The sequence below is a fragment of the Cydia fagiglandana genome, chromosome 21 (assembly GCF_963556715.1).
Source record: "Cydia fagiglandana chromosome 21, ilCydFagi1.1, whole genome shotgun sequence".
In the NCBI taxonomy this organism is placed as follows: Eukaryota; Metazoa; Arthropoda; class Insecta; order Lepidoptera; family Tortricidae; genus Cydia; species Cydia fagiglandana.
Window position 1 is genome coordinate 11,815,719 of NC_085952.1, and position 58,173 is coordinate 11,873,891.

At 38.6% G+C, this 58,173-nt stretch overlaps 1 protein-coding gene across 1 annotated transcript; it reads left to right on the forward strand.

Moving 5' to 3' along the window:
* The first annotated feature begins 1,657 nt into the window (after positions 1-1,657).
* Positions 1,658-38,136, forward strand: LOC134675280 (uncharacterized). The gene is made up of 5 exons (XM_063533501.1): positions 1,658-1,765; positions 16,228-16,388; positions 28,136-28,335; positions 30,429-30,643; positions 37,989-38,136. The coding sequence occupies exons 1-5, from the start codon at positions 1,706-1,708 to the stop codon at positions 38,007-38,009; spliced, it is 657 nt and encodes a 218-aa protein (XP_063389571.1). The 5' UTR covers positions 1,658-1,705; the 3' UTR covers positions 38,010-38,136.
* Positions 38,137-58,173: the final 20,037 nt, after the last annotated feature.

Sequence of the window (58,173 nt, forward strand, 5' to 3'; positions counted from 1 at the left end):
TTGTCCCATTACTGGTTCCACGTCCATTATAGGGTCCACTACTATATACGCCTTATTTTTTTTGTGGATTTTCTTTGCTTTTAATGTGAAAACAAGTTAATTAATGTTTAGTAGACTTTTATCTAACATCTGTTAGTATGTTGATAACAATATTTTTCGTATGTTTTGTCTCAAAAGGTATATTTTCCATTTTTATTGTTTTATATACATAATTTTATTTAAAAAGTCATAACGCTCCCTCCGTCCGTTACATAAAAATAAATCTTCAACTTATTTATTAGTATATTTTCAGCGGGGACAGTGGCCCAACGAAGTGTAACAAGCCTATGTGTATGTGTTACACTGAAAACAGAATGATATTTGAATCATCTTATTATTTATAGTTATCGTATATGTACATATACCCCCGCCAATACATGTACGGATAAGTACGAGCGAAATACAAGATAACTGAATAACATGATTCAAAATATATTATTCTGATGTTAGTGTGTATGTTCGAATCAACCTGTTACAATCTATGAAATAGCAATTTTATGATGTAATTTATTTTCATAGATTCTTATTTCACTTTCTCGTATTATTAACAGATCTCGTGAGATATAAAAGTAACACATGAAATTTATATCAGCGGTAATTATTTTTCACACATCTACAAGTTTTTTTTTTCAATTAGGGAAAAATTTCATAGCAAAAGGAAAGAACCAGTGAGTTATTTGGTAGATTTACTCCACCCGTCACCTTATTCGCAGAAAGCTAGTAAAACAAATTTCAACCCCATTTTAACTCTCTTTGGGGTTGAATTTAGGAGCTTTACGATATGTATTACATATATATCTGTCAATATATACTAGTATATAACGCGACTATTTCAATACACATTTACATGACGTGAAAAGTTATAAATCAAAGACAGGGGTCATCCATTAATTACAACACACGTTTACTGTTTAGGGAGGGTCACGAAAATGTGACATGTTGTGGGAAGGGGGAGACACAAACATTGTGAGGTTACTCTAACTTTTTCGCTGGATAACTAAATAACAAGTGTATGAAACGATAATCATTTTTATTCATTTAATTTTCTTTCCCGATCAGTTTTAGGTTTTCTAATATTCTTTAAAAAAATATACAGTATTAGAAATAGGTACAACCTAATTAATCGATTTGCCGATTTCGTTGAAAAAATGTGGCGTCACACCAGGGGGGAGGGGTTTGCCAAATGTGACCAAGTGTGACAATTAGGGGGGAGGGGTTAAAAACCTAGAAATTCGTGTGATGTAATTAATGGATGACCCCTAATTTGAAAAATTTATTAGAGTAAGTTCAAGAAAAGTCTGCAGAGATTTTGATAGCCAGATCTCGATCGATAGCTCGATCAGCGATCCGAGATCCCCAAAATACATATATAAACAAGAATTGCTCATTTAAAGGTAAGTTTTATTTTCTTAATATTATATTATTTGATGACGTAATTCTTTGACACTGATGGCGTTTACTTTACGCCTTTAACAAACTATTAACATATCGCTGAAACATAAAAAAAAATACGAATAATAAATTTAAAAATAAATACACAAGTGTAATGCTCCTAGCCCCACTGCTAACCGCGCCTACATATATAAGTGCAAACGCATATACGCCTGCATTTGCGTTGCTTCGTGCCAGCTTCCGTGCGTGCACTGTGTTGTGAAGTGAAAGAACGATGAAGGCGGTTCTGGTGACCATCCTCCTTGTCGGGATCGTGAGGAGTGAGAAGCATGAGGTGAGGTTTTTGTGTTTTTTTGAAATCTCAGTGTGGACAGGATGAAATCGGCGGTCTAGTGTGCGTGATCTGTGACAATCGTAATGCCTGAACGGTGAAAATTGATAATTTATCAATGTACAGGCTGGCCAAAAAAAGGTTGATTTTTTTTAATTTTTGATAATTTTAATAAACCTCTGTGTGTGTTGCAACCAAAGGAAAATAATTATATTGAAGATAATGAGTTTTGTGTCGGTTAAATTATTGTAGTTTTAATGTTTAATGACATTTTGTAAAATACGTGTAAGGAAGAAAATACATACCTACTGTAAAAAAATATCAATATATTTTTGGGCCATCCTGTATATACCTATACTGCTGTTTCATAGAAGTTTGACGTTTAAAATAACAATTGCACTGCGTGGGCTATCAAAATCGTTGCATATTTATCTTGGCCTAACTCTAGCCCCTTACTCGAAATATAATAGGTACGACACGTATAGGATGATAATCAGCAGCAACCTACAAAGCAGAATGTCCCGGATTCGAATCCTGATAAGGCCATTTATTTGTGTGTTTATCACAAATATCTATTCAGTAAATAAGTTTTAAGTACTATAGACAAATATGAAACATCCTACGCCGACATTTCCAAAGTTTAAATAAATTATAACTTTAAAAAGAAAGTAAATTGTCTTTGAAAAAATACTTTAAAAAAGTAGGTATAAGTATGTGATAGGCCGCGGCTTTGTTACGTATTTGTCTAATTGCAAAACTTATCTAGTGACCTATGTAAGTATTTATCTACCTATACAGTATGTAAACTTACTAAAACCATTTACTAAAGCCCGTTAATGAATGGGTCACACTGAGCAACTTTTACTATGGCACCGACTCCGAAATCGCGAAAAAAAATTTGGTTATTTCATACATTTTCCTGGTCTAGCATTGAAATTTTCTGTGGGAGAGCCAATTTTTTTTTCGCGATTTCGGGGTTGGTGCCATAGTAAAAGTTGCTCAGTGTGACCCATTCATTAACGGGCTTGAGGAATGGTTTTAGTAAGTTTACATACTGTATATCTATTTTATATATTCCCGATACATTAGACCATAACTAACCGGATCGAACATGTAACGTTGAATTGTAATGATGGTCCGATGATCCCGCTAATTGGGACATTACAAACACAAAGTAAACCGCTACATTTCAACAATTACAGCGAAAATCTCATTTCTACTTATTTCCTAGAAAACAAATCAAAAGCAATCTCGTCATTTCACGAATTGCTAAAATCACAGTAAAAATATTTCTTAATCAGATCGTTAAGGAATACCGCAAGTTAACGTGGTACATCCTATGCATGGATTGAGATAACTGTAACGTCAAATATATGTATACAATCTGCTCCTTATCACAATGCATTAAGGTACAAACGTGTCCAGATATTTTTGACGTTGATTACACGGAGATTAGATGTAAAAACAGATGAAGATTCTTCAAGAAGTCGTACTGTTACTACGTTTTGTTATGAGTACCTGTGGTTTTCATCTGAGCTAGATTATATTGTAACCAAAGACATGTAAATATAATAGACATTTAAAGTCAGTTTCTCACATCATTATCCTAATGTGTACCAATTAAAAGTCCGCGAGTACCTGAAATCAAAAAGTGCGTTTTGGTCGAAGTGTCCATCTGATGGCCACAAAGTTCACTTCAATCATACATAGTTTATTTTTCGGAGAAAGGCTTAAGTAATAGACACTCGTATAAAATTAGTATCAAACGATGGGCCCGATTCGGATTTTGAAATAGACATCTGTTAGATATCTTTTACACATCACCAAGATACGATAAAATATGTTTAAGATCTACCCTGTCAAATTAGACATTTGCGCGATTCTGGAGCTGTACTCTTGAACGATTTCCACAGGATATACGTATGACTTAGAGATCCAATTCACATCTAATAGATATCTTACTCTATCTAACATAAAAGTGACATTGGTTGCCCGAATTGCGCTGCAAAAGAGAGCTAGTTGATATCTAAACTACAACGTATCTAGAATGGATCTAGTACGTGTCGTCTCTTGTGAATATCTTGAAGTTCCATATATTTAGTACTATCCATTAACCTCTGCGTACAATAGTGCTACGATTTAAAGCAAAGGTCAAAACCCTACTATGTACATACTACTTACATAATCAAGAGTGAACAGGCACCTTCTGGGCGAGCTCGCTCCATCGTAGGCCACGTCTACGCCTCGGCTAGTCTGTGGCCATGAGTAAGCCCATTCATAATAAAAATAATAATAATAATGATTATTTAACCCTTTATAAGGCATAAGGGTGTCAGGAATTATGCAAAATTGAATTCTATTACTATGAAATAAAGTTCAAAACCAGGTGGGAAATATATTCCCTCTGCCTTATTAAGGCTTAAGAGTCTAGTAGAAGTCGAGATCGAATGAGGAATGAGGAGACCAGGCCCCAATTTCACATCGTTGACAGGTGCGACGAATTGTAAAATCACTGTTGCTGACGTCACAGGCATCCATGGGCTACGATTACCACTTACCATCGGGCGGGCCGTATTCCTGTTTGCCACCATCGTTGTATTATTTAAAAAAACTTTATTATATCGGAAAAAAACAGATATTTCTCCTGCGAAGTTTCTGACAATTGTCAAAGATTTAGAAGAATTGTAGGTAATTCTTGACAGGTAATGAGTTAATTATGTCGGAATTTCGTGACAATTGTAGTGTTTCTTGTGACAATTGTCATAAACTTAGCAAGAGAAATATCTGTCTTTTTCCGATATCGTAAAGTTTTTTTTAAATAATACAATGATGGTGGCAAACAGGAATACGGCCCGCCCGATGGTAAGTGGTAACCGTAGCCCATGGATGCCAGTGACGTCAGCAACAGTGATTTTACAATTCGTCGCACGTGTCACGTTGGTGAAACAGGGGCCAGGAAGAGAACCAAGGCTGTCGACATGACTCAGACTAGAGATTGGCCAAACTAAAAGCCTTATTGAGCTTACCGTGGGTTTTAGTGTTATAATATCCCATCATAGTTTATTTATTTATTTAAGAGTCTAGTTCTCAATTTTCACTTCAGTCTGAATACATAACTTAAACCGTACCTACACATTATTTAAGACTCATGATTGTCTAACGTCGATCAATAACGAGAAACAAGACATTGTTCATATTTAGTACGAAGTTTGACAGTAATTGTTATTTATTCGTCTGTAATCTTAACGAAGGTATAATGCGGACCGATCCATCGAGTTTCTTCAATAACTGACGGAGCAGTTTTCGCTCCGGGAGATTTTTCACAAATGATTGGCATTACTGTAATTGCGATTTGAGATGTGGACGTTTTTCCTTCTTATCGGGTTATCCGGGCTATTTAATCAGTAGGTATTATACAGGGTGGAAAGATAAGTCGGGCCCCTGAGGGAAACTACCTTAAATCCTTAAGCTGGCTCATTTTGCTTAAAGGAGATATTCCTTTATTTTTAATAAGAAACAAAACTGCATTCAAAGAATTTTTCTTTTTTTCTTCAATGTGGCTTGTCTAAAAAAATCTTGAGTACCTACTAAATATTAGATTTTATGAATATTTTGTACGACAGACGAGTGTAAGACCTAATGTTTCTTGGAGAAATGTTATCATGAACATTAACTGTATCGACTAGTACAATAAAATTGCGAGTTTATATTTTTTGGAATTTTTAGTCGGTTCGAGTCCCGGGCGAGGCAAGCGAGTTTAAGAAAATATTTGAATACAGTTTTGTTTCTTTTTAAAAATAAAGGAATGTCTCCTTTAAGTAAAATAAGCCAGCTTAAGGATTTAAGGTAGTTTCCCTCCAGGGCCCAACTTATCTTTCCACCCTGTATAATATTCCGGAAAACGGGCGTCATTCGATTATAGATTTCAGGGGCTTCATTGATAAGTGTGCTATTATATTGTTCTTATTTAACTTAACTTTAACTTTTACCTTAAAACGAGCAATCCTTGTTTATATAAATAATAAATAAATATTATGGGACATTCTTACACAGATTGACTAAGTCCCACAGTAAGCTCAAGAAGGCTTGTGTTGTGGGTACTCAGACAACGATATATATAATATACAAATACTTAAATACATAGAAAACACCCATGACTCAGGAACAAATATCTGTATCATCATACAAATAAATGCCCTTACTGGGATTCGAACCCAGGACCATCGGCTTCGCAGGCAGGGTCACTACCACTACCCATTAGACCAGACCGGTCGTCAAGTCAAGTTATATGTATGTATATTTATTTTATGTATTTATTTATTTATATATTTCGGGGATCTCGGAAAGAGCTGTGACGATTTCGATGAAATTTGCCATATGGGGTATTCGGGGGCAAAAACTCGATCTGGCTAGATCTTATCTCTGGGAAAACACTCATTTTTGAGTTTTTATACGTTTTCCGAGCAAAGCTCGGTCTCTTAGACAATTATTATTTATTTATATATTTCGGGGATCTCGGAAATGGTTCTAAAAATCAATCTAACTCATATTAAGGGAAAACACGCATTATTGAGTTTTTATATGTTTTCCGAGCAAATCTCGGTCTTCTCGGTTGTCTCTTACCTACTTTAAGTGGGTATATAATATTATTTCTGTAGAAATGTAAATACTCTCATTGAGCTTTATCATTTCACTGTTACTTGGAAGTCGTTTTTGCTCCTCTATTATACATTCTATTTTGCATAATACTTACTTACTCTTTTATGCATATTATGGGAAAAGAAAACGAAAGTTTGTTATTATACCTACTTTACGACTGTAGCAGTGTTTTTTTACTTAAAAGGGCAACAAAAGTGACTTAACAAAAATACCTAACATTATTCGAGATAAAGCCCTCAATAATTTGATTTTACTCCCGTGAAAGATATGTAGTAGATAGGTACAATATTTCACCCCGTACTTTGTTTTGTTGAAGTTTATGATATTGATGTACTTAGATAATTAAACATTAAAATACTAGGGGGGCCCGGGGGCTCCACAAGGAGCTCAGCAAACGCCTAAGGCAGGCCACAGGTGACCCTCGCGCAGGCAGCTTTCTCGCGCAAAGATTGGCCATAGCAATCCAGCGCGGGAACGCTGCCAGCGTGATGGGCACCTTACCAAAGGCGCAAAATTTTGATATGTATTTTTAATTTCTTAGCTTTAGTTTTTAGTTGTAGTTAATTTTAGTTTTGTATTCATTTTATAACACTTATTATACAATAAATGAGTTTTCGTTTCCTTTAAATACTCACGTGATCCTTTTATTAAACTCGTTTCGTTCGTTTCATAAACCCACGCACATTATTAAGCAGTCACATAAACTACTATTTTGACCCATTTGCCCACTTGAGATACATTCTACTGTCAAGACCGTATCTCTATGGACGCAGCAAAAAAGTTGCTTTTCTGTGTTAATCTCAGCACCAACGTTACCTTGTCAACAATTGACAATCGCACTCTCACATTTCCCTGACCCATTAACTCGTGTAATTAACGCTTTCGTGTAAGTGTCGGGTGCCAAGGAAAGTCGGTTCACGCTTCACTGGGAGCGCTGGGAAAACGGTCAAGAGCGGGATTTTATTGTTGCGTTTTTGTAACGTTAAAAATATTTTGCACCTTACTTCTTTGCAATACGGCGGAAAATGTTTTTTTTTTGACGCCGACTGTGCTCATCTTTTACTATGATGTCGACCGGGTTACTTGTTTTTAAATCACGTTTTTTGTTGCGTTATTTTCTATTTCCGCGAATCAAATAGATTCGAACAAACACTTGACTCAAAATGATTTCGAAATGATGTCAATTAGTTCATTAGAGGTTCTAGTTGTCATTCTCGCGTGCATTTGGTTCGTATTTACTGTCAAGAAATTTAATGCCAGTACCATTTCGTACCTTGTTACAGTGACAATAGTATCAAGTGCCAAGTTCCGGCGGTTCCGCAGCCGGCTCCCTAATTGTGTTTTTAGTTTTAAGATATATTTTGTAATAATATGTATGCTAGTTTTAAGGTATTTACTCGTATCTATGGGCCAATAGTTGCCTGAAAATAAATGTTTTCGTTCATTCATTCATTGAATAGTATGAGGTCCCTAGCGACTTTTATATTGATTATCACTGTGACAAGATACGAAATGGTACTGATATTAAATTCTATGTACATGTCCGTACGTGAATTGGCGCGAGCAAAACGCGCAAGCGAATGTGAACGAAATTAGAAGATATTGATATCAAAATATGAGTTTTAATTAGCCTAATGACCTATAAGTTGCTTATAATCATTATAAAAATTAAGGATGGCTCAAGCTATGTAGCTAGTCATTTTTTATGACGGCTGATCGGTTATCATGTGGTGCTTTTTACAGAAAACGAAGCGCCGGAATCTCCGGCCCGGCCCCAGCCTGGTCTACCGTGACCACAGAATTAATAATAGTACTAGGTACATAAGATTCACTCTCTAACAAAACGCGTCTGTTACGATTAGGACAGATATGACCGCTAGGTGGCGACAGCGCCACGTGCGGCTTATGGCTAGCCACCAAAATGAGTGTGGGATGGATGTGCTTGTAGCTACTTCTTGTACATGTGAGTGACCCACGCCTGGCGTGAGTCATCCTTATCTATTGCGGTAATTGAAGACAATGTTACACCAGGCGTGTCTCACTCCGCGATTTCGTCGCTTTGCTACAGGTAGCTAAAAGTACATCCGTTCGACCCCAATTTTGGGGTTTGCCATAAGCCGCGCGTGGCGCTGTCACCACCTAGCGGCCATATCTGTGCTGATCGTGACAGACGCGTTTTGTTAGAGAGTGAGTCTTCTGTACCTAGTACTATTATTTATTCTGTGGTTATACCTAGGTATAAAAATAGGGGTTAATTTAATCCCTCGTAGGAAAAATCAACACGAAAACCCGCGTTGTAATTCAGATCATTAGATTAGATTAGATTAGATTAGATTATTTATTTCATGAAATAAATTACAATACAACTTTGCCTAAGCCAAAATTATAAGAATTTACATCACAATCGTCAAAAACTAAAAACTAACATGCAAGAATTCCATAAACCATTATATAATTTAATATTTTATCTCCCAAAAAGGATCGTCAGGGTAGAGTTCACAAGAAATATAAATATGAAATATATGTCAATTTTTCGTTATGATGAGTGATTTAGCATAAAAATATTTAATAACAGAAATATGTCAGTTGTAATAAGGCAATAAAATTTAAAATTATGCAAAAGTAAGATCGAAAAATTCCTTAACGGAGTACATAGGGTTATTCAATAAAAGGTTTCTGAGTTTGCGCCTCAATGTTTCGTCTGATGTTTCGAATTTTAAATCAGCGGGTAGATGCTCATAGAACTTTGGTCCTATTACGCGTGGGTTCTTTGTCGCTAGTGCCGTCCGATGCGAGATCATTCTTAATCGGGGTGGCCGGCGAGATTGTATTTCGGGCGCTCTCGTTTGTTCATACATATTTATATTATCTCGCACGAACATGATCACCTCGAACAGGTACTGAGAATAATGGCTCATGATCCCCTGCGAAACAAAAATGTCTCTGCAAGAGTGTCTACCATTCACCCCGACGACCGTACGCAATGCTCGCTTCTGTATTATCAACACTCTTTTGGTATCCGTGGAGTTACCCCAAATTAGAGTGCCGTAAGACATCAGCGAGTGAAAGTGCGCAAAATATACCTGGCGCAGCGTGTCGTCTGAGATTAAAAGTTTCAGTCTTCGCAACGCGTACACTGCACCACTCAACCTATTACAGAGCTTATCAATATGGATCTTCCAATTCAATTGAGTATCAAGTGTGAATCCTAAAAAACGACACTCATCACACATGGGCATAGGGAGGCTTTTCACACACGGTGGCATTGTATTGTGACTTCGACCTGAAAATAACATAATATTTGACTTAGTAACGTTTAAGAGCAGCCCATTTACTGAGAACCAATGCTGCAGCTGCCTACATGCTTCATTAATTTTACCACAAAGCTGTTCAAAGGTAGGCGCGCTGACTATGACAGTTGTGTCATCAGCAAATAAAATCGAGAGACCGGAAGTGATATTTGACGGAAGATCGTTCACAAAAATTAAAAATAGGGTATTTCCTAAAGCAGAACCTTGGGGAATTCCCACATCTACGGAGCCGGTGTCTGATTTTAGTATTTTACCATTAGACAGTACTTTTACTATCTGCTTTCGGTTTGACAAAAAAGAAGTAAATAGTCTATGGGTGTTATTTTGAATACCATAGTGAATCATTTTGTTCAATAGTAATTTGTGACTAATGACATCAAAAGCTTTGGATAAGTCGCAAAAAATGCCTGCCATCTTGTTTTTCTCATCCATCCCAGTAACAATGTGATCAAAAATTTCCTGTGCAGCACTGGTTGTCGACATATGTCTTCGGTACGCATATTGATTTTTAGTCAGTAGACAATTTTTCTCTAAGTGTGACATCAAGTGAGAAGACATGATGGCCTCTATTATTTTTGATAAGGTTGGTACAATAGATATTGGTCTATAGTTATTAACATCCCATTTATCCCCTTTTCCTTTGTAAACTGGGCATACACGGGTATTTTTTAATATATCTGGGTATACACCTATACAAAACATTTCATTGACTAACACAACCAATATATTAGACACTATAGGCCAAACAGACAGAATGATATTCAGTGACATATCATACAAGTCAACAGTTTTTCGCGTCTTTAGCATGGTCCTTATAACACTATCTAACAGTTCGCGAGTTACCGTAGGTAAGGTGAATATCGGCACCTGTAAATGTCTAATATAATTATTTAAATAACTTTGTTTAATATTTGTTTAATCAAATAACTTTGTTTTAGAAAACTGTAACATCACCAATTTCAACTTGACCGGCCTTTTTTATTGGGTCAAGCTGCGCACAGCTAACAAATGATTATCCAAAACTGGAAACTATACTCCGACAAAAAATTGCAGAAAACTTGAGGGCGCCACTTCCTACGTAACTGTCACATTTTTGACGTAAAATGCAACATGGCAACACTAATTTTGGAATTGTAGTTTTCATTCGATAGCGCGACGAGCGTTTGCGTTTAAGTACGTTATGTCTATGTATTTTCGATTTTGAACAACGCGCCAATCGGGAGGTTTCGGAAACTCAAAATCCCATAAAAAATGACAATTAATCCAAACGCATACGTCACGTCACGATCTCGAATTCAATTTACACTAGGGGCAGGTACATATACCTATAACCATAGAATAAATAATAGTACTAGATACATAAGACTCACTCTCTAACAAAACGCGTAGTCTGTTACCTGTTACGATCAGGATAGATATGGCCGCTAGGTGGCGACAGCGCCACGCGCGGCTTATGGTTAGCCACCAAAATTGGTGTGGAACGGATGTACTTTTAGCTACCAGGTCCTGTAGCAAAGCGACAAAATCGCGGAGTGAGCCACGCCTGCTATAATTGTAATTTGTAAAAATGAGGGTTTACGCAATCGAGTTCTTCACTAGATGGCAGCACCGTGGCGAGAGGTCTAGCTGTCATAATCCACCAATCGTGTTTAATCTTGTTTTTTGAATTGAAAACTTCTTTAGCGGTGCTGTGCACTTTTTGTGATGGGGAAAAAATGTTAAACTCGCGACAGGTCACGTGACCGTACACTGAGAGAAAAGTACAACAAAAGCATACTTAGAATTACAAAAATAAACTTAATCCGGGGACAAGGAGAGTTAATAACTAATAGGAACAAATTGACTTTTGCAATTTCTATTAGTTCTTGCAATTTCTATTATCTGTTTGTCGAAATTATATTTGGGATTACTGAGCTGTTTGTAGAAATAAATAAACTTTACAAAAATAGTGAGACGTCCATAATTATTACTAAAACTTCATTTTTCCCCCAGTACAGAACTGTTTTTTAATTCCTGGTGATGATTTTTCTCTCAGTGTAACATTCGTAAGACGTAAGACGGACCCGTGGCCTGATCGAAAAACTGTTACAATGTCACTACATACTTCACTCCCGGAGTGCAACCCGTTGTTTTTTGTTTATTGGTGGATTTTAACAGCAGCTGTCAAAAAGACCTCTCGTCACGGTGCTGCGATCTCGGAAAGCCTCATTCAAATTATTTAGAAAATCTGGAACATGCTAGTCTGTGATCAGCTGACAGCGCTTTATCTAATGACAGCGCAAAGTCTATCCAAGGCATCTTTACCCTTATAACAAAGCGGCCTTTTTCCATTAAACCAAGTTAACTGATGATCATACATATTTAATAGATTTTGGCTTCCGGACCTGACTTTTTAGATCTCACGTTAACGATTTTAGGTCTTGTTAGGTCTTGATCGTTAGGTTAGGCTTATGACTAAGTATAAGTTTTTGCTACTGAGGGCTAAACCCCTAATCTATAAAACGTTACATGCCTGAATCGCTTATGTACTTTATTTTTTTTTTGAAGAAACGTCACTTTTGACACTGATGGATCAATATGGTATCAAGATATATTTTATTTAAGTAAGGTCGTACGTATCGTTATCTTATTTAAATAAGAATCGGCCCGAAAGACACAGATAAATAAATATAGTAAACACCCAATATAGTAAATTTCATCGAAATCATTAGTGCCGTACCTACTGCCGTATCCGAGATCCCTAAAAATTATGAATATATCTTAGGTACGAGAATTGCGCGTTTAAAGGTATAAGATAAGATACAAAATAGGCTATTAGATAAACAATGACCTACTTTCAAAACATAAGATATAAAAGTCATGTAACGTATATCACGACCCACATTTAGAAAGCAGAAACATTTCGTTTCCAATTTGACAGCGATTCTTTAATATGGCAGGGACGTACAAAGCCGTCACACAAATGCCTACATTATTATTTCCTTTAGCGTTAAAAGCCATGAAACAAAAGAGATCTCATATTAAAATATTCAAAGGGATCGTGGCTGATGTTCTATTAATATTGCTGTTTAAATTAAACATGATATGTCACATCATATTGTAATTCCAATATGGATTTCACGGGCCTATAAATCTTGGTCTTTTGATGGGTGGGGGATATATTACGGCGCGATTCGGAAACTGAATTAGAGATGCACTAGATATGAAATAGTAAAGATATGTGACGTTCCACGGCAAAAGGTACCTTATGGCAGCTGGCGCTTACGCTATTATTAACGGAACTCCAATATTCAGCCGGGGCAATGGTACCTTTTGCCGTGGAACGTCACATATCTTTACTATTTCATATCTAGTGCATCTCTTATTCATTTCCCGAATCGCGCCGTTAGTCACATCATATTTGACGCTGGTCTGGCCTAGTGGGTAGTGACCCTGCCAGCGAAGCCGATGGTCCTGGGTTCGAATCCCAGTAAGGGCATTTATTTGTATGATGATACAGATATTTGTTCCTGAGTCATGGGTGTTTTCTATGTATTTAAGTATTTGTATTATTATATATATCGTTGTCTGAGTACCCACAACACAAGCCTTCTTGAGCTTACTGTGGGACTTAGTCAATCTGTGTAAGAATGTCCTATAATATTTATTTATTTATATTATTATTATGATTGAATAATGTAGACAAAACTTTATTTCCTGTTACGAATTATTGTATTCTCCAACTGTATCGTGTTCTTAGAGGATATAACCAACGGAGACGCCATATATTTCTATAATTTTCGGTACAAAATAGTCTGCCGTTTTTTGTGGGGGAGGGGCACATCAAATGTATACGTAACGTCAACATAGCCATGTCAGATAAACGTCAGTCCATACATGTGGTTGACCATTGGCCGCCTTTTTTTGACAAAGGGGAACGTCTATTAATGACCACTCCGTTTGGTTATATTCTCTAAGATCGTGTTCAGTAAAATCACATTTTACCAATGTATATTTCTAGAATTGGATATGATTAATGTAACATACGAAAAAATACCAAGAAATAGCAAAATTATCAGAATATATATTCGCAACATTTCTAATTTAGAAATATTCTGAATTTGCATATTTATTAACTTCAGCAATAAATCCTTTAAGATTAGAAGATTATAATATCAGCTTACAAGTATTGCAAACGTCTTTGTGGAAATCGTTTAATCCGCCTTCTATATTAATTAGATACATATAACCCTTAAATATACAAGTAAAATGCTTTAGAACTCTAATTTGAAATTCTTTCTATATTTACATTGAAAGTCTAATTAGTTTACAATACGATAAATCGCCCTTATTAAGGAAAATGGAGTTCCTCGATATAATTAACTCCACTGTACAAATTTACTCCTTTAATTTGAAATCACCTTGTTCCTGTCACGTTGTACAAAAAAAATTTACGTAATTAAGCGCAGTCAAGAAGCTGACTGGACCCGGACCCGGGTACGAGTATGTCCTTAAACCACGTCCAAGACCACCGGTGGACGGGCAGCAGCGTCCCTCAAATTCGGTGTACTCGACTGCGATCGCCAACCCGCCTGCCAAGCGTGGCGATTATGGCATTCACCCCCCAAAAAGGGGGAGGCATATGTTCAGCAGTGGACGTCTTATGGCTGAGATGATGAAGAAGCTGTGATTAGTCTTAACTTAATTGATTCATTTGTGTTACGCAAATTAACTATGTAAATTTTATTTTGTTGTATTTATTGTACTTAATTCGTACACAATCTATAGCATACGCTAACACACTTTCATGCATCTAACTTAAATAGAAATGGCTTAAACTGTGGTAACACAATGGAATCAATTAACTTTAGACTAATTAATTATACGGGAGCTTAACTATGTACAATTTTTTTTTATAATTCACTTATAAACCTACAGGAAAATCCGCTTCTTCTAAAATATCTTTGTATATTTTTTCATTGACTAAGACCACCGGTGGATGGGCAGCAGCGTCCCTCAAATTCGTTGTACTCGACTGCGATCGCCAACCCGCCTGCCAAGCGTGGCGATTATGGCATACACCCCCCAAAAGGGGGAGGCCTATGTTCAGCAGTGGACGTCTTATGGCTGAGATGATGAAGAAGCTGTGATTAGTCTTAACTTAATTGATTCATTTGTGTTACGCAAATTAACTATGTAAATTTTATTTTGTTGTATTTATTCTTCATTCATCTAATCTCTGACGAAGACGAATTCTGATTGATCAATTTGTTAAGGTTTTTGATCATGTTTTGATACGACATTGTCAATTGCGTTGATTGATCATGCGCGCAGGTGATAAGTCGCGTGAGTGATGAGGCATTTCGGTCGCACTTATTCAATCAAAGCATTTATTTTTTTATTGGTGCGCCCGAATCGAGCCATGTCAAGGTCGCATCATAAATATTCTTATTCTTTTAACTCCATTTTGTTTTTAACGGTCCTATTAACTCCTTTCGTCCTGGTGGTCATCTATACCAACCACCTTTACATACATCCCCTTCAAAATTGACTAAAAAGTATTTTCCCTTATTTTAGTCATCATAAGCCATACACACATTATGCCCATTATGCATTATGATTCTATAGCCCTTGTCCCATTCACTTGGGGTCGGCGCAGCATGTCTTTCTCTTGTCCTCTCTGTCGCCCGTCATTTCATCATTCACTTGCGTTCGTTTCATATCATCTCTCACACAGTCCATCCACCTTTTCCTCGGTTTTCCTTTCCTCGTACTTCCCACATTCATTCGTAATACCTTTCTCGTCACACGACTTTCATCCCTCCGCATCACATGATACACTACTGTACGCTTTTAGTACTAAAAAAATTATAATTAATAAAAATTTGTGACACAAAGGGTTAATCCCGGTCTTTTGATAGGCTTACATGGGGATATAGTAGATCCAATCTTATAATAACAAACCTAGGTACTGCTCGATGCGAACATTAAGATACGTCAAATATTACGTCTAGATACGATATAGATTAAATATGTCAGTGTCAAAAGTGACGTTTCTTCAAACAAAAACGTCACTTCTGAGACCTATCTAATCCATGTCGTATCTAAAAGTAATATTAAAGTCCGAATCGGGCCGCTAGTCTAGTCGATTGTGACCCCGCCTACGAAGCTAGAGATCCCGGGTTAGAACCCTGATAAAGGCATTTGTACGTATGTTTAGTTCCTTGTTTATGGATGTTTTATATGTGTTTAAGTATTCGTCGACAATTCCACAATATAAGCCTTATTGAGCTTACAATGGGACTAAGTTGATTTGTTTAAGATTATCCCGTAATACTTAGGGCATATTGAAAATTCCTGGACTGGCCACTTAGAAAAAATAAGTAATTCTGATATATTAGAATATATCAGAAGCCAGAAACTTTTACATATTTAATGCCAAAGAAAATTAGCACCTCATGGTCAAATCCCGTTACAATGACGGCTAAACTAATTCCCTCCCTCATTATATTCCAGGCAGAGCCAACAGAAGAGTCCCTGAAGCGGGGGCTGAGCCACAAATGCGGTGCGCGGGAGCCTTCGTCCTGTATCGCTATAGAGCTAGTCGGCTACGTCGACCGCATGCTGCGGACAGCCTCCATCCAGCTCAGCGATGACGTCATGATTGTAGACGAGAGGTGAGCCAACTTGTTCTAGACTACGATTGAACCGGCCAAGAGCATGTCGGGCCACGTTTAGTGTGGGAGCCTTCGTCCTGTATCGCTATAGAGCTGGTCGGCTACGTCGACCGCATGCTGCGGACAGCTTCCATCCAGCTCAGCGATGACGTCATGATTGTAGATGAGAGGTGAGCCAACTTGTTCTAGACTACGATTGGACTTGCCAAGAGGATATCGGGCCACGTTTAGTGTAGGGCGGCCTTCGTCCTGTATCGCTATAGAGCTGGTCGGCTACGTCGACCGCATGCTGCGGACAGCCTCCATCCAGCTCAGCGATGACGTCATGATTGTAGATGAGAGGTGAGCCAACTTGTTCTAGACTACGATTGGACTTGCCAAGAGGATATCGGGCCACGTTTAGTGTAGGGCGGCCTTCGTCCTGTATCGCTATAGAGCTGGTCGGCTACGTCGACCGCATGCTCCGGACAGCCTCCATCCAGCTCAGCGATGACGTCATGATTGTAGATGAGAGGTGAGCCAACTTGTTCTAGACTACGATTGAACCGGCCAAGAGCATGTCGGGCCACGTTTAGTGTGGGAGCCTTCGTCCTGTATCGCTATAGAGCTGATCGGCTACGTCGATCGCATGCTGTAGACGGCGTCCATCCAGCTCAGAGATGACGTCATGATTGTAGACGAGAGGTGAGCCAACTTGTTCTAGACTACGATTGAACCGGCCAAGAGCTTGTCGGGACACGTTTAGTGTAGGGCGGCCTTCGTCCTGTATCGCTATAGAGCTGGTCGGCTACGTCGACCGCATGCTGCGGACAGCCTCCATCCAGCTCAGCGATGACGTCATGATTGTAGACGAGAGGTAAGCCAACTTGTTCCACACTACGAATGAACCGGCCAAGAGGATGTCGGGTCATGCTCGGTGTAGGGTTCCGTTGTTATCCGTCCGGTACAAGATGCTGCCATGAACTAGGATTTATGTATTATTACGTAACTCTTTAGCAAAAATGTCGTTCAAATTCCTGCTTGTCTGCCGGCTTATCATGAAAGTAGTAATTTTATGCTCCTGCTCGAAGACTTCACTTCACATTATCATTTATTTAGTCGGTTAATACAGAAACTCTTTTATTACCTTAGTAAGTTTCAGCTTCCAAGTTTTTTTAAACGTTTATTAACGTAGGTGCATTTGGTCCAAAATGGTAGTCGTACGTTGTCCAAAATATCTCAGGAGAAAAACTTCACTTAATTCTGCATCAATTAAAATTCTAAGGTTTATTATTTGAACATGTTCATTAAAACACATTGTTCAACAATAAGTAGAACATCCTTTCAGCAGCATTCTATTTGTTCCCTGTTAATGAACTACCCCGAGACCTTTGTGTGCGATCAATATTGTCAGAAAAACATCATAAATATCTGAACACGTTTTCATCTTATTACAATAGAATAAAGTGCAATATTGGATACATGTTATTGATGTAGGCGGTACACAATGCCTCCGGAGAACTGGGTTATCGCTGATCGAGAGTGGGAGTCTATTGAGAATCATGGCATAAATAGAACAACACACACCCTTCTGGAAAGGTACATATTATGTCAACAAGATTTTCCCAATAGGGGGTATTACTGCGACGTTCTGCCGCCAGAGTGCAGCACTAAGCTAGCTAGTAAACCATAGAGTAACTTTCACATACTGTGCCTTAAACTGTTTTTATATTGTAGGTTTTGAGAAAATGTAAATTTATCTCAAACTGAAAGTTATTCCTGATTATTTTTACTCTCAAAACCGTTTTACTTTATACTCTTAAGGGGCCCACTGATTAACAGTCCGTCGGACGGTATCGCCCTGCCAGTTGTTCGGAGCTGTCAACATTTTGTTTTAACTGACAGACCGATACCGTCCGGCGGACTGTTAACCAGTGGGCCCCTTTAAAATATGTAGATGTAGATGCATAACAAACAACGTGAGAAAAATAAAAACTGATATTGATAAACTGAATAAAATTACACCAAGTACAGTCACCTGCAATAATATGTTACACAACGAAGGCCGCAAAAATATCTGACACGATCTTATTTGTAGAGCCATAAGAGCGTGTCACATATTTTTGCGGCCTTCGAAGAGTAACATATTATTGCAGGTGGCATTACCATTTTACCAATCCAATGGATTATCCTTGTGCAAAATTAAATATTCAACACGCAATATCAATACCGCAATATTGAATATTGGACACCAAATATCAATACCTCAAAATTGCGTAGTCTACGAATAATATCGGAATTTATATCCCCCACACACATGCATTTTTACATACATGCATTATTGCATACATTTTTATTTTTGTTTTGTTTTTGTCCATTTTATGTAAACCTGTTTATGTGCAATAAAGTGACATACATACATACATACATACATATATCAATCATGTCATTTGTGAGCGCGAACGGTCGGTGAATTTCAATTTTTAGGGTTCCTTACCCAAAGGGTAAAACGGGACCCTATTACTAAGACTTCGCTGTCCGTCCGTCCGTCTGTCCGTCTGTCTGTCACCAGGCTGTATCTCACGAACCGTGATAGCTAGACAGTTGAAATTTTCACAGATGATGTATTTCTGTTGCCGCTATAACAACAAATACTAAAAACAGAATAAAATAAAGATTTAAATGGGGCTCCCATACAACAAACGTGATTTTTGACCAAAGTTAAGCAACGTCGGGAGGGGTCAGTACTTGGATGGGTGACCGTTTTTTTTTAGCTTTTTTTGTTTTTCTTTTTTTTTTGCATTGTGGTACGGAACCCTTCGTGCGCGAGTCCGACTCGCACTTGCCCGGTTTTTATGTACCATTAGCATTTTCCAGCGAATTCGTCTGATTCATAAAGAAATATAAGTAAAGAAAGAGTGGTAACTCCATCAGTTTTCTTCCCAAAACGCGAGTTATTTCGTAGTCGACATCTAACGTGAAGTACCGTAAAATGGGGTGAGTAGGGTCAAAACTGAAATTCAAACCTCAATAACATCTTATTTTTACATATGAAAACTGAATGATACATATAATAAGTGTTCCGGGCGTTTGTATTTTAGTTTTTATTTTATTTTGGGTAGTTCCATTTCATAACTTTGACGATAAAGAGGAAAACCCACCTCACCCCGTAGTGCCTCGTATTTGGGGTGAAGAGGGGTTTTCATACAAAGGTGATTTTGGAAGATTGTCGTATCGATTTTTTTTTATTATGCGTATTACTATAGCTCCATTTTAAATTTTTGTAGCAGTAGCCTTAAATATCCCTTCTCACCCCCCTCTCAAACCTTCTCTAACCATTCATAACCCACCTCTCCCCACGAAACCTACTCACCCCGTTTTACGGTACTTAGTGAAACTATCAGTAACGCTACTTGACACCAGATGTCACAAGTGTCGCTACTGACGTAAAATGTACTGCTAAAACAATTTACAACTAATAATATAAGCTGAAATAAATGTCATATACTAAGAAAAAGTGACCAAGGCCTCCAGTGCCCCAGGCTGGAATCGAACCAGCCGGCCTAGCCAAGGTCACAATCGCTATCGCTTCGACAACGAAAAGCATTATGTCTCTCTATCACTCTTCCATATTAGCGCGACAGTGACAGTTGCGTTTCGATCGCTACGGAGCGTAAGCGATTGGCATTTTGGCTACGCGGCCTGCGTCCTCTGCTATCGCGGCAGGTGCCTGAACCACTCGGCCACCGGGCCACAGCGACATTAGTCAAATTTTTCCAAGTATATGCACTTCTGCCTGCCTGCCTGCCACTGCCTGTCTGCCTGGGGCACTGGAGGCCTTGGTCACTTTTTCTTAGTATATGACATTTATTTCAGTTTATAATTTATATAGTAGTGTTTCTACTTGATAAAAACAAATTAAAATATTTTTTGGAAAATAATTTAATTTGTTCAAATACTTCATAGTAATATTATAAGGACGGAATCTACTAGTTGATGGAATAAAACGGAGTCACGATCCTCAGCAGAGGGACCGATTGAAGAGAGAGAGGGATTATAAGGAGAAGGAGTTGAAAATAGACTTCCGGTTAATCCGGTTATAATATTAGCTGAAAATTATTGAGCATTAACAGTTAGGCAGTTTTCGTTCGTCACGACATGTTTGTATTGTCAAGTACCTAGCGGAATTTATCAGTACTGCAGCAGTAGGGGAGAGCGGGATTAAACGTGCCGGAGGTAAGTTGATCCGATGGGAATAGGAACGCAAGTAAACCATGGAGCGATTCGTATGATGTTTGTCGCGAAAAGTCAGACCACTATGCGGTTGCAGGAGCTGTTTTCGTTGCTTCCATTATAGTAGAATAGTAGTTATGGAAAATAAATCAAAAACGAGGGCACAACGAACCCCACGGATAATCACATTTTTGCTTTGGATTTTTTTTTACTATCTGTTGATAGTATACAACAAATTATCATATATTTCGACGAACTGCAAAATACTCTTTTAGCGTGTGTGAACTGAGATTTAAATATTTGACGGATAAGTTATAAATTTTAGCAACGGAACAACCCGCCCCATAGCGGGGTTAGTTGTTCCGTTCCTACCTATCTCATAAAAAAAATTCTGGTAAAAAAACTGTTTAACGATGCACAAAACAATATCGCTGCTCAGAAACGCAAATAATCATTATTTAATATAGCGCAACCCACATACCTTATTCACACTGTTTTCATAGATCAAATTTGTATTTTATGAAAATCGGCACGTTTAATCCCGCTCTCCCCTACTGATAAATTCCGCTGATTCCGCGAGATGTCAACTACGAAGTAACTCGCGTTTTGGTAAGAAAACTGATGTATGGAGTTGCCACTCTTCCTTTACTTATATTTCTCCATGGTGTGATTGGAATTATCCAATGAAACATATTAGAAACAATTTATAGAGTTAATTGGATTATTTTTGAGGCCCGGGGATTAACATAGGATAGTTAGGGTTCCGTACCCAAAGGGTAAAACGGGACCCTATTACTAAGACTTCGCTGTCCGTCCGTCCGTCCGTCCGTCCGTCCGTCCGTCCGTCTGTCACCAGGCTGTATCTCACGAACCGTGATAGCTAGACAGTTGAAATTTTCACAGATGATGTATTTCTGTTGCCGCTATAACAACAAATACTAAAAACAGAATAAAATAAAGATTTAAATAGGGCTCCCATACAACAAACGTGATTTTTAACCAAAGTTAAGCAACGTCGGGAGTGGTCAGTACTTGGATGGGTGACCGTTTTTTTTTTTTGCTTTTTTTGTTTTTTTTTCTGCATTATGGTACGGAACCCTTCGTGCGCGAGTCCGACTCGCACTTGCCCGGTTTTTTTTGTCAATCATCATTAGATATGTTCATCGCCGGGCCTCAAAAAGAATCCAATTATCTCTATAAATTGTTTTTAATATGTTTAATTTCTTATGAGTAATTTCAATACTAGATTGTAATAAAGATGTTAATATTCTGCAAAAGAGATGTCAGATAAAAATCATCTAAGCTCATTTGCAAAAACAAATATTATTTTGTGCCTACCTACTTCTAAATAGCAATACCTCTTTCGATGTAGTTAGCTAAGAAAATGGCCTGTAGGTATATTGAAAATTCTCATGAGCCAGATGTTCGAACATATTCTGGTATGTAATGTAAAACTACCCTATTATCCGTTTCCTACCTGGAAATCCTTGTACACGAATACAAAACTAGGCAAGTTATAAGACCCCACTTCAAAGCAGTAATTCCTTGCTCAACTGATTTCTACTTGTATTATGCTTCGCTTTGAACGTTAGATCATACAATTGCTTGCCAAGTCGATCGCTTTCAAGAACCAGTCTTAAGGTACCGTTCGGATTCTGACTGCGCCAGCGTTACTCCTGCAGTATTGCAACGCGGCTCTAACTCTTCCGATTGCATTGAGGCAGGAAACGTCAAAAACTTTTTGAAGTGAAAACTTCTTTAGCAGCGCTGTGCACATTTTTTCATGGGGAAAAAATGTTAAACTTGCGACAGGTCACGTGACCGTAAGATCCGTTAGACGTAAGACGGACACGTGACCTGATCGAAAAACTGTTACAATGTCATTGAGTTTTCATTTCTGCAGGCACTCCCGGAGTGCAACCCGTTTTTTTATTAATTCTTTTACATTAAGGACCTTCGTCACTTGGTGGTTAAAAATTGTCAATTTCGTTTTTACCCAATGACATATTTACGAGTATATCACTGAGGACGGGCCTTACGGACAATAAGAAATGGTGCCAGTACAGCGGTGTCACGCACATGAATTCGAGCCCATCGTGCAGTCTAACGCCACAACACGAGTGGTTGATGATGAGTTCGCATCACGAGCGTGATTGGTCGCAACTAGCCTTTAGATCTGATATATGTCAGTTTTTGCCTCTTTGTAAGTATTTTCGTAGTTCAAAGTCCTACGTTTAATGTGAACATGTGCATCGGAACTGTTTATTATATGTTTGTTTGTTTATTTAAGTGAGTCTCACGGGAATTTTCTAGTTGAAAAATTCGACTTCCCTGTGCTCATGGAATGAATTGAGAATTCAGCTTGATTTTTGCTGACGTAGAATTTGAACGTCGCTTTGTAGTTTTGCCACGCATTCAAGACATAGTAGCATTTATTAAACTTATGAAGAAACAGTGTGGAAAATAGTCTCAGATAGGTAACGAATCTCCTTCAGAAAAATACAAGTACCAATATATCAATACGAGTTGTACAAGTTAAAATGCTTACAAAAGAAAGAAAATGGAAAACTAAAACGATATCGTTCCCTTCTTCGTTACCAGCAGGCCTATTATGGATGCTTTATCCACGTGACAAAACATCGTGACTTTTTAACAGAACGCGATTGAAAGTGACGGATACCGTTTTATCACGTTGTAACGTAGACAAGAACGAACATCATAATAATATATCCGTTCGGGTACTATAAAATTATACTCAAATTCAGAGTTGGCTGAAATTGTAATATCGTTTTTTATGATAACCAAGATCGTATTTTTCACTCATTTTATATGAAGACCGAGTGTGTATTAAAACTTTCAGTTACACGTTACGAAGAACGTGCCAGCCATTTCTCAAATGTTTCCCCTTAACATCTTATTTATTACCATCACGTCAACCAAAAATCAACCGTATTTTCTACTGATAAAGTTTAAAATTAACCTTTAAAAAATGAAATTTAAGAGTTTTTGAAGAGTGGCGATACAAACGCAATTTGTTTTCGGCTTCATTAAAAGTTTAGCGTTTTTTCACCAAATTATAACTGTTAGGTTATTTGATTAATGGTCTTCGTGCAAAGAAATAAAATTACTTACAAGAACGTGAAGGGTTTAGTTTGAACAAATTAAGGCAATAATTAAGCACAGTCGGCGTCAAAGATATGTTTACACTTTTTGCCTTATTACAAAGGAGTTAGGTGCAAAAGTGTAAACATATTTTTGACGTCTACTGTACTAGGGCTCGAGCTGCGTAAGTATATACCTATATTTAGTTGATAAGCGCGTGTTTAGTACATTTAAGTAGATATAGTGTACTGTGTACTCGATATTAACTACTCGTAGTTTTCCCACATTTTCATCAATTTTTTGTAATAAACATGCTTTTATTATGGCTTTTATACATTTGATTGTTATCATGAACTCAATATCAAGCAATATATCGTACGATTGACGACATGCTTAAATTTCCCATTATAATGTTATTATGTATTGAGGTTAATAAAAAATAAGTTCAAAAACTAAAACCCGACTACTGCAAATCGCGCTCTAAAAAGTATGAAACAAGATAGAATTCTTATCTAAAAATTATCGAACAGGGAATATTATAAAAGTTACCATTTTTTCAATAAAAATATACAACGTAATATAATTTACTATTTTTTTATATATTTACAGAGATTCAGAGGATCGCCGTGGTCGTATGCCACGATTATAAACTTTAAGGTAAAGTGGCATACGACCACGGCTATCCTCTGAATCTCTGTAAATACATATATAAAAAAAAATAGTAAATTAATTTATTACGTTACGTTGTTGTATTTTTTTATTGAAAAAATGGTAACTTTTATAATATTCCCTGTTCGATAATTTTTAGATAAGAATTCTATCTTGTTTCATACTTTTTAGAGCGCGATTTGCAGTAGTCGGGTTTTAGTTTTTGAACTTATTTTTTATTTAATTAATTTTGGGGTCATGATTTCGTTACTAACTAATTCACTCACTCACTTCAGTCACTTGATATTACTTTTGCGAGGGCGTCCGCAGTACAGAAATGCATGCAGAGAGCCGCATATATCGGGCTACGCCCGACTCCTTTGGTATGAGGGCGCCGAAGGCTTCCGTCTTTGGAACGCGTACGTCGGGCTACGCCCGACTCTTTTAGTATGAGGGCGCCGAAGGCGCCCGGCTTTGGAACGCGTACAGCGAGCCTCGTACGTCGGGCTGCGCCCGACTTTTTTAGTATGAGGGCGCCTTCGGCGCCCGGCTTTGGAACGCGTACGTCGGGATACGCCCGACTCTTTTAGTATGAGGGCGCCGAAGGCGCCCGGCTTTGGAACGCGTACGTCGGGATACGCCCGACTCTCTTAGTATGAGGGCGCCGAAGGCGCCCGGCTTTGGAACGCGTACAGCGAGCCTCGTACGTCGGGCTGCGCCCGACTCTTTTAGTATGAGGGCGCCGAAGGCGCCCGGCTTTGGAACGCGTACGTCGGGCTACGCCCGACTCTTTTAGTATGAGGGCGCCGAAGGCGCCCGGCTTTGGAACGCGTACAGCGAGCCTCGTACGTCGGGCTGCGCCCGACTTTTTTAGTATGAGGGCGCCTTCGGCGCCCGGCTTTGGAACGCGTACGTCGGGATACGCCCGACTCTCTTAGTATGAGGGCGCCGAAGGCGCCCGGCTTTGGAACGCGTACAGCGAGCCTCGTACGTCGGGCTGCGCCCGACTTTTTTAGTATGAGGGCGCCTTCGGCGCCCGGCTTTGGAACGCGTACGTCGGGATACGCCCGACTCTTTTAGTATGAGGGCGCCGAAGGCGCCCGGCTTTGGAACGCGTACAGCGAGCCTCGTACGTCGGGCTGCGCCCGACTTTTTTAGTATGAGGGCGCCTTCGGCGCCCGGCTTTGGAACGCGTACGTCGGGATACGCCCGACTCTCTTAGTATGAGGGCGCCGAAGGCGCCCGGCTTTGGAACGCGTACAGCGAGCCTCGTACGTCGGGCTGCGCCCGACTCTTTTAGTATGAGGGAGCCTTCGGCGCCCGGCTTTGGAACGCGTACGTCGGGCTACGCCCGACTCTTTTAGTATGAGGGCGCCGAAGACGCCCGGCTTTGGAACGCGTACAGCGAGCCTCGTACGTCGGGCTGCGCCCGACTCTTTTAGTATGAGGGCGCCTTCGGCGCCCGGCTTTGGAACGCGTACGTCGGGCTACGCCCGACTCTTTTAGTGTGAGGGCGCCGAAGGCGCCCGGCTTTGGAACGCGTACAGCGAGCCTCGTACGTCGGGCTGCGCCCGACTCTTTTAGTATGAGGGCGCCTTCGGCGCCCGGCTTTGGAACCCGTTCGTCGGGCGTAGCCCGACTCTTAGTATGAGGGCGCCTTCGGCGCCCGGCTTTGGAACGCGTACGTCGGGCTACGCCCGACTCTTTTATTTGTATTTGTATTTGTATTTGTATTTGGAACGAGTACAGCGAGCCTAGTATGTCGAGTAGCGCCCGACATTTTTAGTATGAGGGCGCCTTCGGCGCCCGGCTTTGGAACGCGTACGTCGGGCTACGCCCGACTCTTTTAGTATGAGGGCGCCGAAGGCGCCCGGCTTTGGAACGCGTACAGCGAGCCTCGTACGTCGGGCTGCGCCCGACTTTTTTAGTATGAGGGCGCCTTCGGCGCCCGGCTTTGGAACGCGTACGTCGGGATACGCCCGACTCTCTTAGTATGAGGGCGCCGAAGGCGCCCGGCTTTGGAACGCGTACAGCGAGCCTCGTACGTCGGGCTGCGCCCGACTCTTTTAGTATGAGGGCGCCGAAGGCGCCCGGCTTTGGAACGCGTACGTCGGGCTACGCCCGACTCTTTTATTTGTATTTGTATTTGTATTTGTATTTGGAACGAGTACAGCGAGCCTAGTATGTCGAGTAGCGCCCGACATTTTTAGTATGAGGGCGCCTTCGGCGCCCGGCTTTGGAACGCGTACGTCGGGCTACGCCCGACTCTTTTAGTATGAGGGCGCCGAAGGCGCCCGGCTTTGGAACGCGTACAGCGAGCCTCGTACGTCGGGCTGCGCCCGACTTTTTTAGTATGAGGGCGCCTTCGGCGCCCGGCTTTGGAACGCGTACGTCGGGATACGCCCGACTCTCTTAGTATGAGGGCGCCGAAGGCGCCCGGCTTTGGAACGCGTACAGCGAGCCTCGTACGTCGGGCTGCGCCCGACTCTTTTAGTATGAGGGCGCCGAAGGCGCCCGGCTTTGGAACGCGTACGTCGGGCTACGCCCGACTCTTTTGGTATGAGGGCGCCGAAGACGCCCGGCTTTGGAACGCGTACAGCGAGCCTCGTACGTCGGGCTGCGCCCGACTCTTTTAGTATGAGGGCGCCTTCGGCGCCCGGCTTTGGAACGCGTACGTCGGGCTACGCCCGACTCTTTTAGTGTGAGGGCGCCGAAGGCGCCCGGCTTTGGAACGCGTACAGCGAGCCTCGTACGTCGGGCTGCGCCCGACTCTTTTAGTATGAGGGCGCCTTCGGCGCCCGGCTTTGGAACCCGTTCGTCGGGCGTAGCCCGACTCTTAGTATGAGGGCGCCTTCGGCGCCCGGCTTTGGAACGCGTACGTCGGGCTACGCCCGACTCTTTTAGTATGAGGGCGCCGAAGGCGCCCGGCTTTGGTACGCGTACAGCGAGCCTCGCTCGTCGGGCTGTGCCCGACCCTTTTAGTATGAGGGCGCCGCTTTGCCGCGTACAGCGAGCCTCGTACGTACAGCGTGCCTCGTACGTCTCTTGTAGGGAATGTAGGGCTGTTTCCTACATTTTGGCTGATCTGGACTTCTATACCTATTCACTTTATAAAATATTGCAGATCATTAAAAAACACCATGTATATAGTGGCCAAACAAATTTCTTTTGCAAAAACCTTCTTGTATCGCCTTAATCGGGTAATACGCGGATAGAATTCAGAGCTATAAGCGCTCTCGTAGTTCGAATTACCTACCCGATAAATTAATGTTTTATCGGGTTCATGTAAGCAAATCCGGGTGCAAAAGCTGACAATATGTATATATTTGAAATGTGCTAATTGAGCTCTTTCAAATGATATACAACACGCCATCATTACTTATTTTTATTTTTTTGGTTCGTGCCTTTATGACCTCTAGAGGGCGCCGTGTTCCTTTTTTTGTGACGTCATATAGCCTATAACCAGCGGACGCTTAAGACGATTCGAATGACATATCGTTTGTCAAATTATAACGCGTACTTTAAGAGTTCTGAGGGAACAAATGAACATACATACGTACATACCCACATACATACCGGTCAAAATCATAACCCTCCTTTTGCGTTGCCGTAGTCGGGTAAAAATAGAATTGAATAAAAAAAATGATTCATTTTTTTTAGATTTAGATGAAAATTGTATCACCATCATCAATTTGCCAAACTATTACTTAAATATTACGAGCCTTCGATCTACTTTGACATACTTACCGGTCCAAATATTTATCATTCTTGATTTTTCATTCCAGCAACGGAGCAGCCGCCGAAGCGCCAGTAAAGTCCGAGACCCTGGCCCGCGCCGGGACCTCCCTGGAAGACCAGGCGCAACAGCTAATCATGGACAAGCTGTGGAACTTCGCCACCACGCGGTCCCTCCGGTACAGGCTGCTGGATAACGCGGACCTCGTCGTGTCCGGGGCTCAAGAGAAGGACGGCAGCTTTGGAGTCGGTAAGATCATTCTATAATAACCTTACCTATTCTATTCTTTTTGGGAGCCTACTACTACTACTACTACTAGAAATGCTATTCCAAACTTAGATGATGTCTGAAAACCGATCATTAACTTAATATTGAATCAGCCATCCCGATACATTTTTGATTTGACGATAAACGACAAAAGATTGTTATCTTGGCTACAGCCACAGGCTTAACCAATCTCTCATCAACATTATGCTTAAGTATTACTAAATGTATAAAGTACCAGGAGGCTCACCAGTTGGGATAAACATTTTAATTCAGGGAAGTGAATTAAGTTTCATGAGTATGATAATGCTCTGATGTGACATGGTTCTTCTGTCACCCCCTGGAAGACCAGCCCTGGCAGTTATGGTGTCGTTGAGTTGACGTCTTGATGCTGGCAGTTCAACCGATCTTCTTCAAGGAAATTGGTCTCAATAAGTGCCAATAGATTGATAGCCGTCTGTTTACGGCCCGACAGAATGACTGGGTACTTACATTATGATTATCAACTTACAAGAAATTGTGTCCAAGCTCATCACATGAACGGGACAGTAAAATTTATGACCACGATCCGGGATACTCAACTTAGAAAGGCCTTTATTAAGGTGAACTGAATGTCTATTTACCCACCAATATTATGAATTATAGAGAATCAGAATTTAGTAGAAGATTAGAGCACACGACGGGATATTGTGGTTTATGAGGAAAAATCCTTTGTCCACTTATCAGGCATCTTTGTTCGATAGTGTTCAATAAACAAGGAAAGATAGAGAAAAAATATTTTCCGTTTTAAATTGCTATAGTTAATGCGAATCCCCTTTTAAAAATTATGAGAAATTACGTTAAAGATAATGACATGTAGTAAAAATTTAGACTCCTTACAATACCTCTTCTCATTCATTTATTTCCACTCATTGTCGCTTTCCGATGAATTTGGATTTTCATTCGCTGACTGAGTGAAATTACTGAAGCCATAAATTATCCAATTTCGATGGGTGACTCGCGATCGTGACTCGCATAATTATGTTGGTCTTCATCATCATCAAAGTTGAAAGTAGTTGTAACATTGATTCTAGATGTGCCGCGTATTATTTTATTGGAATTAAACTTTTAAAAGATTTCATTTATCAGCTTCATTGTGTTTAGGTGTATAGTTATGTGGCTTCATAAAATCGTATTCATGTCTGTAGTCTACTTTTAAAGTTTTTTTAGAAACTTCAACTTATCACTAGAAGGTAAAAAAGAAGAAAAAAGCTAGCTACCCAAAGAGTTGGGCAAGGAAAAGGAAGGTTATGATTTATTATAAATTGCTAGGTACAACATATGACGGCAAGTTATAGGGATAGTGGCCCACGAAAGATTTTGGAATTAAGGATTTAATTTGGGTGAAATGACCGTCCAGCAAGCCTATTAAGGATCGCTTTATCCACATTTATCCACGTGATAAAACAACTGTCACTTTTTAACTCTGCGGGATAGAAAGAGACGGACACCGTTTTATCACGCTGTCACGTAGACAAATACGACCATCGTATCCGTACAGGGAATGTTAGGAATTTTAGAGTCACGTCCGGAACTTTGTCAGGATGTTCCATTTTTAGGGTTCCGTACCCAAAGGGTAAAACGGGACCCTATTACTAAGACTTTGCTGTCCGTCCGTCCGTCTGTCCGTCCGTCCGTCTGTCACCAGGCTGTATCTCACGAACTGTGATAGCTAGACAGTTGAAATTTTCACAGATGATGTATTTCTGTTGCCGCTATAACAACAAATACTAAAAACAGAATAAAATAAAGGTTTAAGTTGGGCTCCCATACAACAAACGTGATTTTTGACCGAAGTTAAGCAACGTCGGGCGGGGTCAGTACTTGGATGGGTGACCGGTTTTTTTTTTTTTTTTTGCATTATGGTACGGAACCCTTCGTGCGCAAGTCCGACTCGCACTTGCCCGGTTTTTTAATTTTAGTTAACCTTATTGCTAAGCAATTACCGTGCTGACACTTCAGCGCCATCTGTTGTATACCGTGGCAATGACAGACAATTTTATGAAACATTTTCTAACATTAACTTTTATTATTTCCAGGTGTAGCCCTAAAGTCCCCTAAGGTCTTCGAGAGCGGCCGCAGCCGTAACAAGAACATGGGTCCGTTCCTCGCCGCGGCAGCCATGAAGTTCGGTCTGCTCGGCGCTCTGACCTTCAAGGGTCTGACCCTGATGGTCGGGAAGGCCCTCCTCATCTCGAAGATTGCGCTGCTGCTCGCTACCATCATTGGGCTCAAGAAACTGTTCTCTCCTCAGGTGATAAAAAAATAACTAGATTCTTATAGAAGAATTTTTTACATTGACATACCTGTTGATATCTCTATCGTACGTGCATAATTATATTGCGGTCCCGCTCGCACAGTGGCATTGACCACTGGTTTTATGAGCGAGGCAACAATATAATTACACGCACGTGTGATAGTATATGGCAGGCGGGTCAATGTACGAATTTCTCCGTACTTAGCGTTCTTACTTTACCTTCATGATTTTAATTATGATCCTTAAATGGGATAGTATATAGGTATGACTAATCTTGAGCTTTTTGCTTTGCTTTGCATAACGACTTCCTAATCTTTTTCACTTCGTATGTTGCGTCATTAGGTTTGTTTGGAACACTCTTAAATTTATAACACCAAACATAGTTCATCTTTCTTTCACTTTACCTGGCATTCTCATAATATTCGTCTACAACAATTCTTATTATTTTGCCATCGTAAATGCAGGGTCTTTGTACCCCTTATTGGTATTTTATGTGCAGACACTTACTCATTTATCACTTAATACTCACTCTTAATAATCTATTTTATCACTTACGCGTAATAGGTAATTATAATTCTGCTCACCTTTATGGTAACATTCCATTTCTAACCGCAGCTGCATTACGGTCAATTTTACTATGGAAATTGACAATGACAGCGACGCGTTCAGTACCGGTAGTGCAGCTGCGGTTAGAAATAGAATGTTACCATTAACACAACGAGTATTTAGCTACGCTACACCTACCGAGTGGATGATTATAAAAATTTCATCTAATACATGTTGAAGTGACGTTGACTATCGATATCAATAAAATGCTCAAGTAGAGAAACCCCTTTTCAAAAATGAAGCACAACTTACGTCACAGCTGGTTTCATATTACACTAAATTTCGGTACCCGATCTGTTATTGAGAGGCTGTTTTTCCGTGTTTTCTGGGTTGGTTCCATAGTAAAAGTTGCTCAGTATGACCTAAATATTAACGGGTTTGAGTCATTGCTTTTCGTTCAGTTACATACTGTCGAGAAATGAGTTACTCTATTTATGCATAGATAGGTAACAAACTGCCATATTCGAACTTCAATATATTCACAAGTCGAGACGACACGTACTAGATCTATTCTAGATACGTTGTAGTTTAGATATCAACTACTTAGTTCTCTTTTGCAGCGCAATTCGGGCAACCAATGTTACTTTTACGTTAGATAGAGTAAGATATCTATTAGACGTGAATTGGATCTCTAAGTCATATCCTGTGGAAATCGTTCAAGAGTATCTCCAGAATTGCGCAAATGTCAAATTTGACAGCTTCGATCTTAAACATATCGTTATTGTATCTTGGTGATATCTAAAAGATATCTAATAAATGTCTATTTCAAAATCCAAATCGGGCCCAAACTCATTTGCGGAAATTCATTTACTTATTTTTTTTTAATCTAATAAAGATAAACTTTGTACTTCCTGTACAACTTATTTTTTTCAATAGATAAAGATAGCCATGTATAGAGTGCGCTACTACTAGTTTACTACTACTATATAGTACACTAGTAGTAGTGTAGTGTGTGTGTGTGTGTGTGTGTGTGTGTGTAGTGTGTGTGTGTAGTAGCAGTAGTGTATAGTGTACTACTACTAGTTTACTTATTTTCTCTTTGGTAGGTAATATCAAAACGTAATCCTTATAAATATAGCACACGTATTTACTGTCTCCTCGTGCTTTCAATCTAAAGAGAGATCTTGTAATTCGCACCGTTATTCCTCGATAAACCATATCAACTTAATAATACTTATTTATAGGATTTATGCATGGCTATGGGTAAATTGTAAGTCGTGAAAATCTCTCCACGTACACCGGTCCGTACGTGCCTGAATATCCATCGAAGTTTAGGCCAAGCGCGCACCACGATTTTAATTTTTGCGACACGATTTTAGAATGGCGCTGTAATTTATCGCGGAAAATTCACTGCGCGTGTGACCTGCGCCATCTATCCTATACCATAAAGGTGATCTCCTTCTATTTCCATAATTAAATGGTCAACATCAGATCTAGCGTCTCAACTTGTGACTCCATTGGAGAAGCAGGTTCCAACATGTTGACGCTTGGAGATCGAAATGCCGAGTGAGGTCCAGGGTGCGATTTTATTATCGCAGTGCGCGCGGGTCCACATAACCCCGTATGCTGCAATTCACTTTGCGACAATCGCGTCGCGAGCAGTCGTGGAAAAATGTGACAAATCACACTTTTAAAATGGCTGCGATTTTTGTGTCGTATATGCGCGCACTGACATATAAACACATACGTTGCATTTCTGCGACAAAATTATCGCACGACAAAAAAACGTAGTGCGCGCTTGGCCTAAGGCGATATAGTCGTGTAATTATATTAAATATTGAATATAATTCTTGGGTAGCAGATGTAAGGTAAGTACCCCTATTAACGAGGGGGTTAAGCAACTTTTACAAAGACAGCCAAAAATGAAACATAAGCTGGCTCTGTATGAACAAAGACATATTTTTTTATGATAGTTTGTACATCGAAATTTATATTTCATTCGTTTTTGGACTTGTTTTGGTCAGTTATATAGAAAAAAATAATTATTAAACCCAAAACGTCGAAATCGCCTATTACCGGTAATTGATCATTGCTACCCAAATACCGCGGATAAGGGTTCCTTTTTACGAGGGTAGATAAACCCATCGCATTTTTAGTTCCTTTTTTATATACCTACTTATATTTATTTGACAATAGTAGTTAAATAAATAGTAGGTATTATATTTAATCTGATTTCCAATCGTAAGATTCCATTAATATTTTTTTTTTTTGGTTTTTCTATAAGGAAAAATAAGAGGATTTTTAGTAAAAGATAATTATGCAAGTGAATTCCTTTGAGTCTACTTACACCTACTAACTACACTTAGATAATTCGTCGTATCAAAAATGCATGCTGTATACAAGTATCTACATAAAACAATACTTATAAAATAAATAAATATAAGGGGACATCTTACACAGATCGACATAGCCCCAAACTATGCAAAGCTTCTACTATGGATACTAGGCGACGATATACATACTTAAATATATGTCACTGTAAAAGCCCGAAGTACGGCAAAACCTAGGATTTACCGGTAAAACCTAGGTTTTACCGATGTCGATCGGTAAAAGCCCGAAATGTTAAATCTTACTAGTTTACTTCGGACTTTTACCAACACCGATATGGTAAATCCTAGGTCTTACCACGGCGACCGGTAAAGTTTGAATCATGCACTGATTCTCAACCACTCCCGCTCAAACCCCCGTACACCGCACCGCATGCGCCTTTAAGTGGGTTAGGTTAGGTTTGAACTGCGATCCTCACAGAACCGACCAAAGTGGGTTAGGTTAGGTTAGAACTGCGAGCCTTACAGAAACGAAATGCTACTGGAAAAGTGGGTGGTTTTACCTCCTTTTCTACATAGTGTACCATCTACCATAATCTTTCATCGGGCCCCATAGAAGTCGGTTTTTTTTTCTTAAAAATTATCATCTAATAATCTCAAGAATCAGTGCATGATTCAAACTTTGCCGGTCGCCGTGGTAAGACCTAGGATTTACCATATCGGTGTTGGTAAAAGCCCGAAGTAAACTAGTAAGATTTAACATTTCGGGCTTTTACCGATCGGCATCGGTAAATACTAGGATTTACCGGTAAGACCTAGGATTTGCCGTACTTCGGGCTTTTACAGTAACATATATACTAAATATGTATAAAATAAACAACCTACTGAAACCCGTACCGGGCTGCCCCCGACGCAAAGGTGCCCATCACGCTCGCTGCGTTGTCGCGTTGGATTGCGATTGTATGTTGGAGTATTATATGTTCTAATTAAAATAATGCAATAGATTTTATAATAATTATATTATGAACCTATTTATTTCCTACCAAAGTTGTAGGTGGGTCGGTATTGGGTTCCCATACATCTTATTACCGAGTGATGTCTTTTGTAACCATCGCTTAACGGTTTAATTCACATTATTGTAAAACTCATTTACGAGTAATACAAATAAATAGAGATCGCGTATATTTTTAACACAATCAAAATGGAAGATACTAAATATTACGAAACATTGTATAAAACAGACTTGCCAACCATGCTTTTGTTTTTATATCAATATTTAAACAAGATTCTCATATAATGGTTTCTAAGGAAACCTCCAGTTAAGTGCTTAAAGCTGTAGTCAAAATTAAGAGTTCTTGAATAGATTTCATACCACGTTTATAGCTTTTTAGCTTTATAGATGGTTAAATATTTCAATAACATCAAGAGTTAAGGAAATATGTATTTACATATGAATATATAACCCTTCGAACTTAAAATACCGTTTCCGCTATCACCGAGGTATACCTCGAAATTAGGAACCACAGCAAAAAATGGAACCCAACACCGAGGTTTTTAATTTCCTGTTTTTTACTATTGGTAAGCAAATATTTACAAATTGAGGATTTGGGAACCATAAATATGATAATTAAGAATTGATATAAAGTCTTAGTCTTTCTGTAATATTCACCATTGCTATGAAAATCAATAAATAAAATACGCGTTTGCTTACTTGAGGTCTTGCGCGTTAGTATGGAGCATTCAAATCCTGCGCTCCCGATGAGTTAGTTTACGGTTTTCGAATTGTTTACTTTGTGTTTCTTTAATAGTGCTATACTTATTCGACAGTCAATATACAAAGCTATATTTGTGTGTACTTCAATTTTTATAAAGTCAATAGGCTTTCTTATAAAACGCCTTTTTGTACATACCGCGGTAATCAGTGCCGATTTTAATGGGCTCGTTAATAGGGGTACTTACCTTAATATCCGAGTTACTCGTAGTTGATAACATTAATTATAGCTTCTATTTCCAATGCAAGTCTCGTTCTAGATGTTTTTGTATCGTATTTATACCTACATTCGTTTTGTATTAGAACAGAGAATAGAGAGCGTTTATTTGAGGCAAAATAAAAGAAGAAAAGAACTCGTAACATAACTTAACATATATGCCACATTGAATACTAGCTTTTTCGCGCGACTTTCTACGTGGAATTAATTAAGTGTACTTAATTGCAATCATTCAATTTGAACATATGCTTTGTTTACATAATAACAATTATCAGCACGTAATTAATTAACTCTCTCAATTCCACTCCCCTTTTCACTCTCTTTAGGGATGATTTCTGACAAAAAACTATCCTTTGTTCGTTTCCGAGATTCTAACTATCTCTTTGCCAAATTTTAAGTAAATCGATTCAGCGGTTTAAGCGTGAAAAGGTAACAGACAGACAGACACACGTGCAGTTATAATATTAGTACGGAAGTGTGGATTACAAGAAGTTACTCCTATTTTCCAAGTGCCTATTGCAAGTATATAAGTAGTAAGTTTCTCGGTTTTGTTACTTATACTTACCTACACCAATATATGAATCGCTCTTTTATAAGAAAGCTAGTTTTAGGGCTCCGTACTCAAAGGGTAAAAACAGGCATTACTAAGACTCCGCTATCCGTCTGTCTGTGTATCACGATGCTGTAACTCAAGAACCGTGACAGCTGAAAATTTCACAGATGATGTATTTCTGTTAGTTGCCGTTATGAGGCAAGTAACAAATACTAAAAACAGAAATAAATAAATATGTAAGTGGGGCTCCCGTACAACAAACGTGTTTTTTTGCCGTTCTTTTAAGCAGGCCACTGACGAGCCTTCCAAATGGATGCCGTTACAATGGATTCATCCAAATGGACGGCATCCTAATATTAAACATTGAACGTTTTTGACATTCACGGACTGATTTTGGATTGCAGCCACGCTATTTGGACTGTTGGAAGGCTCGTCAGTGGCCACCTCTGCGTAATGGTACGGAACCCTTCGTGCGCGAGTCTGACCCGCACTTGCCCGGTTTTTTATTTCGTAGGTAGACTGTAGATACCTAAAACATAATTCATTTTTACAAGAGCGTACCCTGGGGAAACCCTGACTTCTTATTAGACTTCAATGTTATTTGTTCTTCATCAATAGGAAAATAATAGAAGCAATTTATTTTATTCACAAAAGAGGTATTTTTTTTAAAGAATTGGCTGAAAACAGTCCTTAATTTATTATTAATATTTGTTTGAAGAAACTTGTAGTTCTTTTGTTATTCGTATAACAAATACCTATTATATTTCTTTCGATCCTTTGTGATAATTATTTACACGTTTTTTTAAGGAACGTAAATGAAGTTGTTCCTTTTTTTACAACAAGCTTTTAATGTCTCCAGTATTTCTAATTTACTTTGTTCAACATCGATGTAATATATTATATTTTTTTCTTTGTCAAAGTGTTTGTCAATTTCGTGGTGACGAAGCGAGGCATTATTGCCAAAATTATAACATTTAATCCTTCACTTATTTTATCACGGAAAATGACAGATACAGCGCGTTAAGGTCGCAACAGCAATTCAGCTGTAGTAGCCATCCAAACGTCACTTTTATGGTAACATTCCATTTCTAACCGCAGCTGCACTGCCGGTACTGAACGCGTCGCTGCCATTGTCAATTTCCATAGTAAAATTGACAGTAGTGCAGCAGTCGTTGGAAATCGACTGTCACCTTTTGAGTGACATTCCATTTCCAACTGCAGCTGCAATACTGTTCATTTTACTATGGAAACGCGTCGCTGTCATTGTCAATTTCCATAGAAAATGAACAGTATTGCAGCTGCAGTTGGAAATGGAATGTCACTTGTACAGTGACCTGTCTTTTGAGCGTCGGCGTCTGGTCAGCGTTATGGAAAATAGCGTCGCTGCGCAGTTGTGCCAACGTTGCGTCGAACAGCAGCCATAGAGTTGACTAGACGCCGACGCTGATAAGACGCTAGTGCGGGGTAGCCCTTACGCTGCGATCAATATATTTTAAAAGGGTCCATATTGGGTCGCATAATAATTGATTGTCCTAATGTAATGTTACGCATAAAACTCATTTCGCATAATTGTTATTGTGCTGGAAATATTTACATTTCTGGAAAATTATAACACAAACCTAACCTATTCTACACAATCTATGCAAAATATTTTTAAAAATACCTTCCGTTTCAGCTGGAGAAAAAATATGCGAAAAGAGATTTATGCGTAACATTACATTATGACAATCAATTATTATGCGATGATATACGCTCCCATTTTAAAATTACCGACATACTCGTATAATTATAAAACTTAAACCCTCTCGTGCTTGAGAGGAAGCCTGTGCCCAGCAGTGGGACGTATAAAGGCAATTTTTTTTTTAATCATAAAAGTTTGTAAAATTTAATTAGATTTTAAAGGAAATAAAAGTTCAAACACTTTCCAGGCTATCATCAAAAAGGACTAAGTCACGGTGGCGCATAAGACCTGACGGAGGCGGAGAACGGAGCTTACCTCATCCCTGTCAAAATACCAAAAATAAGGGAATACACATCGAACAGTAACAGCCTGTATATATACATAAAAAAAAGATAAAAAATATCAACGGAAATGTAAGAATTTTTCCCTTTGACCGCCAAAGAAGTCAACTGAAGATAAAGTTTATTATTCAAGTAGGCATACAATGCGCTTATGAACGTCAAATAAAGCTACACCGGCTCCAACCCTACACTGCCTCGAGAAGATTTAAGTCCCCTCTCAGTTTGAGGAGGGTATCCCACTATGGGACCGGCAACAAACTGACGCGCGCGGCCACAACCCATTATCTAGCTTCGTGCATTCCGGAAGGGTTAAAGATAACGTTACACGATAGACGTGGCGTTCAGAGGGTTAAAACTACAGATAAATTCACCTTACTAATCTAATAGACGAATCAGAATCGAGTAAATATAAAAAAAAAAACTGAAGTTAGTACAGTTATAAACGAAATCCATGATGTTATGTTCGATATGTATTTTAACACGATAATTATATTTAAGTACACAGTTATATATAAATGTAAATAACACTAATTTATTAAACTGTACTAACTTGTACAAGAGCTTATTTCGCATTTATGAAACAAACTAGGTATTTGTTCTTATATTAATAATTTATTAATAATGTACTAACAATTATTTATTATATATTGAATTAAATGAATCGATTGCTATTGTATGCTTCATTTAAACCCACAACCTTGCTAATCCCTAACATAACCTATAGCTTTAATAATCCTGCCATAAAACCATAGATTATATAATGTATTATGAAATAGATACGCCACTCTAAATTAAATATTTTCTTGTGTTGTGTTGTCTCCGCTCAAGCGACATACTAATACGCTATGCCTCATTGTAATTAACATCATATATAAAATATTGTATTGCAGAACCTCGTCTTGCCCAGTGCCCAATGCCTATATTTAACAATACAGTACATAGGTACCATGTTTCAATTTCAGCCTTGATTGAATCACAAATTAACATTTATTTTGTATCAAAAATTAAATTATATTTATGTAATTAAAAACACAGCTAGATTAAATCTCCCTTAATTATATTTTTTTTATGGTTAGTGACACGAGGTTATCCCTAACTGTCAATTCCAGCGCGTGCATCTATTTGCCAATAACGACGGCCTTGTGTTGACAGGCGATCGATGCGCAGAGAACAATTCATGGTGGCAATGGTGGCATTGGTGGCATTGGTGGCAATGGTGGCATTGGTGGCATTGGTGGCATTGGAGGCAGTGGTGGCATTGGTGGCTTTCGAAGAGGGGTGCAGTTTATTATACAGATATTTCGTGTCGGCTACACTGTCTCTCAGTGGATAGGTTAACGATGTTTACATGTATAATAAGTAATTATTGTTAAATGTTAGCAACAGGAGCTAAATAAAATGTCGGCAACAATTTAAATTTTGCCAGGATAATAAAATGTAGACAATAGTATTTTTTTTTTTTTGGAGTGGCGTATCTACAAAAGTATTAGGTAGTCTGTAATAGAGGCATGCGCCTAATTTTGACTGCCACTAATTAATATGCTTTGCTACACATTAATTCAGTTAATCGGTACAATCGGTAATTGTTCAATTCTTATGAGTTATGACATACCGCTAGGTTTGGTAATAATGGATATTAATTAGAGGAACATTAAAAGATATTCTCCTAAATAAGAATAAGAATAAGAAACCATTTATTGCAACACAAAAAGCACACTGGTTACATAATATAATAAGATTTACCAAAGAATTTGTGCGGCAAAAGGAACGGGCTCAGCATACGCCGCGTCAGTCATTTCATTAGAAATTGCCTGCGCAGCGCTGATTTTCAGTCCGTCCTACACTGTATGTAAACAGATAGACGTATACTAGGAGGAAATAATCTAGGGAATCCGTGCAAACTGAACGACGCAGTTGGGCGTTTTTTAAAATAAATATTGAAAACCCGATTCTCACAGATCCTGATGTTTTTGGGTTCTGTCAACTCAGAATCACTAGCATATTCAATCCTGATGATAAAAAAAACTTGTCCCAAAAATTTGTATGAAAATTGTACATTCCACTACGTCACGTCCATACAAGTGAAAATTTTTCTCATAATAAAACGTGACGTAATGGAATGGACATTTTGGCACGTCTTTTTTTAATGGAAGGATGGAGAATGCTGTCGATTCTGAGTAGAATGAGACCAAGAATGTCCAGATTTGAAAGAATCAGGTTTTCGATATTTATTTTAGAAAAGGCCCATTTAGCAACCTGAAGAGTTTGCCAGGTTTCGTGGACGAGCTAGGTGCATAGCCAACGTGCAATCGTTAACGCTGCGTAGTGAATGAAACTGAACTGTCACTGTTGCACTAGGGGAGAAGAGTGTTATTCATTTTCATATTCATATTCATATTATTTATTCACAATATTTATAATATTCCATGTCATTTTACATAATAGATCATAAAATTATTTGAAACAAGTACTATATAAGTGTACATTCGTAAAAATCAATAACAATTAAAATAAAATTCATATTTGGGTAACTTAACTAAAGCTCAACATTCAAAAATTCGTCATAGGTGTAGAATGTGTGTTCGAGAAGCCAAGCCTTCAGTCTAGCACTGCAGCGACGGCGACGAGGTGACTGTCTCCGGCAAACTTTTGTAAACAGTTGGACCCATTATGTGGGTCAGCTTATTGGACCTTGCAAGTCTACGTTTTACCGGGAGAAGATGACTACGATACGCTAGGTGGCATTAACGATTGTTAAGTTAGCTACGCGCTCTGGGGTAGCTTGAGTAGCGCTACCTCGTTTCACGCAAAATACCAAAACCACACACGCAAAATGCCAGTCGAAAGTGTGAGAAGACCGACCGAGGTATTGTAGCGATCCTGCCAGGATCGGACGGACGACCTTGTTAAGGCGGCCGGAAGACGCTGGATGCGGGTCGCTTCCAACCGGTACGAATGGAGGTCCAAGGGGAAGGCCTATTATGTTCAGCAGTGGACGTCTTATGGCTGAGATGATGATGATGATGCCAGGATCCTAGCAGGATTACCATGTAAGTTGAGGGTTTGGAGTAGTAGAAACAAGTTGGTCAGCTTGAATGATTGATTGGCATTAAGTTCGCCTTTTGTACAGTGTATTTCCTTATGTGCAATAAAGATTAAATAAATAAATAAATAAATGATTCTTTATTACTGCACTGAATATGAGTAAATGGTCTTTATAATATCATATGAGCTACGTATATAACTATATCTAGTATACTTACACAACAGTATCCATGCGACGGCATGATTATTGATTACCATCAGGCGATTCGTCCGCTCGTTTGGCCTTGTATGTCATTAAAAAAAGGACTGTTTATTTTGACTATACTAGTACCATACCCGTTGGCTGGGCCACCTCCAATGAATGGGTAAAGATCGTGCTATAAAGAGAGTATTGCTTAGGTCGACCGACTGAACGCTATCTTGTAGGTCGTCCTACTGCCGTATTCGAACTTCAAGATATTCACAAGAGACGACACGTACTAAATCCATTCTAGATACGTTATAGTTTAGATATCAACTAGTTTTCTTTTGCAGCGCAATTCGAGCAACCAATGTCACTTTTACGTTAGATAGAGTAAGATATCTACGAGTATTATCTCGAGTGAATTGGATCTCTAAGTCATATCCCGTGGAAATCGTTCAAGAGTATCTCCAGAATCGCGCAAATGTCAAATTTGACAGGTTAAATCTTAAATATATCGTTATCGTATCTTCTTCTTCTTCTACTGCCATGCCCTAGCGGGCGTCGGCGGCCACCTTTGCAAAGTCTTATCTTGGTGATGTCTAAAAGATGTCTAATAGATGTCTATTTCAAAATCCTAATCGGGCTCCTAAGTATCGGTGTTCGGATGGATTGGAGTCAGATCTCCGGGAGCTTGGTGTCAGTGAAAACTGGCGTGATCCGCGCAGGACCGAGTAAAATGGCGTGCTCTTGTGTTGGAAGACTCATTTTGGGTCATCGCGCCAAACTAGTAAGTAGTAGCAAAGAGAATAGATAGTATAGAGGGGTTCTGTCATAGTAAATTTTTTGGTCACCGTAAAATTGCTTCTATCTATCGACACACGACTAAAACTCAAAATAAACACGTATACAATTATCAAAAAAATGTGTATATATGGATAAATGATTTTATTATTTTTATATCATTTTTACCCATGTTCATTCCCTGATATCGATGTGTTAAAATTGTTAAATATGAAACGGTGTCGTCACGCCATCTAGCCGAGAATAGGCCAAAGGTGTGTGCGCCATCTATCCGAGAATGACTTTTTCTTGATTTCCGGGGTACGTTTTTTTCTTACGGCGCGATTCGAACTTTAAGATATCACGCCGTTAGACATTCACTAGATATGAAATAGTAAAGATATGTGACGTTCCACGGCAAAAGGTATGGCAGCTGGCGCTTACGCTTATTATTAACGCCGCTCCAATATTCAGTCGGGGTAATGGTACCTTTCACCGTGGAACGTCACATATCTTTACTATATCTAGTGCATCTCTAATTCATTTCCCGAATCGCGCCGTTAGACTTTATTCATCTTATACGAAGTTATATATACTCGTACTTGTGTCTGTATTGTGCTTATATTATTTTTGTTACAGACGAGAAGCGTTACTTACGAGATCTTCACCGACTCGCATCATCACTGGAGAAGCTGGAAACGCAGTTTAGACGGTGTAATACATACGTACGACAGTCATAATTTCACTAGTTAATAATAAATTATTAATTTTACTCGGTTTTTAATTTAAATTGACAGTTAATAACAAGTAAAAAGGGCACAGTATCAGGCGTGTCTCACTCCGCGATTTCGTCGCTTTGCTACAGGTAGCTAAAAGTGCATCCGTTCGGCTCCAATTTTGGGTTTGCCGTAAGCCGCGCGTGGCGCTGTCGCCACCTAGCGGCCATATCTGTGCTGATCGTAACAGACGCGTTTTGTTAGAGAGTGAGTCTTCTGTACTTAGTAATATTATTTATTCTGTGAGAGTATTACCTACACAGCTTTGGGAACAAATCAAATTTGATTTAACAGTACACATGGTGCTCCTTTACCGCACCAGTGCGGTAATTGGCACATCAATAAAACGATGCGCCGGAAACCCCGTCTAATAAATGGCTCCTCTACACGATGGCCCAGCGCTGCGCCAGCGAGATGACCTTGTGGGGGTTGGAACGCATCTACGCGATGGCGACATTCAGTTGTGATCTAACCGATTTCCAAGATGGACGTGGAAGCATTAGCCGTTGCAGCAATTTATCTAAGATACGCCACGTACCATTAATTATCATCAAATAATTTAAAAAAAATGTCGTAGATGCTGCAAGGGTTTTTTGATGATACCTACTTCCCGAAAATAAATGAAAGTTAGATTTTTTTAAATAATTAAAGAATTCAATATTTTTATTAATTTCATGTTACCTTATAATTTGCTTAAATTATTTTAGAGCATATTATAATTTTTATTTAATTTTTTTACTAGTTTACCAACATAGCTGTCCACATTGTGCACTGTAGGTACTTACTATACCTATATAGTTAGATATGTATCTAATATTCATTTATTTAACTATAAGTAATTATTGTTATATTTATTTATTTAAATTGTAAATGTACTGTCTGTGTAAATTTCCTATTACTTCCGTAACGAGGCCACTTACTCGTCATTTTAATAAAAAAACGTAAATTGATACTGAGCACAAACGTCCGCACTCGACCGCGTTCGAGCACGCACTGTGGATTGGGCCACGCGTACCGCCATCGTTTGGCCAATCCCTTTGATGTGCCCCCGAACCCCGGCCAACCCATCGCCATCCCGCGCGCCATAATCCAACCGACACCACTACCCCCTCTACACGTTGGCCCAACATATTGGACCAATAATTTGGGCCATCGTGTAGAGGAGCCATAACGTGAGTCATCCTTTTTCCTTAAAATCCCATAAGGTCATCAAAAAGCCGTAACAAGAATAATGTTTCTTTTATGTTTAGGCATGTTTTTAATAAAGTTGATTTTAGCGTGGCAACAGATGGCCCTCCCTAATGGTAAAAGCATTTGCTACACTTGGCTTACTTTGTATTCATGGTAAAATGCAGGTGAATTTCAGAGATGTTTAATTTTTCTTTGCGCTTTTTAGCCAAATAATAATATTATTTAATTCGGGAACATATCATAATATAAGATCTATTTCGGAACTATCGTCGGAATGTTAGAGTGCGAAGTGACTAGGTAAGTGATTATGTCTAGTTTAAAACAAATGCTGTAGTTAATAAGAGATATTGGGTAAATAATTCCGTAAAGTAAAAGTATAAATATTGCCCTTTACCATAACTTTGCCCACCGCGTCACAGTTTTCACTCAGTCTGAATAAAGTGTATCTGTAACTACTTTTAAATTATTTCGCTTTCACTGAACTGTGACGCGGTGGGCAAAGTTATGTTAAAGGGCAAAGTTTTATACTTTTACGGTAGTATATTCCCGCGCAACTAGAGATGCCAAATCTGCACGCAATAGGCTCGATTATAATAATTATAACAAAAATGACATCGCAATGTGTCTCGTTTCCCATCTGTATCAGATTTCTCGCTGTAATGGCCTCATCAGAGACCCGCCAAATAATTAAGACTGACATCCAAAGCTAGTATAAATATGCATAATAGGTACAAGGTTTGCTTAGTTTGGGGCTAGTTCCATATGTGTGAAATTGTCCCAAATAATTATTTTTATTAATTTATTAATTTTAAACTTATAGTTTTGGCATAATATTTTTATTTATTTATTTAAACTTATTTAAATTTATTGCACAAAACATAAAAATAATGTACAAATGGCCGACTTAATGCCTAATGGCATTTTCTACCAGTCAACCACTTTTCCGTTTCATCTCACTCTATTTCAGAATTAAAAGATGTCTTACTTTATACGGCTTACTTTAGTACCTATCTAGAGTATCTAGTTGTTATTTCTTACTTTTTTTTGCTTAATTTGGAGTGAAAGCTTAATCCTTTATCGCTATCATTCTAAATGTCAGCCTTGACTTATTTTATACCCTGACAAAATTTTATTTGCCGCATTTAGTTAAATTTTTTCACCACTTTTCTTTTCAACACTTAAATGGTATATTTATTCGGCATACTTTTGTATCCAGTCTTTATTCCTTACTTATCCTTGCCCTCGTGGAGTGAAATCTTAATCCCTTTCGCAATTATGTCATTCAAAACGTCAACCTCGTCATGATGTTTTTACGTGGTTTTTACCCTAACAAATTATTTGGCCTTCGTTATGTTAGGGATTTTTAGCTTAGAGCAGCGGTCGGCAACCTTTTAGCAGCCAAGCGCCACATAGCAGTTAACGAAGTGGACGCGGTTCGCACTTTGTTAATATTTATGACTTTATCAGACATTTTCATTTGTCAATATAAGATACAAAGTAGCCAGGGAGGGTCGCGGGCCGCAAGTGAGAGGTTCGCGGGCCGCTGGTTGCCGACCGCTGGCTTAGAGCATTTAGTAACTGGAGATGTCATCGCTGTCATTTTCTTTACGAAACAGTCTGCCGATTATTGCGGGGAGGGGACGTCGAATGTATTGCTATTTCTACATGATTTGTACGTAACGTAGAAATAGCCATGTCAGTCCAAACAAAATTTTGCACTATTGTGCAAGTTTTTCGGCAGAGGGGTAAGCTCTTAAAGGCGACTCCAGATATTAAATGCTCTAAGATTTTTAGTGTTACTAATTTATATTGTTAGTGACGTTGATATATATTTAGTAATGGAATGTCACTGATGTAAAGAAGAAGAAAATATTTTAATTTACAATTTTAAACGAACATACATACATACACATACATATAATCACGCCTATTTCCCGGAGGGGTAGTCAGAGACCACGGATTTCCACTTGCTACGATACTGACATACCTACCATCGCTTCCTTCACTTTCATAACATTCCTCATACACGCGATTCGCGATTTAAACGAAATGTTAAAAAATATTGTCAAAGATGTAAAAAAAACTATTTCGAATACAATAATATTAACATCAATAAAACTTAAGTACGTTCTTTGAAGTCGAGTCTTACTAACTTTCACTTAACTTTTTTAACTTTTTTGTCTTTTTAGGGTTCCGTACCCAAAGGGTAAAACGGGACCCTATTACTAAGACTTCGCTGTCCGTCCGTCCGTCCGTCCGTCCGTCCGTCCGTCCGTCTGTCACCAGGCTGTATCTCACGAACCGTGATAGCTAGACAGTTGAAATTTTCACAGATGATGTATTTCTGTTGCCGCCTTCGAGCAACACCGGCTTCCGACACGTCGGAAGGGAGGGGCCCAAGCGATATCTCACCGTACAAATCTTTCTGCCATTTTTCGCGGGGGGAAAGGTGCACACAGACGCACTTCTCACACACTTACATACAAAATCCAATCTGTAATGACGACACAAATACATAGAAAATGACGCACGTCAAAGACAAATCTTGCAAACCTCGATCTCTTTTTGTGTACGGACGAGTGACTAGTGTCACAATACGCACACTAATACATTTTCGTTGAAGTATGTCATTGTATTCTGAGAGATGAGAAGTCGGATTTGTCGCTCGACCGATCCGCAATTTGTACTGAGCGAGCAAAATCGATAAATCCAACAATTACTTGAGACTAAAATATAATAATTGTATTTAAATGTAATTTAACGTATGATATGTAAAAAAAATATTACATGTGAAATGTAAAACACTTTCTTTTTGTAAATTTGATGTCCCCGACCTCTTTTTATAACAAAAAACCGAGCAAACAGGCATTTTTGTGCAGCAGTGTTCACGCGCGCGTCTGGACTCGGTCTAGTGAAAAATCCAAGTGCAACTAGTTTTATTACCCGCGCTAGATTAAATTGACGTGCTAATCTTGTACCTCGGCAGAGGGGAAATACTGCGAATGCCGCCTCCCTTCCGTGTTGCTCGAAGGTTGCCGCTATAACAACAAATACTAAAAACAGAATAAAATAAAGATTTAAATGGGGCTCCCATACAACAAACGTGATTTTTGACCAAAGTTAAGCAACGTTGGGAGTGGTCAGTACTTGGATGTGTGACCGTTTTTTTTTTTTGCTTTTTTTTGGTTTTTTATTGCATTATGGTACGGAACCCTTCGTGCGCGAGTCTGACTCGCACTTGCCCGGTTTTTTAAGTACTGTCTTTGTATGTAAGATGTATGATTATTGGTGCAATAATAGTACATTACTACAGAGGCCGGGACAAAAGGGGTTGCCGGCCGAAGACATATAGACGGCCGAGCGAAGCGAGGCCGGATAGGTCTGAGAGCGGGCAACCCCATTTCCCGCCGAGGTATGTATAGTGCTTTTCTCAAACATGCAATAAAATGAATAAATTAAAAAACCCACGAAACCCAAGTTTTATTTATAGAAAAAACTAAAAGTAAACTACACCCAAAATATAACTAACACGTACCTATATCTTTATCACGCGTATGTTTTACACGAGTCGTGTATTTTTACTACCCGTATATTTTCATGTATCTTTGATTTTTTCGCCTTGTATCCGTCTGACTGTCGTTTTCGTCACATAAGTTTACATAGTCTTTCATGTTGATATCATGTTTCACATACATCGTTGCTTTATGCATGGAGAAAATAAGTATGATTTCCACAGTGTTCACGATTTTGTAGTTACTTTCATTTCTTTAAAATATGCCACAAAACTGTTTCTAATAAACTGTAAGCCATTTTTCTTAGATTCTAAAATAATAAAATTGCCATAAGCAACCATATAGATACTTCGTCTTTGACTTGGCGGCAGAGGCAGCAAGTTATTTAAAATCAATTCTGGTTACGCTGCCAATTCCAACTCCTACGATTACAATTAAATTTAATTTCATTATTTTGTCGGGACTCATATTAAAGTAAAAAAATCAACAACGCACCATAAATCCAATAAAACAGAAATACAGAATGAAAATTTTTCAACTTTGCCTCCATAACAATTTAAAAAAATAACTACGCGTGTTTGAGTAGACCTTTTTACCGCTAACGTTTAGATGAAATATTTTAAATGTATTTATGTAGTTAAATATATAATTTAAAATTACAGAATTTGGTTAATAATGTATTATTTATTAAGTTCATGTTGATTTTATACAAATAAAACTGCAAATTGTAGCAAACATTGTTTTTGTTTTTTTTTTATAGGCGTAGTGGCAGAGTGTCATTACGAACCATAAAGCAAATACTGCCTCTAGTTTTTTTTAATGGCTGAATGCCACGATGCTGTGTCACAAATATCTGTGAAATGGAAATTAAAAAAGAGGACTTTGCCGGCCTAGGCCTGCAAGATTTGTATGAAATTCCATTAAATACCTCTTGTCCTAGCCGAACCTGAAACGTCATACTTCGCAGCCTATTATAAGGAACATAACATCAATATTTCATTGCATGTTTGAGAAAAGAATATTTACTTACTTACTCGTAATTTGTGACTGTTCTTGTGTTTAACTAACTTACTACTCAAAGAAACTTTTTTAATTAATGACGGTACGTTTGAATCGTTAGTTTCAAAGCTAGTTAAGTTCTGAGGAGAAATAAAAAACAGTTTTAATTTAACCCCGGTGCACATTTAACAAAGACTAAACAGTCTTAGTTACTAATTAATAGTTATTTGTTTTACAAGGGGGCAAAGTTGTTGTTTAACCGCTCGTGCTAATACTGATACCCGAGCAAGCGAAAGATTCCAAAATTGAACCACGAGCGTAGCGAGTGGTTCGAAAAATGGAATATTGAGCGTTGCGAGGGTTTCAAAGCACGAGGGTTAAACAAAATTTGCCCCCGAGTGAAACACATAATTTTTCACCTCACCAACCCGAAGCAAATATTAAATGTAAGATATCAAACAAAATCAAATCCAAATGAATGTTATTAAATATTTATCATCCAAAATTATCATTTAAAAGTCAATTCTACCAGCAAACATAATAAAACAACTCAAAATTTGCATTTGATTACTTTGCCTCACATGTGGATAAAATGCAACTTTGCTATTCGTTTTCGAAGTGCAAAGTAAGCCTTTCCGAGCTGGTGTGGTGAAAATATAATTTTCTCAAACATGCAATGAAATATTGATGTTATGTTCCTTATAATAGGCTGCGAAGTATGACGTTTCAGGTGCGGCTAGGACAAAAGGTCGTTAATGGAATTTCATACACATCTTGCAGGCCTAGGCCGGCAAAGTCCTGTTTTTTAATTTTCATTTCACAGATATTTGTGACACAGCATCGTGGCATTCATCCATTAAAAATAATTTGGCCAAGCCCGAGATAGCTCGAGGCATTTAGTGTTCCGTACGGCTACCATCAGTTTGGCATTGACATAAACGACATTCGCGTTGTTTTACCTGGTGCATCCAAACTATCGGCTACGACAGAATCTAGCAGTGCTACGAAATTGCTACGTAATTGCCGCTGACAATCTTAGTGGTGTTTCTCCCAGCGGCTACGCGTGCTACGTCATTCGCCATCTGATTTGTGCCTTATCTACTCATACGTCTAATATTATTATAAAATAATATATTTCCGTTGAAATATCTAAAAACACAGAAAAATGACAGAAAATATGTGAACACCTACGAGGCAGCTGACAGAGAGTTACTCAAACCCTGAACTGAATATAAACGCAGGTAATACTACGGAATCCAACAACACGGCCCTGTTTCGAAAACGTAAACATTCCGATGATAACCTCTCTAGCCAGATGGCATCGCTCATGGCAATGTTCAAGGACCTCAAAACAGAGCAGTCAGCTAATTTCACTAAGATGGATGAAAATATACTTAGCTTAAAGCAGCAGAGTAATAAAATTGAAACTATGCTGGAAAATGTGACTGAAAAATACGCCCAGTTAGAAACACGAGTTGAGGCACTTGAAGTGAACGAAGCCGCGGCAAACTCATCTATCTCTAGTTTAAGCGGACAGGTCGAAAACTTACAGAGAAAACTGCTTGAGACCAGCGTCGAAATTCGAAACATCTCAACTGACAACAACGAACAGGCGGCGGACCACCTCAAAAAAATCCACCAGGCCTTGAACTTAGACTTTGAGTCCCACTTTGTGCGTTCTATTTATCGGGCCAGGGGTAAACCGAACACTCCAAGACCTATAGTAGTTGAATTTTCAAGTGTGAGCCAAAAAATATCATTGCTGCATGCATTGCGCAATTATAATAAGGAAAACATTACAGACAACTTTAATACGTCTTTGATTGGACTACCGACAAAAAACACAATCTATATTGGAGAGAGACTCACTCCAAACTGCAAAAAGCTTCAATACCTAGCTAGAATGGCAGTGAAAAAAGGCCAATATAAGGCTTCGTGGACATCTGCAGGGCGGCTGTACGTCCGCAAAGAAGAGGGGCAACCAGGCATCGAGATAACGGACTCCAATCAACTAACTAACGAATCTTTATGACTCATCGTGTCTGTGTTGTTTATTGTGGCATTCGGCTTAAAATACCCACGGATTTCGCTCCATTTGTTATTGCTGTTATTATTTTTACTTATTATAGACTTGTGCGATTTAGTTTATATTGGTTATGTATTTTTGAATTTCAATTACTTCCTTTCGACACACACATACCACAATTACACACACCAACACACCAACAAACACTATATAAAGCAAATATACTTATATCAAATCAACATAAAAAGGCAAGGCGAAGCATACCTACTATGGCTAATAATAGGGTTGGGTTGGTCGAGCCGTGACAATACTCTTACAATATCCGCCGTCATTAAAGACTATTGTTTCCTTTGTGCCTTACTGTCTGCACTTTTAAGTTGAAAATAATATGTCTTTAGACGTTTTATCTGCGGATATCGATAGGAGTGTTGTTATTGGTGACTCACATCTGCTAAAAGACCCTACTCAGTGCATAACTTTATTAAACAGACAATCAAATCGAGGCCGACTTACTATTATTACCCAGAATATAAGAAGCCTAAACTGTAACTTTAATAACTTACAAATATTATTAACTAGCTTCCATTTTGAATTTGATATAATAATTTTAACAGAATGTTGGTTGTCTGCGGATTCTGTTATACCAATTATGCCTAATTACCGAAGTTATTTTACTCAGAAATATCTTAATCAGAATAGTGGTGTTGTAGCCTACGTTAGAGAAGGACTCGACGTACAGGTGACAGAACCGGATCTAGATGAGGCAAACTGTCTCCTTATTACACTTAGACATAATTTTGCGATCGTAGGGATATACAGACCACCTTGTTTTAGAAATATTAATCCTTTTATCACAAGCCTAGACCTCCTACTTCAGAGCATCAAGCGCTATCCAAATATGATAGCCATGGGTGACCTTAACATTGATATAAAACCACAAACCAATGATCACAGAAGTTGCGACTACTTAAATACTGCGGCTTTTCATGGCCTTATACCAAGTCACTACCTCCCGACGCGCCTTGATAACTGTCTGGATCATTGTCTTATTAAATCTCGACTCTCTGCACTAACTTTTGTATGCGAGACCACCGTCACCGACCACTGTTGCGTATTTATATCTATTTGCAATGTAGGAGCTCTTGCTACTAACACGCATAGGGTAAAATCTAAAACTATGTATAAAACTGCAGCAGAAGAAATATTAACCGTCGATTGGGGCCAAGTCCTGGAGTGCTCTGATGCTTGCACGGCAACTGATTTATTTCTGTCAATGGTATCAACTATCTTGGATAAACATACTGTTTCCCACGTTGTGCCTAATAGAAGGAAGGCTCATAAGCCATGGATTACGCCTGGTCTCCTCCGTTGTATTAGGTTTCGAGATCGACTGCACATAAAACTTAGGAAACAACCTAATAATCAAGTTCTACAAGTTTCATATAAAAGATATCGTAATACGTGTAACCGTATTCTAAATAATCTAAAGCGTAACTTCGAACGCGATTTAATAAACAAAAATAAAAACAATTTAAAGAAAACTTGGGAAGTAATAAAGGATATATGCCACATTAGTAAACAAAAATCTGAACCCTTTGATATCCTGAAAATAAAACATAATCCTCAAGAGTCAGTAAATTTTATTAATGATTACTTCAGTAATGTTGGACAAAATCTTGCTGAAAAAATGCTATCAAACTACAACAATCAAACATCTGCCAATAATTACTATGCAAGCCCTGTCAATTCCATTGTCTTACTACCGACCGATTCTACGGAAATAAAAACCCTTATACTATCCCTAAAAACCAGCTCTTCTACAGGATGGGATGGAATTTCATCTTCGTTCCTTAAGCTATGCGTGGACTCCATATCTCAACCTATAGCTCACATCTGCAACCTGGCTCTGACAACTGGTGTTTTTCCAGAAGCACTTAAAAAGTCTATAGTAATTCCCATTTACAAGTCGGGTGACAGATGCAGCATTAATAACTATCGCCCAATTTCCCTCCTCCCAACTCTAGGGAAAATCCTGGAAAAGGTTATAAATAAGCGCTTGTTGCATTACCTCGAATCAAATAAACTTATTTCACAAAACCAGTATGGCTTCCGGAAGCACATCTCCACGTCTGACGCTTTAAATCACGTTGTTAGTTTAATATCTCGTAAACTTGACTCTAACTATAAATGCCTGGGCGTGTTCTTAGACTTAGCAAAAGCCTTTGATACCGTTTATATTCCATTGCTTCTAAATAAAATGGAACACCTTGGTATCAGAGGAATTCCACTACATTTATTTTATGGTTACCTCAGCGGAAGAACACAGTCTGTCAGGGTGGGTGAATACATGAGTGACGAGCAGCCTCTATCTTTCGGTGTTCCCCAAGGCAGTGTGCTCGGTCCAACCCTTTTTCTTATATTCATTGATGGACTCTGTCGCTTACAACTACATAATGCGGATATTACCACTTTTGCTGATGACACGGTTTTAATGTTTCATGGATCCACGTGGGATGAAGTTAAAAACAATGCGGAATTGGGCTTAGCTAAAGTCATGGAGTGGCTCAAATCCAACATCCTCACTCTGAACCTTGATAAAACTAAATATATTAACTTTAGCATAAGGAATTCCACCCAGCCAGATAATACTTTCAGTATCAAGGCCCACTCGTGTACTTACCCCTTCCTATCTTCTTGTGGTTGCTATAAGCTGGAGTCTACAAGAGTAACTAAGTATCTGGGACTACTTATTGACCAAAATCTTAATTGGATCTCTCAGATCAATTTACTCTCATCACGCGTTATAAAACTTATCTATATCTTTAAAAATATTAGACACCTAGGCGAATCACTGGTAAAGAGTGTTTATTTTGCTTTGTGTCAATCCATAGTAACATATGGTATTGAAGCTTGGGGAGGAGCCAAGAAATCACATCTGATAAAAATTGAACGGGCCCAGCGTGCTATTATCAAGGTCTCAACCTCTAAAAAAATAAGTTATCCCACTGCTCTCATCTATAAGGAGTTTGATGCTTTGACTGTTAGACAGCTATTCATCGTGGCTCTGATTTCCAGACAACACAAAAACACTTCTGGTGTAAAAACTCTGCAAAGACGACGGGATCGAGTCTTTAACATACCACCCTGTAAAACAAAATTCGCTCATAACTTTCAGTTCTTCTTAGGACCCTTCTTGTACAACCGCTTAGCTAAACATATAGATCTGCAGAAGTACACCAACAGAAATTGCAAAATTGCTGTAACTGCATACCTCAAGCAACAAAATTATGAAGATACAGAATCACTACTTAAGATATCATCCTGATAACATGAAACAACATATATAGATAACATAACCAAAGACCTCGAATTGATTGTATGTAGAAGTATGTTTTTCCTGCTGAGCACTGTTGTCTGGCTATACTGTGTATTGTTACGCTTTGCTGACCGTTAAGTTTTATTTGCACCTATATACATACCTACACACATTTATTTTTATATAGCACACACACAGACACACCATGACTTCACAGACATATCACACGCACAATATACACTAAATAGCACTTTCAAATTATACATTTTTTGCATGTAAATCTAGTACTTAAGTTTATAACATAGCCTGTTTTTATTATTTTAATGTATTTACTCTGATTCATTACCTATATGGGGTGACCAACTATGACATCATGGACCGCGGGCAGAAGGGGAAGGGGGTACCTTGCCGTAATACAGTGTAAACTAGTACGGAGGGTAGCTTGCTTTCGCTATACCTTGCATATCCATAAAAGTAAAAATATATCCATATGTATAGCAATTTACCACACCGCATTTTGTACCTAAGTTAAGTTCTTATGTAAAGTAAGCAATAAATATATTGATTGATTGATTGATTGATTGATATCGTGAACGTAATTTACTTCCTATAGGTATATCTCTTTCGCACTAATATGTCAGTACGAGCGAGATGCATAGAAAGTAAATTACGTTCACGCCCACGGTAGCGTTTTTGTCAATGCTAAACTGATGGTAGCCGTACCGCTCGCATCGTTACATTTTACAGAGGTTGTTTGCCTGTTTTTAATAGGATACCGTATTCAACTACACACATAGAACAATAGTACAAAGTGTCTAAGTGCGAAGGCCGAATGCCGAGCTTTAGCAAAATGTCATCGCTTTACCACAAAGCAATAGTACAAGTGTCTAAATGTGAAGGCCAAAGGCCGACCTCCGCGTAGCCCGAAGGCCCGAAGCGTCCAGGATGTCAGTGCTTTAACACAGAACAAGAGTACAAGTGTCTAAATGCGAAAGCCGAAGGCCGAGCTCCGCGTAGGGCCGAAGGCCCGAAGCGTCCAGGATGTTAGTACTTAAACACAGAACAATAGTATAAGTATCTAAATGCGAAGGCCGAAGGCCGAGCTCCGCGAAGGGCCGAAGGCCCGAAGCGTCCAGGCTGTCAGTTCTGTGTTTAACCACTGACATCTTGCAGGCTTCGGGCCTTCGGCCCTACGCGGAGCTCGGCCTCCGGCCTTCGCATTTAGACACTTGTATTAATTACCTGTGTTTAGAACTGACCTCCTGGATGCTTCGGGCTTTCGGCCCAATGCGACTTCAGCCTTTGGATCTTGCGACTTAGACACTTGTACTTAAAAATACTTGGAAAAGTTACGGGAGGCGCGCGTCTGTCGGACGCTTCGGATCTTCGAATCGCTCCTTCGGCCTTTGCATTTAGTTAGATTCTTGTACTATTGCTTTGTGTTTGAATGCCGAAGTCGAGCATCTCGCGAATGCTTGATGTATTATAATAATTTAGAGTAAGGCCAAGCGCGCACCACGATTTTTTGTCCTGCGATAATTTTGTCGCAGAAATGCAACGTATGTGTTTATATGTTAGTGCGCGCATATGCGACAAAAAAATCGCAGCGATTTTAAAATTGTGATTTGTCACATTTTTCCGCGATTGTTCGCGACGCGATTGTCGCAAAGTGAATTGCAGCATGCGGAGTTGTATGGCCCCGCGCGCACTATGATAATAAAATCGCATCAATCGCATGAAGGTTGAGGGAGGCGATGGCTGAGATACGCGTCATACTCGTGAACGGGTGCTGTTTGTGGAGACTGGTCTGTTAAGCTAACACGAGCTATTATACTTAGTAACTTTTATTAATTAATTACAGTGAGACGCCTCATTCTGTTCTCGTATGTTTCTTTTCTTTTAATGAATGTATTAATTATACAGGATATTGACTCTTGGAGACCCTATACATCTCTAAGGATAACTTGATAAACTATATAATCTTATAGTTCTGACACCTAGAGACATTTACACCTCTAAATATTATAGATTTTTTTTGTGTGTGTTTTTTTATCTGTATTTTGTATGTAATTCGACATTAAGAGACCATATACATCTCTTAGTAATTGTAATACGTTAGATTGAATTGTTAGTTTTATTTTATAAAATTGTTGATGTTATTATTTTTGCTTTTATGTAAATTCAATGTTGACGTGTAAAAGTGCCCTTGTGGCCTATTTGCTGAATAAATGTTGATGTTGATGTTGATGTTGATGTTGATGATGCACCCCGGCCGGACCTCAGTCGGCATTTCGCTCTCCAAACCAAATGTTGACCATTTAATTATGGAAATAGACGGGGATCACCTTTGTGTTATAAATGCTCAAAGTCATACAGCAATCGCATATTAAAGACACGTTTCATGACAAGCGACTGGTACGAAATCCATGTTGAGAATGAACAAATCGTCGACTTTTTCATCGCAGTGCGCGCAGTGAATTTTCTGCGATATATTACAGCGCGATTCTAAAATCGTGTGCCAAAAATTAAAATCGTGGTGCGCGTTTGGCCTATAATACCTTAAATGTATACTCCTTCAATTTGAATTTAGAACTCATTATTTTTTTTATTTGATTTTGTTTCTAGTTCTATGCCATCATAGACTTTAATATTATTTAGAACTGCTAAAAAACAAGATCGGCTTTCTTTAAATATTTCGTCAATTTTACCTTTGTTTCTAAAAACTGTGATATTTAACTGTCATATACTGTTAATGTCTTCCAGAATTATTTTCTCGTAACAGGACTGAGGGGCTACCACGAAAACCGAAATTCGCAATTTGCGGGGATCTTTCTCTTTTACTCCAATGAAGACGTAATTAGAGTGACAGAGAAAAATGCTCGCAATTTGCGAACTTCTATTTTCGCGGTTATAGCCCTGAATCTTGTTGCTCACCGATCCGTTCAAAAATATACATAAGTACTGAATATAATTAATAGATATTATAATTATACAATTAATACAGAAATGTAATAATACTTAATGAAAAGGAATATTGTGTATATTGTTTCGACGAATCAGATACTCTCAATAAAATCTATACATGAGGCCAAAGCTGTTCATAAATATTAAATGACTTTATTATCTCTATACGCCTTACTAACTCTATGTGTCCTATTGTGGAAAAAAAACACAACGACAGTCAAGAACGGAATTCTTAATTAGAATTTTTCAGATTTTTGAGATGCCTAGTCCATTGGTTGGAAAGCTCGTTCGAAATTTAAACTTAATTGCAATATAATAAGGTCGTATTTTGTAGATCCCTCTCATACTTATAGTAGGCTATTGAGATAAAATTAAATATCCCACAAAAATAAGCAAGCAGAATTCAACTTTGTGTCAAAGACATAAGTCATAAATTTCAATGCCAAAGTTTTTACTAAGGACCTTCTCGCTAAAACTACTGCCAAAATGAAATGACCAGTGTAAGCATCAGTTAGCTAGCCCTAAGCAATCAAAGACCAGGCTGCAGTTGAAAAGCTAATAAAGATAAAGTTAAGCTGATAATTTTCCCGCCGTCTCCATGCTTCTTTAAGTTGGGTATTGACTGGTCCGCTGCCTGTTAGCTATAGTTTTCGCGAAAATCGCCAGGACAGAGGTGAAAATATTTGTATGAAAACTTGCAACTTTAAATGCATTTTTTGACGAAACTATTGCAGTCTAAAATGAAGTCAAAATCAGTCCATCGACTCCATTTTTTGCAAGCTTTCTAATGGTACCCCACACGATTCTTACAAATGAAAAAAGTTTCAGCCTACCCCTCTCAACCCTCTAAATTTCCCCCTTTAATAAGAAATAAGCAGTTTTGACTTATTTTTAATATGAGTGGTGGTAATTGCTATAACTGTTCCAAATTTTAGGTATCTATGTCAAACGGTCTCTGAGAAAAACGTATTTAACTGATTTGCAAGACCGAAGTGATCCCATAAGTGTTCCGTAAACAAAGTTTTGTACGGAACACTAAAAACTAGAGGCAGTATTTGCTTTATGGTTCGTAATGACACTCTGCCACTACGCCTATAAAAAAAAAAAACAAAAAACAATGTTTGCTATAATTTGCAGTTTTATTTGTATAAAATCAACATGAACTTAAAATAATACTTTCTATAATTTTATAATTTTAAATTATAAATTTAACTACACAAATAAAAACATTTAAAATATTTCATCTAAACGTTAGCGGTAAAAAGGTCTACTCAAACACGCGTAGTTATATTTTTTAA

Coding starts and splice junctions, on each gene's coding strand:
- LOC134675280 (XM_063533501.1), top strand. CDS start 1,706: ATGAAGGCGGTTCTGGTGACCATCCTCCTTGTCGGGATCGTGAGGAGT. Junction 1,766..16,227: donor TGAGGAGTGAGAAGCATGAG/GTGAGGTTTTTG, acceptor ATTATATTCCAG/GCAGAGCCAACAGAAGAGTC. Junction 16,389..28,135: donor GTCATGATTGTAGACGAGAG/GTGAGCCAACTT, acceptor TTTTCATTCCAG/CAACGGAGCAGCCGCCGAAG.